The sequence below is a fragment of the Pecten maximus genome, chromosome 4, assembly GCF_902652985.1.
Source record: "Pecten maximus chromosome 4, xPecMax1.1, whole genome shotgun sequence".
Taxonomy (NCBI): domain Eukaryota; kingdom Metazoa; phylum Mollusca; class Bivalvia; order Pectinida; family Pectinidae; genus Pecten; species Pecten maximus.
Genome location: NC_047018.1, coordinates 43,873,664 through 43,945,752, shown reverse-complemented (window position 1 = coordinate 43,945,752; position 72,089 = coordinate 43,873,664). Strand labels below are relative to the sequence as shown.

At 37.2% G+C, this 72,089-nt stretch overlaps 4 protein-coding genes across 6 annotated transcripts in view; 3 read left to right on the top strand and 1 right to left on the bottom strand.

Moving 5' to 3' along the window:
- Positions 1-4,804, top strand: part of LOC117326180 — a 15,812-nt gene extending 11,008 nt beyond the window's left edge. For 2 of the 3 annotated variants that reach the window (XM_033882821.1, XM_033882820.1), the window contains 6 exons: positions 712-786; positions 1,220-1,294; positions 2,088-2,162; positions 2,352-2,516; positions 2,957-3,032; positions 3,160-4,804. In XM_033882821.1, coding sequence (XP_033738712.1) covers positions 712-786; positions 1,220-1,294; positions 2,088-2,162; positions 2,352-2,516; positions 2,957-2,971 — 405 coding nt within the window. In that variant the 3' untranslated portion in view covers positions 2,972-3,032; positions 3,160-4,804. The remainder of the gene's footprint in view (positions 1-711; positions 787-1,219; positions 1,295-2,087; positions 2,163-2,351; positions 2,517-2,956; positions 3,033-3,159) is intronic. The other variant, XM_033882822.1, reaches the window with a different exon arrangement.
- A 12,222-nt stretch (positions 4,805-17,026) lies between these two features.
- Positions 17,027-29,049, top strand: LOC117326568 (protein draper-like). The gene is made up of 9 exons (XM_033883326.1): positions 17,027-17,117; positions 17,306-17,509; positions 18,007-18,141; positions 18,464-18,598; positions 20,206-20,340; positions 20,853-20,993; positions 27,168-27,285; positions 27,478-27,554; positions 28,916-29,049. The coding sequence occupies exons 1-9, from the start codon at positions 17,027-17,029 to the stop codon at positions 29,047-29,049; spliced, it is 1,170 nt and encodes a 389-aa protein (XP_033739217.1).
- Positions 28,946-41,642, top strand: LOC117326179 (receptor-type tyrosine-protein phosphatase kappa-like). Its single transcript, XM_033882819.1, has 16 exons — positions 28,946-29,140; positions 29,590-29,677; positions 30,463-30,539; positions 30,794-30,830; positions 31,559-31,656; positions 32,785-32,913; positions 33,250-33,395; positions 34,290-34,425; positions 34,671-34,817; positions 34,904-35,006; positions 36,390-36,460; positions 37,073-37,204; positions 37,974-38,096; positions 38,322-38,479; positions 38,713-38,848; positions 39,119-41,642. Exons 1-16 carry the CDS (start codon positions 29,057-29,059, stop codon positions 39,215-39,217), a joined length of 1,764 nt encoding a protein of 587 aa, XP_033738710.1. The 5' UTR covers positions 28,946-29,056; the 3' UTR covers positions 39,218-41,642.
- A 16,170-nt stretch (positions 41,643-57,812) lies between these two features.
- LOC117326178 (type-2 ice-structuring protein-like) lies at positions 57,813-68,771 on the bottom strand. The gene is made up of 4 exons (XM_033882818.1): positions 68,248-68,771; positions 61,645-61,908; positions 60,275-60,442; positions 57,813-60,040 (listed from the first exon to the last, which is right to left on the bottom strand). Exons 1-4 carry the CDS (start codon positions 68,297-68,299, stop codon positions 59,793-59,795), a joined length of 732 nt encoding a protein of 243 aa, XP_033738709.1. The 5' UTR covers positions 68,300-68,771; the 3' UTR covers positions 57,813-59,792.
- Between the last annotated feature and the right edge of the window lie 3,318 nt (positions 68,772-72,089).

The window sequence follows — 72,089 nt, the reverse complement described above, 5'->3', positions numbered from 1 at the left end:
CGAGGTTGGGATGGGGGTGGGAATGAGGTGGGAGGGGAGGGGTGTTGATTTATTTTAATTGTTTACAACAAAACACGGCCGTGTATTTTGTTTTACTACTCTTAGATTTACGATGAGTCAAGTTCGCATTAAGAAAAGACAATGGCGACCAAAGCCGTCTGATGAGCCACCAAAACCACGTGGAAAGATTCGCTTGATCAGACTGGAACCGGTAAAAAAAACACATGCTTTCGTAAAAATAGTCTAATCATTCAAATGGACTGTTATTCAAGATTATTCTATTAATATTATTTTTATTTTTTGATATTTTTAAGACTAATAATTTCCAGAATAAATCCGTATTTCCTGGTATTTTGAATTTCTCGTTGTATTAAGAGTTTCATGTTATATATTTACAGGATCCCAAAGTAGAAAGATGCTCAGAGAAGTCACAAACAGACGTATCTCAGCTTGCTGGGGTCTTAAAGGTGAATAGACAAATTGCTTTTTTGTATACAGCCTTTTATTAATTAGATCCATGTAAGTCGACACAGGCGCTCGTCAAATAGTTCTATACATGTAAGTTTAAAAAAAAAAGCTTAACTAGCTTAATATATAAATCATTTTTTAATTATTATCATTTTATTTTTAACAGATATGATCTTAACGAATCAGTATTTCCTGTTGTGTGTCTCGTTGTACTAATTAAAGTTACATGTTATATATTCACAGGATCCCAAGGTACAGAAATGTTCAGAGAAGTCACAAACAAAAGCAGACGTATCTCAGCTTGCTGGGTTCTTAAGGGTAAATAGACAAGTTGCTTTTTATATACAGCCTTTTATTAATTAGATCCATGTAAGTCTTTGAAGACATACTTCCCACTAGCGCTAATAAATCGTCCATTTATATATTATATTAAATTTAATATATCTATGCTATATATAGCATTCATATCAACAAATGTATTTTTCTTGCACCACAGTTTCCTCAATTTTCATTCATACTCTTTTCAATTATCATTTTCCCTAGTGTTGTGATTTTTTTGTGTTGTTTTCTGTTGTTGGGAAAGGGCTTCACTTAAGTTGGAAAACTTGTGCCCGATCCCCGTTGTATATTTATGAAAAAACCCAACAAAATATGTTTGAATAAAAAAATATCCTAAACAAATCCGTATTTCCGAGTGTTTTGAATTTCTCGTAGTAGTAAGGGTTACATGTATCAGTGTATATGTTTACAGGATCCAAAAGTACAGAAATGTTCAGAGAAGTCACAAACAAAAGCAGACGTATCTCAGCTTGCTGGGTTCTTAAGGGTAAATACACAAGTTGCTTTTTATATACAGCCTTTTATTAATTAGATCTATGTAAGTCGACACAGGCGCTCGTCAAATAGCTCTATACATGTAAGTTAAAAAAAAAAGCTTAACTGGAAAACAAATCGATGACTTATATGCAATGCTTATTCATATTTTTATATCTTAATATATCAATCATTTTTGAATTATTATCATTTTATTTTTTAACAGATATGATCTTAACGAATCAGTATTTCCTGTTGTTTTGTTTACCTCGTTGTACTAATTAAAGTTACATGTTATATATTCACAGGATCCCAAGGTACAGAAGTGTTCAGAGAAGTCACAAACAAAATCAGACGTATCTCAGCTTGCTGGGTTCTTAAGGGTAAATACACAAGTTGTTTAGTATTTACAGTCTTTTATTAATTAGATCCATGTTCGTCTTTGAAGACATACTTCCCACTAGCGCTAATAAATCGTCCATTTACATATTATATAAAGTTAAAATTATATCTATGCTATATATAACATTCATATCAACAAATATATTTTTCTTGCACCACAGTTTCCTCGATTTTCATTCATAACCATTTAAATTATCATTTCCCCTAGAGTTGTGTAAATATCTATGGTTTGTTGGGAAAAGGCCTCATTTAAGTTGGAAAACTTGTACCCGATCCCCGTTGTATATTTATGATAAAAACAAAATATGTTTTAGTAAAATAAATCCTAAACAAATCCGTATTTCCGAGTGTTTTGAATTTCTCGTAGTAGTAAGGGTTACATGTATCAGTGTATATATTTACAGGATCCCAAAGTACAGAAATGTTCAGAGAAGTCACAAACAAAAGCAGACGTATCTCAGCTTGCTGGGTTCTTAAGGGTAAATACACAAGTTGCTTTTTATATACAGCCTTTTATTAATTAGATCTATGTAAGTCTTTGGAGACATACTTCCCACTAGCGCTAATGAATTGTCATAAATTATATTTATTAACTTAAATGTTGCTCCAAATCACCGACAATTTGAATTTGTTTTTAATCAGTTTGTTTTATTTTGTAATTTGTACAGAAACGGCACTCCCCTGAGACTACCATGGCAACAAACGGGGAAAAATCCACCTGTAATATGACCTTGGCCATTAAACCCGAATCACATGCCTCTGACGTCACCATTACAACAGGTGCTACATGTGACAAACGGATACTCAGTGATATGGTCCATATCTCGCCTCAGGTATCTATTTTTTATTTAGAGATACTCATAACATTAATTACTTTTACTTGCTACCTGTCCCATTTCATTGTTCCCACTTTCCCTTCTATTTCTATTCTTTCCATTCTTCCATTTTTTATATCTATTTCATGTGCATGTTCTTTCCTTTTTTTCTTTCTATTCTATCTTTCGTTCATTCTTTCCTTCCATTCTTCAAAGGCAAGTTCTAGTGTCCAAAACAACATCCGTTCTGAACACGGAACTGACCTTGGTCCAGACACCAAACCTGTTTGGTAAGGGTCAAGATTTACGAGTCATGTTACATTAAATATATCAATATTCGATGACAAATATCTTTTAGATTTTGATTGTGATGCCAAATACATTGTACTTATCAAAGTTCTTTCTGTCATTTTCCGTTGGTTGTTCAATACATGCATGTATATTCTTTCTTTTAATAGCAGTGTGACAGCTGACAAAAAAACACCTCCCCAGATTGAACTCGACGATGATTTTGACTACAGTCTGGATCTCATGGTAAGTGTTTTATATTGATTTTGCCTGTTTCTTTTTTAACAGAAAGAATAACAATATAATTCAGTTGTTTGAGAGACCCAAAGTTTTGTTTGAATCGTCATTTATATGTATATTGCTTTCGTTCCAGGGAGATTACACCCTCACGGAAAGCGACTTCTCCAAGAAACCAACACCGTTTTGGTTCGAGATAGAATACAATGCTACCAATGACAGTCTACAAGATATACCTATCAAACAGTCAACTCCGGACAATCTCAAGACTGACCATTGCGGCCCAACCTCGGATACTACCAACTACCACCTGGTCAAACAATTCTCTCCCGAGTCTGACCTTATCATGGACATAGTGCGTGACAGTACTAGACACAGAGGCGTCAAGAGAAAGCTTTCTTTTGACGAGGATAATGTGGTTCCGGTGCCGTGTAAAAGGCCAAGGAGATGTTAACCCTGATCCATATATATGAACTTTATTGTGATAATTCGGGAGATACAGTATTTGGACTTGGCCATCTGGCGGTTATTTATTCAAAATGACGGCGAGAGTGTGGGCGTGGTTTGTGTGATTGTTATTATGTTGATACATGATGCACGTTCTAATTTCGAATATACCACGTAACTTTGTGTTAACATAGAGTCTGATATGTCTGTCTGCATGTTTGTTTTGCATAATTGTGAGCGATATATTTCTGTCGGTTTGTATGTCTGTCCATTCGTCTGTCTGCATATTTGTTTTGCATGTTTAAGAAAGAAGCTTGTGAAAGTCTCTTGGTGGTTATTGACCCTCAGAGCGGTACCTGTATCGTTTTGACTGTCAGAACGTTTGCCATTTGATTAAAGCTCTTTCTCTTATGTTACGTCCGATATATTCTATCGGCTTGTATGTCTGTCCATTTGTCTGTCTGCATGTTTGTTTTGCATGTCAAAGGAGGAAGCTTGTGAAAGTCTCTTGGTGGTTATTGACACTCAGAGCGGTACATGTATCGTTTTGACTGTCAGAACGTTTGCCATTTGATTAAAGCTCTTTCTCTTATGTTACGTCCGATCGGCGATCTATTCTATCGGCTTGTATGTCTGTCCATTTGTCTGTCTGCATGTTTGTGTTGCATGTCTAAGAAAGAAGCTTGTGAAAGTCGCTTGGTGGTTGTTGACACTCAGAGCGGTACATGTATCGTTTTGACTGTCAGAACGTTTGCCATTTGATTAAAGCTCTTTCTCCTGTTATATCCGATCTGTTTCTATTTGCTTGTTTGTCTGTCCATTTGTCTGTCTGCATGTTTGTTTTGCATGTTTAAGAAAGAAGCTAGTGAAAGTCTCTTGGTGGTTGTTGACACTCAGAGCGGTATCTTTATCGCTTTGACTGTCAGAACGTTTGCCATTTGACTAAAGCTCTTTCTTATCTGTTACTTCCGGGTTATTTCTATCGGTTTGTTTGTCCATTCGTCTGTCTGCATGTTGCATGATATGATGCTATGTTATGACGCATGGCACGTGTTATGTGTTGTTCTGTTTTTGTTGGTGATGTCTGTCAATTTCCCGTCTTTGTCCGTCCCGAATCCTTGTCTCTATTCTCTATACAATGGCACAGCTTTCAGTGTTGGGTATCAACATGACACAATCAAGTCTGTCTCGAGCGCGTGTAAGTATCGATTTGGTGTGAAAGTGTCTATTTGGTGTGAGAGTCGTTTTGGAGTATACTTTTATTATTATTTGTTATTTCTGATTTTCCCATTGTCTGCTGTGCAGATATATTATGACATATGACTATACAATAAAACATCTTTATTGTTATTTGGCTTTATATCTTGTTTGTTAAATACATGAAATAAGCGAAATATACTGCAATCAACTTGTCCGTCCGTATTCACACATCCTTGTGGGGTTCGTTCACCGATTCATTTCGTCAAAATATCTTCGTCACCTAAAGGAGACGAATTTTAAAGTAATTTTCTATTTTTACCCATAATCAATATTTAAATCTCACAGCGCATTTTTTAGCGACGGAATGAATGGAAATAATATATATTCTGACATTCTTTCAGGACGCACCCCACAAGTCGACAGGCAAAATACTACACCCCACAGTCAAGGCTGTTCGTCCGTCCGTCATTCCGTCAATACAAAAATCTCGACGAACTGCAAAGGAATGCTATAGGGACCATGCTCCGGGTTCATGAAAAAAAGAAAGAATTAAGTCCAAGTTTGGACTTAAATTTAAGATTTTAAACTTAAGTCTTGAAACAGATATAAATTGGGGATCAAGAAATAAATTTTAAGTCTATTTTTCTGTCTTAAATCCTAAGATAGCTGCAGGGCAATCTTAAGTCAGATTTTTGTCTTAAAGATGGCAGACGCCGCACACTTACCTTATCGCCTGAAGATCTATAGAAATCAGACAAATCATTTATGCGTGAAAAAAAGTTTGTAAAGTTATAAAAGTAAGAATTGTATCATAAATAACTTTAGTTTTCGAATGTCCCTCGTTATATAGAAGCTCGATCTGTATAAATAATTGTTTTCATAAACTGTCTCGGTGGTCGCAAGCACAGGGCCACGTCTCTATCGCAAGACTCTGCTATTGAAGCCCTAGATTTGAGTTGGTATGGGTACTGATAACTTATAACGATAAGCACATTATAATTTGACAACTCAAGCGTATCAAAAGCATAACGGTAGTGACTTGGTCCTGTGCTCAATGTCCGTGTCATTGAAGGAATAGCGATGTCTTTTCTCTTGTTGAGGAATCAGTCGTATACGTTATTAGCAATATCCTGGTAAGTAAATTCCTTATATAGAATTATAGAATAGGTGTTAATTTCATCGAATGTTGATAAAACCCCTAAAATATGAAACGAATTAATGGCTTTCACACTACGGAATGTATCCAATTCAACTAGACAGTACAACTGAAACTCGGGTGCCCGAGACTTAATATAATTATATCCGTATATGTCACAGTGTAACAATCTGATCTAGACGACCGGGGTTCGGTTCCCCGATCGGACATGAAAAGGTTAGGTCTCACCTGGCCGACCACGTGGGGTTTCTCCTGTTTCCTGCAACACTCATCTGGAACTCCTCGTTTTTTTTTTCAAAATAGGTATAGCCAACCCGAGGATATTCCGAATGCTCCAACACTAAGACCTATCGCTTCCACCGGGTTAACAAATGTGATTATTATAAGTCAATTATATTGAAAATCGTTATTATTTCATTGCTCTATTGATGCGTTATTAAGTGTTTTGGTCCTTATTCAGCATGTCAGATGATATAATACATGCGAAAATATTAACTCTGTTAACGATTTACGATGATCTTTAAATCGAAAGACCAATTACCTGTTGACAAGTATATAAATTGTGCCGACAATTTACACAATTTGACAATGTCAACCCAAGATAACTTCCTTTGCTTTGTTGATGATCTATTTTTGTTGGACAAATAACAGATAAAACAGGAAGGACACAACTTCAAATAATGAATGGAAAAGACTTAACCTAATCTATATTGTATTGTGTACGGAAGCCGGCTAGTGCCACATGAAGTAAACTTTTTATGTCGTAATCACAAATTAGTATGTCGTAATTACGAGATTACTAAGTCATAATTACAATAAAACTCAGTCGTAATTACGACATACGTGTGCTAAGTCGTAATTACGAGATAACTGAGTCGTAATTACGAGGTAACTAAGTCGTAATTACGAGATAACTGAGTCGTAATTACGAGATAACTAAGTCGTAATTACGAGATAACTAAGTCGTAATTACGAGGTAACTAAGTCGTAATTACGAGATAACTAAGTCGTAATTACGATATGACTAAGTCGTAATTACGAGGTAACTGAGTCGTAATTACGAGATAACTAAGTCGTAATTACGAGATAACTGAGTCGTAATTACGAGATAACTGAGTCGTAATTACGAGATAACTAAGTCGTAATTACGAGATAACTAAGTCGTAATTACGAGATAACTGAGTCGTAATTACGAGATAACTGAGTCGTAATTACGAGATAACTAAGTCGTAATTACGAGGTAACTAAGTAACTGAGTCGTAATTACGAGGTAACTGAGTCGTAATTACGATATGACTAAGTCGTAATTACGGCATAGAAAGTTTACTTCGTGTGGCACTAACCAGGTCTCGTAATTATGAATGATATACATGTTCAAGCTAATCAGCCGAAGTGATAAAGTAATTGTAATATTAAACCTAATACTGTGATTGAGAGGTAAAATGTATGTCCATTCTTAACGATACATATACTAGATTAATTTATACATGTCTATGGTATGAATGTTCGGCATGTCGAATAGATCTCCTACTGTGTAAGGGCAGCTCATTGTATGTTTTTCTTCTTTTTTAGCAATATAGTTATTCAACCTGAAAAAAGGGACAGACATACAGATGGGCCAATTAGGGTTTAGGGAGTTTGGATTGCACGTCGGTATATATCGCACCTGTGTTGGAGACAACAAACATCCATAATCAAGAAAAACCATTTAGGTAATATACATACAAAAAAACACAATCGATCTTGCTAGATATTTTTAACATATATTTAAATATTACTATCAAAACTGATATTGTAATCATTTGAACGCGTTTAAGTTTTGAATATCTATCAATTCAAAATGTTTTGAATTGTAAAATAAACTTCTGTTTGGCATTGTATTTGATTTCTTTTCTCTGTGATGAAAATCATGCAGGCACATTTGAGACTATGATCACCTCTGTATCAGGTACACTTTTTATAACATTAACCTCGGCATGGTACTATTACGTACTATATATATATATATATATATATATATATATACCAATCCCTGTAATTAAAGCAGATTCAGATTCTTTATTTGCTTAAGTTTTTAAACTCATCACAATTACATGGTTTGTTTGTTTTTGTTTAACGTCCTATTAACAGCCAGGGTCATTTAAGGACGTGCCAGGTTTTGGAGGTGGAGGAAAGCCGGAGTACCCGGAGAAAAACCACCGGCCTACGGTCAGTACCTGGCAACTGCCCCACGTAGGTTTAGAACTCGCAACCCAGAGGTGGAGGGCTAGTGTTAAAGTGTCGGGACACCTTAACCACTCGGCCACCGTGGCCCCCTCACAATTACATAAGACATAATACAACATTTACATACACGAACACATTAACTTTTCATACAACAGTAAATCTAGTTGAAATCATATCTAATCCCTTGGATTATTGTTGATACATAGTACATAATTATGATTTCAATCAGATTTCACTTATTCACATGCACACCATATACATTCATACCAACTTAATGATTGACATAGTATTAAAGAGAAAGAGAGTATATGAAATTATGGACTTAAGCTGACAACAATCTTCTTCTGTACATAGCTAAACCAATATATTTTCCATTATATTATATATAGATTATATACTTCTGTCATATTTTGTGTGCTTAATAATTGAATCAGTTTGTACATACTGTACTTGGATTTTTTACATAATAAGGTTTAAGATAGTTTGGTCGTAAATCTGCATAAACACTACATTTTATGCCTGTAATTCAAGCAAGTGACAGCACAAACAGCGTTCTCGGTATAACAGGACATATTTAGTTTCCTACACTATTGTTTATTTATAGAAATAGGACTCTCAAACTTGTTTTTATTTAAATATACGTACGACATTGTGGTAGTCGTGGAGGTACTAGAGGCATTGTAGAAATATTTAGATTCATTACTTGTAAACTAGGACGGAAGTTAAAACTTTATTTTCCCAAAAACTAAAATTGTTAGAAACTCTAGATTCTAATATTATACAATTGATGTAAATCAAATCCAATCGATCGGTTTTGTCTGGTTTGCATTGGATCCTCTTAAAAAATTGCGGTTATCTTTACATGATTTTGGTATTATACGGGTACAGGCTGACTTCAAGCTCCTTAAGTTCTATATGAAAATATTTTCCAACTGTAACTTAAATCATTACATCATTTTGTTTGTACTTGGTCCAGCTGAAGTCCGCGATTTGTTAGGAAATAACGCTAGGGATTAAGGTTCCTAAGTAAATTCGTGTAGTATTCATATTATATTCGTGCTCACGAGACAAGAACTAATTCAAATAAAATGCTACATTGTACTTTGTAACTTTGTCCGATGTAACTTGTGCCCAATAATTGATCCACACGAGAAACTAACTTACACTCACGGCATAGTTAAGTCGTGCCTACAAGAAACTAATTTGTACTTCCAACCAATCTAATTAAAATCAGATGTTCACTATCCACTCCGTAAACTCCGTAATGAACGGAGTTTACGGAGTGGATAGTGAACATCTGATTTTAATTAGATTGACTTACAACCTAGTTACAATGTATCTTTGTACCCTCGATTTACCAACTCGTGCGCACGAGGTACTATTCTGCTCAAAGAATAGAACACAAGTGAGAACGAGATACTAACTTATGTTCACAACACACGGTTAACTCATCCCCATGAGATACCAGCTCCCACAACATAGTTAACAAGTCCCCACGAGATACCAGCTCCCACAGCATAGTTAACAAGTCCCCACGAGATACCAGCTCCCACAGCATACAATTTGTAGTTAACAAGTTCCCACGAGATACCAGCTCCCACAACATAGTTAACAAGTCCTAACGAGATACCAGCTCCCACAGCATAGTTAACAAGTCCCCATGAGATACCAGCTCACACAACATAGTTAACAAGTCCCCACGAGATACCAGCTCCCACAGCATAGTTAACAAGTCCCCACGAGATACCAGCTCCCACAGCATAGTTAACAAGTCCCCACGAGATACCAGCTCCCACAGCATAGTTAACAAGTCCCCATGAGATACCAGCTCCCACAACATAGTTAACAAGTCCCGACGAGATACCAGCTCCCACAGCATAGTTAACAAGTCCCCACGAGATACCAGCTCCCACAACATAGTTAACAAGTCCCCACGAGATACCAGCTCCCACAACATAGTTAACAAGTCCCGACGAGATACCAGCTCCCACAACATAGTTAACAAGTCCCGACGAGATACCAGCTCCCACAACATAGTTAACAAGTCCCCACGAGATACCAGCTCCCACAACATAGTTAACAAGTCCCCACGAGATACCAGCTCCCACAGCATAGTTAACAAGTCCCCATGAGATACCAGCTCCCACAGCATAGTTAACAAGTCCCCATGAGATACCAGCTCACACAACATAGTTAACAAGTCCCCACGAGATACCAGCTCCCACAGCATAGTTAACAAGTCCCCACGAGATACCAGCTCCCACAGCATAGTTAACAAGTCCCCATGAGATACCAGCTCCCATAGCATAGTTAACTCGTGCCCACGAGATACCAGCTCCCACAGCATAGTTAACAAGTCCCCATGAGATACCAGCTCCCATAGCATAGTTAACTCGTGCCCATGAGATACCAGCTCCCATAGCATAGTTAACAAGTCCCCATGAGATACCAGCTCCCATAGCATAGTTAACTCGTGCCCACGAGATACCAGCTCTCACAGCATAGTTAACTCGTGCCCACGAGATACCAGCTCTCATAGCATAGTTAACTCGTGCCCACGAGATACCAGCTCTCATAGCATAGTTAACTCGTGCCCACGAGATACCAGCTCCCATAGTATAGTTAACTCGTGTCCACGAGATACCAGCTCTCACAGCAATTACATTTAACCATACAATAATAAAAACATTCGTACAATTATTTAAATCTTATGCCAGTATAATTCACAGGCAGCTAGTAATACGAGGCTATATAGTATATATATATATACAATATATAATTTCTTACCCCAATTACCTGTGGTATAATTGCGGCATAGCAATGTGCAATTATATCAAACGTAATGTTTTGTAGAATCTAAACCCGACCTCTGTTCAGCAGTGTTGTGTTTCAATGTCTAACAATCCCGACGCTTGTACCGGTGTTAGATGTATATATATCTGCCAATAATATTTAACAACTGCCACCAGTTCAAAATTAATTGAACAGCAAGTTATGTGAGATTATATTTACACTTAATTTACAACAATATAACTCATGTAAATTCATCAATTAATATCCAAGCACTCAACACCGTCTCCAATCTTTCTCTGGTACTACATCTACTAGTTGTTCACTGTAACTATTAAAACTACACATTATACCCTATCTAACACAAACTATACTCTAAGACTACTATTCTGTCCAATCTCTGGAATATCTTCTCGACTCTCAAATATCCTCGAAGTCTCCTAGTTCTATTCTCTACTCTAAAACCCTTACCTCCGGAGAATGCGTTTTATAACCTTACTTTGTAGTGCCAATAATATTCAGTTTATTGCGCAACCGGAAGGAAGTTGTGTACCGCCATAAGATAATCGCCAAACCCAATTAAGATACATCACATCACGACTTAAATCGATGTCAACCAGTGAGTCCAGTGATCCAGAGCTCCTCTTTACTGTCTGACACCCAACTCTTTACTACTTAAACTCCCGACCACTGACTACCGGCTCTCCAAACTCCCTAAATTTGCCCCCTTTGGCAGAATCCTGGTGCACTAAAACGAGGCTGCGGATAAGGTTAACTTTAGATTGACCTTTATGCCTTCAACCTGCTAAGATAAACCGAGAGGTCAGCGTCATCCGGCTTTCCTGACAATTTACGTTACAGACTAGACTTCTCCACACAAGATTTCACACGGTCACTCTAATCTACAGCTTCCAAACAAAACAATTATCTATGGCTTCTTAGCTGCCTAAATGCAACTCCAACTCTGTCCACGAGCCAAGGCTAATAATTAAACTGTATAACAAATTATGTACACAGTAAACAGTTAAATGACCACTGAATACACGTGACAGTCAGTTACTAAAATTAACCCGGAAGTCTTGCGATTAATCTACCAACAACACCCAGAGAGATTGCATGCGCAACATACACTGTATATAATGCACAAAACATGATTTCTTAACTAGTTCTGTACAACCTCAGACTTACCTGACATTTCTACCTTAACACAGGAAACAGAGTGTTATTATTCCCGTCATATATAATACCTGAACATTCAGTGAATACGTATGAGCGTTTAACCCAAATGTGAATATACATGCCACCTCACAAGTTAAAGGTTTTTCAGCTTATCTTTGTTGACGTATATTCTACCGATCAGAAGTGGGGCTATGTTTCTATCAAGAAAACTTTTCTTCACATTTCGATTACAGAATCTCCTCAGACACGGCCATTTAAATATTTTTCTGACTCAAAGATTGAAGTCAGATTGAAGCACGGTTTGTTCACAGAGGTTCGTGAAAACTACACCGATTTATCACCGTTAACACATACAACCCATAGTGCCTTTATAAAGTGGTAGGGGAATGGAATGAACTGTCTGCTTTGTGTTAAAACAGTTGACTCGTGAACTGTTGACAGTAACTACAATAGTATTCCATTACTAGTCATGAATGCGACTATTTTTAGTGAGGAATATGTTCGGTGATCGACTTTAGCGTATTGACACAAACAGCAAAGGAAGATCTTCAGTCCGTCAATTATATTGACATTGTTCAACATAAAGGATTTGCATTATATACACATGCTAGATATTACGTATTACTCTGAGGAATCCAACTAACGGTACTTCCTTGTACAGTTTAATGATATTGAATTAATACCAGCATGGTATCTTGACTTTAATATTTGCTCAATTCCACAATGTAAATTTAAACAGAGAATGTGAAATATCACGCAAGTAGAATACATACAATTTTAAGATAAAAAAAAAAAAAAAAAAAAATTGGTAAGTACGCATATATATTTCTCGTTTCTGATTTGTTCTGATCTATTTTAAAGCATGTCAGGGGTCATTTGAAATATAACCCGGCGCTTTAACAACCATACGTATATATACTTCCTGGTCTTATGTGAGCCCCATTTATTTACCATACAGTGCGACCATTCTAACGCCATTAGTGGTAGATTTTCTTACTACATCTAAATAATCTTCGGTCGTCAGAAATGACGAGGCGTACAGGAGCTGTGTCGGTTGTGTTTGGCATAATTTGGTGTAGCGTTTTGCCAGGGATTGAAATGAGCGGTAAGTTTACATGTTTTACTCAATTTAACTTAAATGATATGGACAAAGTTTTTACGAACGGGCTTTAGCTTAGCCTAGTAAATTAGTCACTGATTTATCGTCTACATGACTCAACCTATTGCCAGATTTCGTTTCACTGACTATAGTCACTCTGCCGATTGCTAGGTTTCGTTTCACTGACTATAGTCACTCTGTCAAGGTCTCGTTTCACTGACTATAGTCACTCTGTCAAGGTCTCGTTTCACTGACTATAGTCACTCTGCCCTTTGCTAGATTTCGTTTCACTGACTATAGTCACTCTGCCGATTGCTAGGTTTCGTTTCACTGACTATAGTCAGAATTCTCTCGGCTATAATTAGTAACTGTTTTAATTAGTTCCCTATTACTAGGTTTCGTTTTACTGACTAAAGTCACTCTGCCGATTGCTAGGTTTCGTTTTACTGACTATAGTCAGAATTCTCTCGGCTATAATTAGTAACTGTTTTAATTAGTTCCCGATTGCTAAATTTCGTCTCACCGAATATAGCCAGTGTTCTGTCTGCGTGGGTGAGTAGCTCGTGTATTGAGCTGTTTGTCCTACAATTAAGAAAATTAAGAAGACGGTATCCGGTCCTGAACATGCCTGATCCTATATTTAACTTTTTATGTGTGATATCGTGACTCGATGCGGCCAGGAGAAGAAGGAGGGTGTTATTTAACTTTGTATAAGCTATATTTTTGATATCCATCTAAAATTTCCTAACAAGTTGTTCCTCGTACATGTAGTTCGCTGTACCTAACTTCCGGGACAGCGTAATCGCTCCTGTTCTTCACCAAATAACTACAGAGGGATTTTGTTTATGCAAGATGGACAGTTCTTACTCAGGACACTTCTTAAGTCCTATCTGACGGACTGAATTTTATTGGTTAGAGCTGTGTCAGTTCATTAACTCCTGTTTTCGTGTCCGTTCATGAAGCCATGGAATAGCTTCCACAAAGATAACGTTTATCCCCACTACATATAGTATCTTCATTCTGTTTACACCATTCTGTGACGTTCATTTTAATTACTGTCCATTTTCAGACGTTTTATTATTATTAAGTGTTTCGTGAAAATTGATTAGATAGTTTAGCTATAAATAGGTTCAAAGAGAGGAATAGAGTATAGATAAAAGTTTCGTACACATGTAGGTGCGGATAGGGCTGGGGTGGGGAAGGGTGAATGATTAGGTTGTGTGGGGTTTCGCATTCTGTATAATTATAACAAATGTGATGTGGAGTATGTCCATTTCGTCGGATTGAGTTTCTCGAGGGTGGGGATTGGGTTTAAACTGGTTTAACAAGACTTTGAGAATTTTGAGAATTTCGCTCAAGCGATGCGTTTATAAAACAGTTTGATCATTTGAAGCTATCATTTGAACCTGACTGAACAATGAAACAAGCTTGTTGAAATACTGATAGATATTCGACATGAATACTAGATTTGCCATTCAAACATCTTAATAAAAATATTGTCAAAAAAAAAATAAAAATAATAATAATAATAATAAGATAAATAAAAAAAACAAAAAGAAAAAAAAAAACCCAACAAAAAACAACTTGAGTCCAAAATTTCTGAAATCGCACATGGCAATTATTCTGTGATGTGTGCAACATAGTGTTTGTTCGTTCCTAAATAGAGATATACTGTAAACACTCATACTTCAGCGGTAACGACCTAAATTATGATTGCGTCAACTAGACACACTTTATTCTGTTTTCGTAGCAAATGATGTTGGTACACTCACTCATCATTGAACTAGATTCACATGATGATATACTTTGAGATGCATATGGCTCCAGAAAGTTTTTATAGTAAAGTTAAAGGTCAGTGTTACTAAAAAAAAAAAAAAAAAGGAATGTACCATCAAAATAACCATATAATACCATTAATGTCTGAAATTTCTCATGGTATAGATTTATTTGATTTGGTTAGTTATTGTTTTATGGCACGAGATCGAACAGGAATCAATTGTGACGTCACTGTTACTAGATATGTTTTGCTGGTCACAGACGATACAAATAGGTGACGCTGAAAGGTCATCTAGTGGTGTAACAATCAGTTTGATATTGGAACTAGCGAATTAGCATTTATATCAATATATTTACATTCCTAATGTGGTTTGTTGATATGAACATACCAAGTAAAAACAACAAACATATGACCATGAATACACTATGAAAACCGTATGAAAACATTGTCTCTCGTTCTGATTTTCCACACATAACATCAGAAAAATATCAATACGCTTGAAAAATAGTCCTCGTTTCATTTCCGTAAATTATGTTTTCTTTGTAATCTATTTACATAAATTAAATCTAATTTAACACAAATTATTGTATTCGATGTTATTTCATGTCTCTTTGTTTTAAATAACAAGCAAAAAATAAATAAATAACTGCAAACTGCGGAGCGGAAGGACACGGTAAACGATGGTGCATAGGCGGGATCTCCCGGCTGTTCTAATAATTTGGCGTTTCGTCGTATACATGACAAATTTGTCTCTTTAATAAAATTTCTCGTTTTCTCGATATAAATTTTTTAAATCAAGGTTATGTAAATATATGAATTGAATAGATTTTTTACCGCGCGCCTCGGAGGATATGTAGCTAGCTACTGGTATTCATAGCCGCAATGAAAATTTAAAAAATCTATTCAATCCATATATCTAAAATTATAACAGATTTCTAAAAAAGACATTGATATATAAAAGGTACCATTACAAAAACTCACTTCCTCCTATAGAACCGAGGAATAAGGAAATGGTATACACCTAAGTCTCTGATACCTCGCATAAGAGGTCACCGATGAGCAAACTATGGCAGCATGACTATTCATGAGATGCTTAAGGGGCATTCCTTCGTTTGAATAAAGTTCAGATATTAAACTTACTGTTAAATATGTAATTTTTCCAAGTAGTAAAAGTTATAATCTTTACATTGGTAAGGCAGTTTTACTCCGAAGATAAAACGAAGTTCTTTTAGTATTAAGTCCTGAATATCCTCAATTTACCCCGAAGTATCACTACTTACCGCAAAGACATATAGTATTTGTATACGATACGTCTTTTTCTTGTACATTTCTGCGTTAGTTTCATTACTGTCGGCACAACACACTCATATACTCTTCATTCGGACAGTGATTTCATCAATAGAATTGTGCATGTTTCTGATGTCCGAACAAGGGAACGCCCCTTTAACATAATGTGTTGAGAAAGGACAACAAAACACACAATGCGAATGACGCATCACGCATCTTTTGATTCCCTCTGGGACTCGTCAGTGACACTAGTAGGAGCCAAACGCGTTGAAATGCAGGAAGGAAGTTAGAAAGTCAAAATGGGCCAGCTCGTACATGTAGAATGGACACATACACATTTAATTAGTACCTTGGTTCTTTTATATTAAGTTACCATTATGTTTATATCATGAATGTTGGTTTGTTGAGCGTAATATCCAAATTTTCGTTTATATACAGTCAACCTGAAGGATAAGTTGTCTTTGAGTAGTTCCCCTGCGACAAATCCAAATTACCCAGTATCGAAGACCACAGACGGAAATTACGGTCCTCCTGCTAAGCACATATGCATGGCCTCTAACCCTGCCAATCCTGCATTTTGGAGAGGGACATTTACTAGTTCAGCAAGAATACAGAGAATCGACATTGAATTCAAAAGTGCTGGTGAGTCGTCCAAGTGTACATCAATAAACTGGTCATTGTCGATTGTTTTGTGCATATGGTTGGAGTGCTGAAGTTGACGAGTCTCGTTAATTTCACTCTTTGTAATCAAATTTAAAGCTTAAAGACAACGGCTTATGATGAAATATAGAAAACGCATGCATTTCCCCATTCTGATGACGATGCTTCCTGTTATAGTTGATATGTATTCCGTGGTAACCGTTCAGTTCCCTATCATCAAGTTCTACTTCCACACATTCATGTGGCATTTTTGTAGCTTTCATGCCTTTCAAAGTTAGTTATAAGTATACCGTACTTAGCTTTCGTAAATATGTTTTCATATTAAAAGTAACGAGTGTTAACTGATGTAATTTGTCCCTAAACAATGTGTGAACTTCTCATTATCAAATAGTGAACATTTTAATACGTTTTCATTTTGAAACTTGTCTCTTCTGTCTCTAATTCATTTGTCTCATTTTCAGGTCGTGCCAATGGATACCAATTTTTCATATCAAATGGAACAGATGTACCATCTGGTATCAAATGTTATGAAGATGTGGACGCGGGCAACCCAAATGTCATTCAAAACATTACTTCTTGTAACTTAACTGGAAAAACACTGATGATATACATCAAAAATACATCTGGTTACGCGCACATGGACGTGTGCGAGGTGGATGTATATGGTAATTTATAATTTAATACGAGTGTTTCCTTCTTTTGCTCAAATACCTCTTTAATCAAATCTCTTACAACTGCTGTCAAATACTGTATCCAGTAATTCATCCCTACTGTACGACAATTCTTTTAAAACTATATTCATTCGAGTCTCCAAGAACACCTGGGTCTGGCGCCCCTAAAATGTTCCCCTCAAGGGATTGCGGGGTAGGAAAGAAGGGTTATCAGGGAGGATGTGGGTGTGTTTGTATGTGATGGTGAGAGTGAGTGTGTGTGTGTGTGTGTGTGTGTGTGTGTGTGTGTGTGTGTGTGCGGGGGAAGAGTCATGCAGGGTGTGGGAGCCATTTATTAATACATGAACAATGAAATAAAACTTTCTTACAAAAGGTAGTTGTGGAATGCAAATATACAGCAAAAGCAATAAAAATGACGTTTCAAAGATGCGACGTATTTAAAAAAAATTGTCTAAACTTCTGTAAATAAATGTAAAAATTCTATTCGCCAGGTTGCTTTTCAAATAAGTATGGTGATCAATGTCAAAACGATTCTAACTGTAAACACGGCTGTGATCCTGACAACGGAGTGTGTGATTCGCCATATTGTAACGCGGGCTGGAGTGGATCAAGATTTTGTGATCAACGTAAGTTACATAAAATATATAAGTCTATGTCAACTTTGTGATTCATACTGAAACTGCACACGATTTACATTTAAGCTATAATGAAAACAAAACAAACAAAATGAAAACTGGGATTTAAGGATTTATATTTAAGTGGAAATGACCCGGTGAGTTTAAGTTTAGGTACATGTATACAACGCTGTCTGTGTTTCTGATATTATATTGCTCTGTTTTCAATCTAATATTTAATCACATTTTTCTTATGAAAAATCACCAGCACGGTAACAATAAACAGTTTTAATATGTACAAACTTTACCTCTGAAATATTTACTTTTGTTTAAGCTTGTTCACAAGTTACATTTGGAGAGAACTGTCTACAAAGATGTCATTGTAAGACGCCGGGGTGTAACAGTCAGACCGGGGTCTGTCTCATACCGGGCTGTCAGGCTGGTTACTCTGGTGCGAGCTGTAGCCAGGGTGAGTAAACATTTTGGTTCCGTATTTACACTCAATACGACCGTTTATTTTCACTAATAATTTACAAATTTAAAATGCTGTGACTAACTGAAGTGAACAATATTAAACTTTGAAACATGTACACTACGGTTCAATAGTATAATCAAGCAAATAAATCTAATGTATCTGTATGTATGTATTATTTATCAATTATGGATAATGCACCTATTGTTTTGGTCGATATGGTCTTATTCTCGGTATAAAATGGCAATCAAAATATAATTTATTTTGAATTAATTTTCACACATTGAGACAAATAAATAACAAATATGTTACATTTACTAGCGCGGTTCAGACCATCTGGAAATTATTTTGACCCCTCCTGCTAGTGTTTTAATTAATATACAGTGATAAATATGACCGCAAACAAGAAAATATTCTTCGTATAGTATTTATAATGTTTCAATTGGGTACAATATCCTTCAAATAATCCATCTTGATATATTGAAATAGTAGAACAGTTTCGTAGTCAAGGGATAAATATGAATCTATCTGCTACCGATTTAAAAATCGATGTGTACTACAGTTAGCGATTGGTCAAGGAAGAAACGGAATTATGTGTTATATATCGACCTGCACGTGACCATCACAGCAAAGGGAAATGTTTACATGAATAATCTCATGAACTCATAAACTTATTTTATGTTATGTTCGCTTCATAATTACCTAAATCAATTATATTCGTGTTTGATAAATCACTCTCAGTGTTATTATTACCTATAATAGGCAGTTATAAACATATAGGTCTCTGTTATTTTGTATTATCTAAGTCATTAATACAACGTCATTGCGCATGCGCATGATACGTACCTTCTGTGTGAACTAAATCTTCAACGGTAAATCTTCTACGGCAAAAATCTTCAACGGTAAATCTTACACGGCAAAAATCTTTAGCGGCAAAATCTTCAACGGTAAAAGAAAAAACCTTTAACGGCAAATCTTACTTTATCTTTAACTGTCGAGTATGGCCAGGTGATATATATCTACGTCTACGGTAAATCTTCAACGGTAAATCTTCTGCGGCAATTCTACAGCTACAGCATATCTTCTGCGGCAAATCTTACACGGCTAAAATCTTCAGCGTTAATAACTTCAACAGTAAATCTTACACGGCAAAAATCTTTAACGGCTAAATCTTCAACGGTAAAAACTTTAACGCAAAATCTTCAACGGTAATACAGACTTTAACGGTAAATCATACACGGCAAAAATCTTTAACTGCCGAGTATGACCGAGTGATATATATCTAACTCAACTGTAAATCTTTAACGGTAAATCTTCAACGGTAAATCTTCTGCGGCAATTCTACAGCTACAGCATATATTCCGCGGCAAATCTTACGCGGCACAAATCTTTAACGGTAAAATCTTCAACGGCTTATCTACAATGGTACGCCAATCTTGCACGGCTTTTCATTTCCCGCGCAAGTGTTATTATTTCTTAGTTAAAAATCTTGAACGGAGTCGGGGGTCCCATACGGCTTCCCATAGGGTACAGTCTTTACTCGTGTATTTATTTTGACATCCCTATGATTTAGGTTGATAAAGCATGATGTATTTTTTATTCAGCTTGTATAAACACAAGATTCGGTGAGAACTGTTCCAGCGAATGTCACTGCAATACCCCAGGGTGTGATTCCGTATCAGGTCGCTGCACTATACCCGGATGTGCTGCAGGCTGGAAGGGGGAGACTTGTAGTACATGTAATTACATATCTGGTTTTTATTCAATTTTTCAGAAAAAAACAACAACAAACAAACAAACAAAAAACCAATGCTGTTAGCCTCCCACTGTATTAGATAGTTGGTATGAGGAACATTAATTCCGTTTATTAACATAATACACTATCACAGGGACTAGAAAATTAGGAATTTTTATAATTTATATAATCTTTGCAGTGAGATATATTCTTATAGTTCCACATAAATACAGCTTGCTGCAAAAACTCAGAGCCAATATACCGACAAAGCTATAGCTGGCTGAATATGTTGTTTTTAATCATATCTATATAGTAGTGAAATCCATTTCACAACAAATGTATTGCGGTGTGCGGGGACTGGCGATACAACAGGGGCAGTATACCGGGGACGAATGTACATGTTTATATACTGAGCAAATATTCGAGGGAGTTAAACAGGAGAATCATATTTCTGTAACAAAGAGTTTACGTAGTGACCAAAGACCTAAGGATAGATAACTTTTCTTTCTTTATTAGCTTGTTCCGAAGGAGAGTTTGGCAAGGGATGTAAGGTGCTTTGTCATTGCGCTGAACCCGGATGTAACAAGGAAAATGGAATTTGTACAAAACCAAATACAGGGTGTTTGGCTGGCTGGAATGGTACCACCTGTAGCCAAGGTAAATAAAACACATTTTGACGAAATTGTGTTCTTATTACATTATCCACATACTAAACTCCTACATAACTACATATTAATTTCTGAATTTATTCCAGAGTGCGTTGCTCCGTATTTCGGAAACAAGTGTGCCTCACAGTGTAGATGTAGAACGCATGGTTGTAATCATATTGATGGGACATGTTCAGTACCCGGATGTCAGACTGGGTGGATGGGGACGTCTTGCTCAACGCGTAAGTGCATAATTATAATGGACATCATCATGGCTACAAAATGCTGGTTATCTGTGCAGTTAAAGTGTTCTTTGTAGCTTCACCATGCATATTCCTATTACATACTGTATTCTTACTTACTTCGCCACGCCATCACAAAATGTACTGCTAATAATGTATCATATATGTAATTAACTTGACATTGTTTACCAACGCAATGTACAATATGTAATAAACTTGACCACGTTCACCCCTATTTCTGTACAATATGTAATAAACTTGACCACGTTTACCCCTATCTCTGTACAATATGTAATTAACTTGACCACGTTCATCTCTATTTCTGTACAATATGTAATAAACTTGACCACGTTTACCCCTATTTCTGTACAATATGGAATTAACTTAACCACGTTTACCCCTATTTCTGTACAATATGGAATTAACTTAACCACGTTTACCCCTATTTCTGTACAATATGTAATTAACTTGACCATGTTTACCTACATGATGTACACTATGTAATTAACTTGACCATGTTTACCACTATTTCTGTAAAATATGGAATTAACTTGACCACGTTTACCCTATTTCTGTACAATATGTAATTAACTTGACCACGTTCACCCCTATTTCTGTACAATATGTAATAAACTTGACCACGTTTACCCTATTTCTGTACAATATGGAATTAACTTGACCACGTTCATCCCTATTTCTGTACAATATGTAATAAACTTGACCACGTTTACCCCTATTTCTGTACAATATGTAATAAACTTGACCACGTTTACCCTATTTCTGTACAATATGTAATAAACTTGACCACGTTTACCCTATTTCTGTACAATATCGAATTAACTTGACCACGTTACCCCTATTTCTGTACAATATGTAATAAACTTGACCACGTTTACCCTATTTCTGTACAATATGGAATTAACTTGACCACGTTTACCCCTATTTCTGTACAATATTTAATAAATTTGACCACGTTTACCTACATAATGTACAATATGTAATAAACTTGACCACGTTTACCCCTATTTCTGTACAATATGGAATTAACTTGACCACGTTTACCCCTATTTCTGTACAATATGTAATAAATTTGACCACGTTTACCCCTATAATGTATAAATGTTATTAACTTGATCATGTTTACCTACATAGTGTACTTGTATTGTAGAGCCACAAGCTTATTTGATTAACTATATAATTGATTAGATGTGGTTTCACTATCCTTACCCACAGAATGTTCTCAAAACACATTCGGAGAGGATTGTCTCAACACGTGCCATTGCAAGACACCCGGATGTAGCCGTTTCGATGGGACCTGTACCTCGTCCGGTGGTTGTAGCGATGGATACGTTGGTATCACGTGCAGCACACGTAAGGATCACTATAAAATAGGAATGGAAATAATTGCGTGCGAAGTGTTTTCCTGCTTCTAATCATGACATAAATTAAGTTCACGTATGAACACATTAATATATCATCAAATCGGTTTAATGTATTGAATTACGGAACACCGTGTTCTTTTCAAAAGTCACGGAAGTTTTGTTGTGAAATTTTCTACTCTGATTTAATTATTTGATAACCATCACTACTTGAATGAAAATCGGTTAAAATCATAATAAAAAGAAATGTAATACTTTTTAAATTCTCTGACGTTCTTGTAATACGAGAAGAAAACATGTAGAGGAACAACAATAAGCAGCTATAAGGAGATTTTCGAACAGTCACGATATATTTTACGGACCATTTAACAGTTTTAAAGAGGTCTAAGAGGGCCACGATGTCTTTCAATACACGTTTATATTAACAACGATATTTCAGAACCAGTCACGATAACTTAAAAAAAAAAAAAGAAAAAAAAATGATTTAAAAGTTTTGCAGCTCTATCAAACTGTATACATTTAAAATCGCCCTTTTTATGTGAGTGTTCTCTTAAAGCGACAATATCTGTAAAAATCACTGTTGGAAAATTGGAAAGTTAAATATGTCCGTATCCCTTCTTTGAAAATATCTAAAACCGTGCAAAACAACAACATAACAATTCGGTAGGCCCTACAAAAATGCATATATTACCGACCTGTCTATCACAATCACGTGACTCTATTCGGCTTTCTACGTGCATCATTGTTTACAAACATCAACCTAGGTAAAAACGTTTTAAATCCAGTTAATATATATCTATAGGGCATTTTTAGAATATAAGCACGTGTACCGCTTTATCTTAAACCCGTTTCACTATTTATCAAAAGAAATCCCGGTTTAATGAATATGAAATCAACAGTTATAGTCGCTTTAAAATATGCAGTGTCACCGACAGAGAGAAACTGTTATCAATTTCAATTAAGAATAGGCCTGTTTACTTTAGGCTATTGCCACCCTGTAAACGTTTGAGCTTCTCTTTTTAAATTAAAAAAAAAATCAATCGTATTTAAAAGAAATATATCACGGTCCGCCACTTATTTGTTTATGAGGTCAGTTTTAGCACGTTATTATTGTTGTTTTCCTTTGTTGATATCAATTCCATATATTTCTATATCCATTTTATACATTTTCATGACAAGCACTGTATACAATGTCGCGAATGTATCATCTTTTATTATATGAAAAGTTATATTTTATCAGAATGCACACAAGGATATTTTGGTGCTAATTGTACGAAACAATGCCATTGTAAAGACGTTGGATGTAGTCATGTGACAGGAAACTGCTCTGCATCAGGATGTCTTCCCGGATGGAAAGGACATACGTGTAGTGAACGTGAGTATCAGGCTTGAGAGGAAGATACGTGTAGTGAATGTTGGTTTCGTTTGGCTTATCTTTTTAACGTTCTACCAACAGCCAAGGTCATTTATGGACGGCCTCCTGTGCGTGCGACATGCGTGCGTGTGGTGAGTGCTTATGTGTGTTTTGGGAGGCTGCGGTATGTTTGTGTGTGAACCGGAACTTTTGCCGATTTATAGTGCTACCTCACTGAAGCATGCTGCCGACGACACCTAGCAGGACACAGAACCAAAAGCCTTCCTCACAGGGGTGAACGCTCAACTAAAAAGACCTAAAGTGAGGCATTGTCAAGGGATATATAAGGAAGAAGAAAGTTGTTAAGAAGAGAAAAGATAAGATCCCAAATTAAGTCCTCTCTTACGATCGGGTACAATTCTCACGCCCTACCTACAGGGTCTGTGAACGTGATTATTTGAATGGAGAGCAAGGTATGTGTGGTGAATGTGAGTATGAGAGTGGAAATGTAGAAACATAAGTGAACATGAGTATGAGACTGGAGATGAGCATACATGCTGTGAACGTAAGTATCGGGTTGGATAGGTAGATACATGTTGTGAACGTAAGTATCGGGTTGGATAGGTAGATACATGTTGTGAACGTAAGTATCGGGTTGGTTAGGTAGATACATGTTGTGAACGTAAGTATCGGGTTGGATAGGTAGATACATGTTGTGAACGTAAGTATCGGGTTGGATAGGTAGATACATGTTGTGAACGTAAGTATCGGGTTGGATAGGTAGATACATGTTGTGAACGTAAGTATCGGGTTGGATAGGTAGATACATGTTGTGAACGTAAGTATCGGGTTGGATAGGTAGATACATGTTGTGAACGTAAGTATCGGGTTGGATAGGTAGATACATGTTGTGAACGTAAGTATCGGGTTGGATAGGTAGATACATGTTGTGAACGTAAGTATCGGGTTGGATAGGTAGATACACCTTGCGAACGTAAGTAACGGGTCGGATAGGTAGATACGTGTAATGAACGTGAGTATTAGTCTAAAGAGGTAGATATGTGTATTGAACGTAAGTGACAGGTTGGAGTGGAAGATACGTGTAGTGACCGTGAGTTCAGGCTGGTGAGAAGATACGTACATGTATAGTGAACGTGAGTATGAGACTGGAGAGATAGGTGCATGTAGTAACCGTGGGTATCAGGTCGGAGAGGAGATTCGTGTAGTGAATGTGAAACTCATACTGGTGAGGAGATACGTAAAGTAAACGTGAGTGTCAGACTTCAGAGGTAAATACGTGTAGTGAACGTGTTTAGGAAGATACGTGTAGTGAACGTGTTTAGGTAGATACGTGTAGTATACGTGTTTAGGTAGATACGTGTAGTGAACGTGTTTAAGTAGATACGTGTAGTGACCGTGTTTAGGTAGATACGTGTAGTGAACGTGTTTAGGTAGATACGTGAAGTGAAACGTGTTTAGGTAGATACGTGTAGTGAACGTGTTTAGGTAGATACGTGTAGTGAACGTGTTAAGGTAGATACGTGTAGTGAACGTGTTTAGGTAGATACGTGTAGTGAACGTGTTTAGGTAGATACGTGTAGTGAACGTGTTTAGGTAGATACGTGTAGTGAACGTGTTTAGGTAGATACGTGTAGTGAACGTGTTTAGGTAGATACGTGTAGTGAACGTGTTTAGGTAGATACGTGTAGTATACGTGTTTAGGTAGATACGTGTAGTGAACGTGTTAGGTAGATACGTGTAGTGAACGTGTTTAGGTAGATACGTGTAGTGAACGTGTTTAGGTAGATACGTGTAGTGAACGTGTTTATGTAGATACGTGCAGTGAACGTGTTTAGGTAGACACGTGTAGTGAACGTGTTTAGGTAGATATGTGTAGTGAACGTGTTTAGGTAGATATGTGTAGTGACCGTGTTTAGGTAGATATGTGTAGTGAACGTGTTTAGGTAGATACGTGTAGTGAACGTGTTTAGGTAGATACGTGTAGTGAACGGGTTTAGGTAGATATGTGTAGTGAACGTGTTTAGGTAGATACGTGTAGTGAACGTGTTTAGGTAGATACGTGTAGTGACCGTGTTTAGGTAGATACGTGCAGTGAACATGAGTATTATTAGACTGGAGAGGAGAGAAGATACGTCGAGTTAACGTCAATATCAGGTTGTAGAAGGGATAAAAGAATGTTAAGTGAATTATCAAGATTTAGACTGACGGGATAGTGTTGTGAATAACACCTTTAGGTTTGGGAAAAAGATTGAGATTGATAGCGTAGGGGATGTGAATATCAGGCTGTGGATGAAGATTGAGACAGGATATTGTGGTGAATTTTAGTATCAGACTTGGGTGGAAGATTGAGACAGGATATTGTAGTGAATTTTAGTATCAGGCATGGATGGAAGATCGGGACAGGATATTGTGGTGAATTTAATACCAGGCTTGGGTGGAAGATTGAGGCAGGAATTTGAATTCCATGTCAGGTTTTAGGGCGTTAGGGACAGCAGTATGATACTGAAGAATATATACTTTTTATTGTCGGAGCAATTATGGAAATCGGGCAATTACTTCACACAAAAGACAATGCAGTGTTCACTTTGGCTATGACACTAACAACAGAAGCACAGCAAAATACTTTTACATTTTGCAAACAATGCTGATTTGTCTAATATATTCTCATACAGAATGTCCAAGCCTATTGTATGGGCAGGATTGTAATTCCACATGCGGACAATGTTTGAACAAGACGATATGTCACCACGTAACAGGAGAATGCGCACTCGGGTGTACAGATGGTTACTTTGGCAAATCCTGCCATTCAGGTGAGTCATACAATAGGCGTTTATAATGTAATAGGATAAGCGGGTACCGATGTTTGTAACTTGTCTACCTGATAATGGACTGGTTTTTATCATGCTTGAGGATAGTGTTAAGTTGTGAAATATCCGTTCATTGATACTAATATTAATGCAGTCAAGAAGTGGTCCTTTCATGATTTCGGCAAAAAAAAAAAAAAAACAAAAAAAAAAAATAAGAAAAAAAACAAAAAACAAAAAACCTATCATGTGTGCTTCAGACTTCATCGTTAAAGAAATTTCGACATTTAAGACTATAAATACTATTTTGTACACAATAAATCTGTCAGTTAGTGATATCAACTTCGTGCCAGAGATAAGAGAATTCATTTGAATATATTACAGATAGCCCGGAGTTGGACGAGATTGAAGCTGCGGAAGGTAGTGGGGGTGTGATCGGGGGAGTAGTGGGTAGCTGCGTGGTTGCCATCGTAGCCGTCGTGGCAATAATTCTATTAAAGAGGTAATTATCATTTAAATCATGTAAACTACAAATCCAAAAACACATTCTATGGCAAGTGAATTGCTATGTCGATATATTAGAAGGACTTCATTGATAATCAGCTGAGGATAATGCATAAGAGATATTCATTGTGTTACAAATAAACATTTGATGCAGTGATCTGATCAGATTTGATGCATTTTGATGTTACAGACGACACGAAACTTCAACCAGAAACAAGTACAAAGAAAGCGTGAGGGATCCTACTGATGACAATGTCACTGTAAAGAGTAAGTATTAAGAGTGTAAAATAATTTCTAAAAAACTCTTTTCTGATGGTGAGTTCTTTAAGGGTGCTATTCAATTAATTTCCATAAATATATCTAATTTTACATACGAAATTTATCTGATCACTTATTCCTTTGATCTGAAAAAGAAAACTGTCTGAAATATGTCTGTAACATATCTATATAATGTTTAATTGGCGTATGTTCTATTTTGATCGAGCAAAGATTGATATAGCAACTTTCATTTCCTTAGTATGACGACCAGAATGTCTGAAAACGAGGGTAATGAGGTTGGAGTTTAGTTAAAACAGTTTTTAAGCGGAACACTTCAAAAATGGCGATTTATATACAGTATATTGCACCTTATACAATACTGACCGACTGATTCTTGTGTTTTTGGCAGCACATGTTCCACAAGGATATTGTACCTCACAATGGAACAAGCCCATGTATTATCAATGACTACCTGTTATAGAAATGGTTATTTAAGTACATGTACTTGTACATTTTTGTTTAAATAGCACGATATTATTTCAGACCATCAACGTGTGTTTTTTTTCTCTAAATCTGTTGGAAATGTATTACGATTAATCTTACAGACAATGTGGATCTAACAGTACTATGTAACTTCATGTTTTTGTTTAAGTGCTACAATGTTAGGCAGTCATGTTACATACTGTATTATTGTTAAATATCACAGAGCTAATATTTTGTGGTTGTCCCAGTCGCAACTAATTTGATGATATTTAATTTCGCGCAACCGCGCAATGGAAATATTCTAAGAGTATACACTTGTACATTTGATTTGATTTTCGGGGTATATTGAATGACCGCATATATAGTGAAATTAACATCCCCCAATATTACCAACTATACATAATTTTACCCACAAAAAATACACGTTACAATTTATCAGGAATATAGGAAACAAATGTATGTATGATATAAAAATAAAACGAACTTTTTCGTTTAGGAAGGCTCTGCCAAGGCCAAATTTAAAGAATAAGTGATCAATATTCGGCAGGTATTCATGAAATAATTTTCATTCTCTAGCATTAAATCTGCTCAATCATGTAATTTCGCTTAAACCATGCAATTTTAGTTAAAAAAAAGAAAGTTAAGAAGTAAAAAGAAAACCCAAAACATCGAAAATAATATCAGATATCAGATTTATCACAAAAAGTACCTGAAGTACCTGACCATTAGTAAGAGCTCAGGAATACGGGTTAGGCACATCCATAATAGCTTTCATCGGCTGCATCTTCAATCTCGGGGATTATTTGTTTGTCACATTAATGAGAACGAATACAAATATCAGCAACATGAGTTACACATGAGCTTACTATAACGAGATTCATTTTTAGCAGAGGAAAATAATCCGCGGGAAAAGATCTTAAGCGAAGATAATGGAACACGTTCGAATTCACGACCGACCGAAGACAATATCGTGGATGAAGAAGAGACTATCTACATGAACAATGCTCTAGATCACCAATGATATTGACATGGCAACTCCTATATCTGTACAAAATTTCAGAGCTATCGTGGAGACAAAAGAAGTTGATGGGCGGCTGAATACGGAATACCAGGTAAGAGATAGTATCTTAATTTGAAAAAAAACCCTTTTCAGATAGAGAAAGCCTATAGGGACAGAAAGGCCTCTTTTCGTTAATGTGTTGTGAATTTTTTATATATATTTTCCTTCACAGGGAATTGTTTTCCCCTTTATCTATATAAAATTATCCATAATGTATTTATGTGTTAGGATATGAAGGAACATATCCAAATATTCAGTTATCAATATTAACAGTTTGTACATTGTACTTGTTTTATTCAGCTTTGTACCTTTCATGTATTACTAAATAAGTAAGTGTTTAATCAATGTAAATGTCTTTATGATCCATGTGAATCTCTTTGAATACCCATTCACAAATTTAATTAAATAATGCAGTTTATGTAGTAAGTTAAATTTGGTATGATTACGTCATGTGCTATATTCATATCTAAAATTGCTATGAATTCCCTTCGTTCATTTTAGACTTTACCACATGGTGCTGTACATCCTCATGAAGAAGGAAAGAAAGAATTCAACGTTCCCAAAAATAGATTCATATCGACATTTCCATGTAAATATAAAACAAATTTGTTTTACACAGTTGAAGTAAAAAAACAAAAACAAAAAAACAAAAACAAAAAACAACAACAAACAAAAAAACAAACAAAAAAACCCATAAATGATAACGATCAAAATGTTGAAAAAAACCCAGCATTATTCTAATACAAATACATCAGTGTAATACTGATATATATATATATTAGTAAATGCACGCTTAATATCAATACCGTTCATAATCATATGCAGTGAATCACTGCTAAAGTTCAGTGATGCATTGCTACTATATTGTTAACGAATAACCAGTTTGGTGTTGATGTTTTTTATAAGTGCATAAGCATGTTCGGATTGATTATTTAAAAAAAATCTCATTCCTGTGTACTTGTAGCTGGGTAACAAAGTCCAAAACCATTTCCATTCCAAAAGTTTGACAAAGAAATGTTAAAAACGTCCTTTTATAGAGTTTATCTTTTTGTGAAAAAGAAATTAATGGTTTTCTACGCAAAATTGAAAATTTAATTAACAATATCGTTAAAAATAACTAAAACAATTTCTGCTATTTAATCAGATAGACAGCATATCTGCATTCAGATATTTGCAAACAGAACGAATATGACACTTTAAAAATACTTTTAGGGCATTTGTTCATGTGCGCGGCAAAATATACTGAAAATGATATATCATTTTTGTCACCCTGCTGTATGGGAGTGTTGCAGTATATAAATCATACGATATATAAGGAAGGATTTATTATTTATTCTGATTTGTATCCCAATTCCATTTTTTTTTCATTTTAAGATGACCACTCCAGAGTAATATTGACAGACCGGCAGTCAGATCCTGGATCGGATTACATCAACGCAAACTATATTGACGTAAGATGTGATGGCACATACATATAAACACGTATATTAAGGATATCAAATATTTAACGCATCTGTTGTATCAATATCTTATCGAAATAAGTTAACATGGGCTATAAATATATAACTCATTAAGTCATTCTGGGATATCAAATTAACGGTAATTTTCTTGACAGAATTAATATTTTCATTCCATTTACGTTGATGTTGATTTTTTTCTGAAGTTTTTGTCAACAAACTATTAGCATACTATAATTATATTTAAGGGTGTATCCAGACCAAAGGCCTACATTGCATTACAAGGTATGACTTTTCCCTTCCGTCTAATACGATGATGTATACATAAACACACAACTACAGGATAATGCGTGAACTTTATTATTGAGACATGAATTTTTAAGTGAAATATATTTAACATTATAAAAGCGAACATTAATGTAAGATTCTGATCATATTTCTATTATATAACAATCCTTGCAAATATGTTGTCAAAGCTTCTCCGATAAAAATACTGAAATTTTACAAAAAGGCAGCTTTCCTTTTTAATTTTTTTTTTATGACGACATAGCACTGTAAATGTTTTATAAGAAATTGATTTATGTAGATCCTATGGTTCTTACCATTTATGCATGTTCAGTTGGTATATCATATTTTTTACTTTTTTCACTTTGTATGAACATACGATTTTAAAATTCATATATATATATATTTCAAAAACAAATAACTTTAATGACTCGATGAATGACTAACTTACCTACACGAAGTCTTGTTTAAGATTATGACTAATTGCACTGGACGTAATGGACTTAAAATTCGAAATAAAATGTCAATGAATACCTGCAGGGCTGATAATACTTTAGAGACAGTTTATTCAATGCGAATTCTGACGAAAAAGAAAACACGGCTGTGCATTTTCAATGCTATAAATACCTCGATAAATATCTCCTTTCTGTATGATATCTTGATCAAGAAAACACGAATAATTAAATCCGACAATGGCTATATATCAGGTTATGGCATTTGTTTTATAGGTCCTAAGAAGAAGACTGTCGAAGCATTCTGGACGATGATTTGGCAGCAAAAATGTCACACTATAGTTATGCTTACTAACCTGTATGAAAATGGACGGGTAAGACCTACTATGATGATAATTATAGAATATGGCTCGAAACGTATAAATGAATATCAAAGTATATCGATAGATGCATTGGATTATTATGTATTGCACTCATATGCATGACGTATGTAACCATTCGATTTAGTCATGAAAAGAGGCAAGGATTCATTCTCGTTGAGATATACATTTGATACTAATGAAAGATGATATATGCAGGTTTATTTAACATGTAAACTGTTCATAATCTATGTTCTCGATCAAACGCTGGGCCGCGGTGGCCGAGTGGTTAAGGTGTACCGACACTTTAACACTAGCCCTCCACCACTGGGTTGCGAGTTCGAAACCTACGTGGGGCAGTTGCCAGTTTCCAGGACGTTAAACAAAAACAAACAAACCAAAATCGATCAATCGCTTACATGCTAAGTAGTTCCGTTATTATTTTCTAAGCAGCGGTTAGCAAATATTTTCATCAAATGGCATGTAAATTGATGTGATTATATGTGAAAAAATATTATGGAATGTTAATATGTACCAAGGTACTCAGTATAACATTATTTTTGAGTAAAGAATCATGGTTGACTTGTACTAAATATTTATCACTGTGCCTATGATTTATTCGAACTAGTAATAAACATTCTACCCTCGTTACCTCAAAGTCGATGGGGCAATGAAGAAAAGCTTATTCCGAGCATATTTTATATTCAATTGTACCGTCGTAGTCTAATGTTTACTTCGAGAATCTTCGAGTTATGAGAGTTCGAGAAAACGAGCTCGAGGTTTTACTGTATCCTTATTAATCACATAATTATGTCCTATACATTCTCACTTACTATTTACATCTATACATGTTATGCAAAACTATTCATGAATATTAGTCGCTTCTTGATTACAAAATAATCGAAACAAAAGGCGGAAAAAGCTTGAGAAATGATAAAAACAAATTAGAAATGATGTTTAAATAGACAATAATTAGTTTAAGCGGTAGGATAGATATATCAATTCCATTTTTGTTTTTAAGGGAAAAATACCTTCATTCTATATCCCACAGCTTTAAGAGTACATAATTATATCGTTTACATATAAAATCTTTTGAACTATTTTCGAAAAAAAAATGCATATCTTTTTCTTATTCTTTATCAGAACAAGTGCCACCAATACTGGCCCGATGTGGATGACCCCCTGAAACTGGGGGCATTTTCCGTCCACCTGAATACCGAGAAAGAGTACGCCTTTTACGTCAAAAGAGTTATGGTGCTGAAACATCGAAAAGTAAGGGATGGTATTGATCTATTACTATCAGGCGAAAAGGTGAACTTGCAGATATAGTTTTAATTCATACCTGTTTGAAACAAGTAGTTTTATTGGTTTACACTTATCAAATAACATATTTTGTGTAACATCACAGTTGATTGGCTATAACATCTGTTTGTAATTTCGTTCTTCAGTGATAGCAATGTAGACCGACTTCAGAAAGTGGACATCAAATGGTTTTGTGTAAGTGTGCATTAGAAATAAAACAAAAGCGTAAAGAGTGTAAAATGTGTAAATTAGTATATGTTATGTAGCACAAACGTTTGTCAAACTTATTTTGTTTGAATCATACAGAAAAACCAAGAACGACTTGTTTGTCAGTTTCACTACACAAAGTGGCCTGACCACGGCATCCCAGATGTGTTTGAGCTCGTCATGTTCCATCGACATATACAACGCTCACGAATACCGGAAGATGGACCACTGGCTGTCCATTGCAGGTACAAATACGAATGAGTGGAACTATATTGTATAAATACCAGTTTTTCCAGGTTTTCTTTTGAAAATGTCTTGTTCGTGCAATGCATACCGTTTGAATACTTGAAGTTATCTAGACACCTCATGTCAATGCACACTGCACTGCCGATAGGTTGTTGTGACCTTGACCTCAATGTCAAAGGGAAAACATAGCGATATTTCATTAATTAATTTTCCAGGCGATTATTTAAACACCATTAAAGAAATTTCAGTGAATGTTTTTATATACCTTGTCACCTACTGACGAAGTATCATTTTTAGTCATTGGATCAATGCAATCTTGACCTGAGGATAAAAAAATGCAAAGATATATATATCAACTTATAAGTTAAACAATCTAGTTAACATTAGATGACATATAGGTTTTCTTAAAAAACTTCAACACAGGGTAGTTTTGTTTTTGCACGTGTTTACCAAGCATGCTACGTGGTCATGTTTACATCTTTACGAAGAGTGACAAATGTTCATAAATTCATGTCTTAAATATATTTGAAAGTTACTTTTTTTAAAGTGTTTTTTTGAAAAAGAAGATAATTATATGTCCATTTTTATATCTCTTATTTCCCTTCTGGGTTTCCAAATTTTTCGGCTTTGGCCCAAGCATCATTGACGAGACCTGGAAGGACAAAACAACTGTATAATACATTCATATATTCACTATGCGACATTGTTTAATTGTACTGTACATCTGCTGAACATAGATGTTCCTTTGTAATCATTAGGTTGTGTATAAATAGGCCAAAACAAGTAAATTGTACATTATATTCCAAATAATGTCATATAAAGAGCTCTTTCGTCTTGATAGGTCTCCAATGCATGCTGGGTATATCCTTTTATATCATAATACTTTTCTTCAGTGCCGGAATAGGCCGAACAGGGACTCTGATTGCACTGGACTCCCTATTAGAGGCAGGAAAGAAAAATGAATCCATAGACGTCCATGGATATGTGTTGACAATGAGGAAAGATAGAATGAACATGGTCCAGACTGTGGTATGCTTTTGTAATAAATTTTGACGATAAGGTTATAAGGTCATGACGTTGAAAAGTGGATATGATAATAGAGACAAAAAATATAGATAATTGATTATAAATATTGCATTATACATCAATATTACTTATTACATATACCTATGACATTATACAGGGCTATGTTTTTAAAAATTGAAATCAAAACTGTATCTCAAATATTCTTTTCCCTATAATAACTAGGAAGAATTCCACGTACATATTTGCAGGATCAGTACAGAGTGATCCATTTAGCGCTCATAGAAGGATTTACCTTCCCTGACAATATTCAAACAAAGGAAGATTTGATCAGCTACGAAGAACCCGGCATATATGTTGTTCCTGCAAACCAGACACAGCGAAACAAAGAATACCAGGTAGATTATTGATTATTTGACAATCTCCCTTTTAAAACATTTATACCTGAAGCACAGACTGACGATTTATGCAATTTATGTTTCAGACTCTTCAAGACATAAATACAACCAGTGCGAAACGTTTAAAATATGAAACAGCAAAATCTGCTGATAACAGAGCAAAGAACCGTGACATGGAAATTTTACCAGGTACATATTTAGGCGCTCAGTGTACGAAAGTCGGTTGGGACCATTTTCGTAGAAACTCGAAACTAACGCGTTATATCACGAATATATATATATATATATATAGATAAAAGAAGTTTCCGATACTTTTGAAGAGTATTGACATAAGGCACGACAGTTTAATGAGATTGTATAGTGTTTCTTTTTGGCTGCTGTTTATTCGTATTTGTTTCCTAGTGATAGTATTAGCTTGGCCTATCCCAAGTTAAAATTTGTTTTAGCAATAGTAGATAGATTTGTTCTAAGCTATTCAACACGTTAACGATATTAACGTAAGTTTCGCGATATAACGCGTTAGTTTCGCGTAATAATGCGTTAGTTTCGCGTAATAACGCAAAACTTTCGCGATATAACGCGAGAGTTATTATTTTCTTCATCAAAAATGGTCCAAACCGGCTTTCGTATTCAGTGTATCGTTCGTTATATTAAACCTTGTATTTTCATTATTTTACATGTATCTCATGCTGTTAGATTAAAACACCATTTGATAACGTCATCACTTTTTGACGTCATCGATCTCCTTGCAACAGCTTCGAAAGCCGGTTCTGATCCCCTGTGAATAAGGCGCATGCGTGTGGAAGTATATGTTTCTTTTTGGCTGCTGTTTATTCGTATTTGTTTCCTAGTGATAGTGCTACCTCACTGAAGCATTCTGCCGAAAACACCTTGTAGGAACCTTATCCGGTCACAATAAACTGACAACGGATAAACCAGTCATGCTGATCCCAAAATGCTGGCCGATATTAGCAAATTTATAATTCACTAGGTTATAGCGTGACCAGGGCACAGAATACAAAGCCTTTGTCACAGGGATGAATGCTCAACTAAAGACTTAACATGAGGCAGTGTCAAGAATAACACTAGGAAAACATTTTTTTTGTAAAGAAGAGAAATGTCCAAATTTGATCATGTAACGGGGTAAGAGAACAATCCGTACAACCTACCAACAGTGCAGACCTAATAGAGAGGAAAAATAAGACAGAGCTGTAGCTATCTTCCTTATCGAATTATTGATGTATCATTTAACAAATGGTACAATAACATAGCAATGCGTGCCTGCTTAAATTACTTTGTATTCTTCCTAAAATCAAGATGACGCAACATGTGTTGTGAGACTATGATTCAATTTGATCAAGTGGTCACTATTGTGACTTTGCTGATATAACTAGTATAACAGTGCCATTGATGGTCTTTAATTACTTAAGTTAAACTGATTCCCTTTTTTATAAAAAAAAAGATCAGTTTTCTTGTTAGATTCTTCTGTTAGCCATTGAATAGAAATGCTGAAATAGATTCATGCTTTTCATCATTAGAAGTGTAAACGCAGATATTCTTTTGTTTTTACAGCCGACAATTACAAGGCTCCTTTATTCTCGGAGATGCCTACGGGAAACTATATCAACGCTGTCAAAGTTCCGGTAAACGTCATAGTTATGGAGATGTTTCTATAACAATCGAGAACACCCGTTATCTTTATTAAAATGGAAGAGATTTAGTTTCCCTGTATTTCAAGAGCGTGCAAGATGTTTTGGGAATCATTCGAGTGATAACACGGAGACAATAATCTTAAGAAGACTACTAAGTACTATAACAACGATGACGTTTTTGGACTTTTGATCCAACATGACAAACATTGTATCATTTAAATATTATAAAAAAACATGACATTCTGGCTTTAGAGAAGAGACATATTTATTTTTCTAATACCTCATCATATTGTCCTGCTGCTTGTAACAACTAATATGCATATCTACAATAAACCTTCCGTTATCCGTACTCTTTCCGCCTGTCTCCAAATCTATGAAACCCTGAATATGATAGTCTTGCTGTTTCACAGTATTTTTTTTTGTCACAGTTGTCACAAATTTGCCTTCAACAGTTACATGTATTAATCAATCTTGACCAATGTAAGTAAATACATGTTCACATTTAAGAGACATGATTTATCCCAATTATATTTGTAATTGCGGTTATTTATGTTTGTGAAATTGTAGTTTTTGAAATTTATGCAATTCTATTTCACACAACAGGGTTTCCGAAACCACCTCAAGTACCTCGTGACACAATTTCCTCTTAGAGATACAATCATGGATTTCTGGACTCTGGTGACTGATTTTTCCGCTAAAACCATCGTGTGTTTAGAAGAATTTGGAAGCGAAAAGGTAGGTTAAAATAAATTCTCTTGTGTTATCTTTTATATAGTTTTCCTTACGGAAATATATGTACGTGCGTAGATATGTCATAACACTAAAGTATGTCTTTATTTTCAGCTCTCTAGAAGTTTCAATCCTTGAGGGGTTTGGATAAAAAACAAACTTCAAACATTTGTAATGGACGACTATGATAGCTAGCAGATGTTGATTTTCAACCAGCAGCTTTCTGCTATTATTGAAGCGTTGGTAATAGAAGTTCGTATAACTTGTTGGAAAAAAAACATATATGTATATAAAGTTACAATACTATAGATCTCATCAGACAATCAGTAAAACCCGAATCTTCATTACCGGGGCAATAGTTAAATAACGTGTTTGTGATACTTTTCACTAACACATAAGCGGACAGGAGAAAGTGCTAACTTCATTAAGAAAAAAGTCAGCGTAAAAAACAACACCAAACACCAAACACTAAATACACGATCCTACTTATTATTTGAATAATAAAAGTATGATTTTTATAAACAACACTGTTTATTTAGATGTCTAAATATATAAGAAACATATCAGGGAATGGACTGCACGATTCTGTTATTCCATTCCTGTCTATTCAAATGCGAGAGTTTTTAAGAGAAAAAAAAATATATGCAGTAAGAGGAGAAACATCTCTGATCTGAATGAAAAAATAAATCAATTCGCTGAATTTAGAGATATTTTTAATGTGATCATGTATTTATAAATAGTGTCATCTAAAAAGCGTTATATATATACTCGGCAGGAAATTCAGTGGTGGCCTGAGAAATCAATGGTAAAGTACGCCGGAACATTTGAGGTACGGACTGTATCGGCGGATACGTGTACAGACGATATCAACGCATCCTTGCTGAATATAAAAGACAAGGTTTGGCGTTATCTGTTGTTTTTGTTGTTTAATTTTACGCTTGTTACATTCACTTTCTTAAAAATGCCGTATCATATGTAGACTAATCAATGTATGCAAACGCACCCCTTTCTTTGGTGTAAATTTGCCTTCAATAGAAAAAAAATGTACTTTTTATAATGATATTAACATGAACTTGATATACCCTTTTTTGCACGATACATTTTAAATGTGGACCTATTTCAGAAAAATGACAACACACATTATGTAAAGCTGTTCCAAGTGAGAAATTGGGCAAAGGATGCATCCATTCCTACTTCTGAGAGTGTTTTGTGTAAACTTCATTATCTGGTTGAAGCATGGTTGATGTCGAAAGAAGAGGGTCCAGTGGTTGTCACGTGTCTGTACGTTTTTCATTTACTTCTAGTAACTACAGAACTCAATATTTAATATTAACTTACATAATTAACATTTTTACACCGTCATATAGAATACAAAATCAACGATTCCATGATGACAAATATGGTAAACTACATAAAATTTTAGAAGACATTATAGAGTGACTTTTCAAGATTATTTATAGGATGTGTTTGCTGTTTTTAGATGATAAAATGGTTAGGCTATTTTTTTTATTAAGGGACGGTGCAAATCATTCTGGTCTATACTGCCTGATCAGTACAATGCTAGAGAGACTGGATTCGGAAGCAGATGTCGACATGTATGCTACGACGAGGCAGCTACAGATAAGGCGCCCACAGTTCATAGCGACACTGGTAAATATCCTATCAGTCGAGTGTATTATTAATAAGGACAAAAAGTAAATGGGAGCACCCATGTTTTATAGTAAGACAGGTAAATTTTCCGTCGGTCGAGTGTATTATCAATAAAGCAACCCACGTCTTATTTTAGGAGAGGAATTCGAAGTTCCTGTTCATTAAGGAAACACATACGTGTATGACTATATGCCGACTGATCTATTAAATATATTTATACTGATACAACTGTAGAGCTGTCCGTGAATTGCTTATGTTATTATATTCCAGGACCAGTACAGATACGCCTGGACCGCATTAAAAGCATATATCCAAACCACAGGCAACGATGAGTGTGCAGAGGAAGCAGTTTATCAGAATACCAGCTGATATGCCAGACCTGTTCTTCCGAAAATTCTCAACAGGAGAAAATAGTGATTGTATTGTGGCCAATCGAAAACTGGAACGACGTTGTTTGGTATATATAACGTGATACAACGTTTAGCGAATAAACTTATAGATCAGTATTACTTTGGCAGAGTTCGGAGTTCCAGGGGAAATCCCATATTGTAGGAGAGGTGACCCACACATTGTTCATATTCGATCAGCTTTTTGAAATCGCTGCAACACCAAACAATTGAACAGATTATACCAACGCACAATTGGTGGACAATACGAAATCACAGGCCCAAACACTTATTTGTTTCTTTCCCTGTCCATTGTTTTAACCAATGGTATTTCTGTATATGATCATTGCTCAAACAAAGACATCTTCATCCAATATGTCTGATCAAGTTTTATTTCGGACTACGGAACTCCCGCTCTATGGTATTCAGTATACAACATGTTTTCCTGTTGTATACCATGTGTATTTACAATGAAGTTAGAAAAGAGTTTTGGACCCACTTGAAGTAGTAACAGTTTCTTTGCTCGTTGTGTAGAAAAGGAAAGATGAAATACCGCAATGCATGTGTAGGCAACCTTAAGCCTATCTGAAATGCCACAACGCCTGATTCAGTTGAACTTATGAAAATTGGAGCAAATTATCTTTGTGTTTACAAAACATTCCTGATGATTGAGTTGCGATGTGTTTTTCATATTATGCAAAAATTGTTAAAATTTGAACATCTTATTTTAAAAAAATGTTCACGTATTTCATTACGGAGCAAACACAGGATCAATTAGGAAGCGATATCGTTTCAAATATTTCATTGCGATGATTTAGCGTGTTAATTTACTTTTGTATTTTTTGACTTTGATATCTATAACTTATTTGTTACTTTTGTGACTTTCGTTACTTTTACGCAGATCATATCATCTATTGAAGTAACGGAACATTTATCTAGATGTTAAGCATTTTGATTCCATTTTCTGATTCCACTTTTTAAAGGATGTTGTAGCCGTTTGAAAACACTTTCAATGTGTACTTTTTTCATTCATAACATAATCATCAAACTGTCATTATTAATCATAATCTCACTTGATAACCATTGGATGAATTATTAACGTACTAATTACAATCTAATCCGATCTCAAGTATGAAATGTTTTAGCAATATCAAATCTTATCGAAATATAATTTTGTATGTTTTTTTTATTTATATGTTATTGAATTATGCAATTTTAATTGTGCTATACATCTGTATCTCAGTCAGCTCTGCATCAGGAATTCCACTATGACGGGAATTTTTCTGTGTTGATATATTTTATCACAACTACATCATATCATATGAGACTAACAGAATGTTACATTGTCCGGTACAGTGGGCAGGGTATCTCAATCCGAGTGAGTGAAAGAGTTTGGCTAGCCAGCACATGGCAAGCCTCGTTCTGACCAGCCATACTCTTTACAGTCTTGAGATGTTTGATTTTCTCCAGAATACCGAACAAACATAACAAATTGAAACCTTTTCATCGCGCCACGATACCAAGTCCCGTGCCACCGAAAATGTAAATTTGCGATGTGGATAAGCTACATAAAATGATGACGTTACGCCATTGTGAATGGGTTATAGCGCGTGCCAATCGTCTTTCTCTAACCCGTGTGAGATAATCTGATCCTATTCGCAGCAGAAACGGGATCGCCCTGTGAGATATGCGAAAAACAACCCACTCTGATCTGAACTGACAACAAGATATACATTGTTTCCGGATCTTCTGACAGATTGTTGACATATCCAGGAGACAAACTGTCCCGTTTTTTTGGCTATTTTTGTTTTTTGTTTTTGTTTTAATTCATACCAAGTTGATTATATTAATGAGCTTATCAGAACAGGTCACATAGACCGTTCAAATATATTCAGTTTCACCTATAGATAGTGTGTTATTCTTAAATAACAAAATCCAAAAAAATCTGATAAACTGATAAGGTCGATCCATAGTTCCTGTAGAACTTAAAAACAGGCGCTACGGACTCGTCGACATCAGTTGCTTTCCTTGATCTTCAAGTATAACGTAACGTAATGTAACTGACAGGGAGATCTCACAACAACACAATGGAGAGACGCAGGTTGATTAAGACCATGGTAAAGTGTTATGGTCGACACATCATGATATCATTTTTACTATTTACTTTTGCTACATGTATATAAAACTTTATAAAGTCAGACGTGTTTGATGCATGTTGATACGCCCTAGTTTTCTTTTTGAGAATATGACTCTATTCGGATTTCACATAAATTTGCACGGTGAGTGTTGTCGATGAAGCAGAAGACACTTTACCCTTCTGCTAATCTCGGTCTTATTTATTCGATTTGATATCATGTTTAACTTATATACTATATATCTGAAATAATAATAAAAAAAATACTGAAACAGCTACGTGTTCCCCTTGTCATTTACCTGTAATATCTGAAGTATCACTGTCGGTGGCTAACTGCCTTTCACCTAGGCGGCAGAGGTTCGATTCTCGGTCGGACGTGAACAGGACCCACAGTAGCATCCATTACGCGCTCCAATTTGGGCCAAAACAGTGATTAATATCAGTTAGTGTAACTTGCTTCAAAATTGTTGTAAAATAGATCAAGTTAATCTTTGATATCACAATCTGCACCGACAGACCAATCACAACATATGATGTTCAGTAGGAGTGGTAAAGTGATCACAAATCATCCGTATATTTCAATGGGTTACGTGTATGTTTTGGCATATACAGTAGTAATACAACCAAAAGTCGCTCCGCGATCAGTTTGTTTGTTTGGTTGTTTACTGGGCTTATTGCCTGGTGAACAGCCAGGGCAATTTTGAGCCGGGGTCTCTTTGTAGTAGTTGGTGACTACGTCACTGATCACAAACGGGATGCCCGTGGCAAGCCATCAAGTGTCTTACCCAAGGACATATCCACGAAACCAAAGACCGACTATTTTTCATCTTCCCGAGAAACACAAACCGATAAGGAAAGGTAGCGTCGAACCGCGCACCTTGGACCTTCACCTGAGTTTACGTGGCCGGCGCTCTAACCGTCTGAGCTTTCGTTTCGGGAAAGCATGTCCCCACGTGAGAGCACACGGTTGTCAAGGCCATTTCTCTTCGTGCTTGAACTTCAACATATGTTACAGACAACATGGAACATTTAAAGAATGGTACCTGTGAGTTTTGAAACCGATTTGAGCTATTGGTTTTGAAAACGTATAAACACCAGGCTGAAAAGTTACCAGATATCGTATTGAAATGATTCAAGCGAGAACCCTGAAGCATGTAAATTGAACCGATCATATTTTTTTAAAAACATCGCTGTAACGTGACTGCCTGTACTAGTTAATTGAGAATGCATCAAAGTTTTGATATAAAACTTTATTTAATCTTCGACAACGCTGAAAGCGCAAACAAATTTAAATAGCGAAAATTGCACACGAAACAGTAGGGATTTCGCAAAAATAAAGAGATATACAACGATAGATTAGTTACTATAAAATAACATTATTGATATAAAAGTGTGGATGAAATGTATTTTGACTACATGTAGGCGGTCGGTGTTTCTTTTCTCCAGGTAGCCCGGTTTCCTCCCACGGTTAGACCAGTTGAGCGTCATTCGAGGTCATTGATAGGAACACGATTACGTTAATATCACTTATCATATCATCACATAATTAATGTAAAATAAAGAGAAAGTTCTATATCACTCTCACATATTATCTGGATATTGTAATGATCACCCCGAGTCTATGAGCTCCGTTTAATATGCTGAAAGCTTTTCTTATCTGGTCTATGAATGTTGCCATGTTGCTTTAATCAACACATCAAACTGCCATTAGAAACGATCATGTCCGCAGAATGCTCCTTTTAAATCTTGTACCTCTTCATTTCTCAATGATCAATGGTCAAATTCACGAGCAAAACGAATTCTGGGATTGCCTGTTTCAAATTTTTGTAGCACACTAAACAAGATCGGCTCTCTCACAGACGTAAGGATGGGACAATAAACAGTGGTCATCCCTAAGATTCCGTTCATTTATACAGCCACAGTCTGCGGATTTCTTATTCGGCCTATAGTTCTTGCTGAAGTCATTGAGTTGACATAATTCCCAATAGGTAGTGTTCAGTCTTCCTCCATTGACCCATACCCACGAGCCTTCCTTGGCTTTGTCGGTGATACCCACCCAAATCTGTTTGTAGGGATTGTTTTCTGAAAATAGATCGATTAGTTGGTGTTGTAGGATTGTGTATATGGAAGTATGAATATAATGTTATCCTATGGAACGTCTTTTAAAAGAAACTTAATTTATTTTTAGAAATCATGGAAAATATATCCCTCCATGGACCGTTTCTAAAAGTTCATCAAGGTGGGCTATTTTCATAAATGCCATTGTCACAAGTTGAATTACTACTCTTGAAGAAATAGCAAAATTAAAGTTTGTGGTGCACTTATAATAATTCATGAAGTAAAAAGAGTGTGTGTAGTCTTTTGTAGTGCATTACAGCAACCATATATATTCTGTGAGTAACTTTAATTATCGGGACTTATTTACAAAAACGATTAAATTGATTATTTTCTAAATTACAGTACATTTGAAGCAATCCCTGATGAAAAAATACCTGAATATCTGACAAACGTCTCAAGTTTTTTCTTGTTGTCAACGACGACTAGTCGGCATTGGTCATTCTGGCATTGCGTCTGTGCGTCGTCCCACGCCAGAGGATCGTGATATTTCTTCACACACAGAAGGCCATCCTCTAAAATATCATAACCCGCCCGACCACATCCTGAAAAGGACCAAACTATTTCAATAGTTTTCAACAAATTGGGGAAAAAAATGCAAAACTTTTTTTTCTGATCTGTGCAATTTTATACTTTTGTCAATATTGAAATAACTTTTCAACATGGACATTCGAAATTGGTGTGAATACCCCTGGCCACTATAAAATCAGACCGCCTACATTTCGCGCATCGGGAAATCCGGAACGAACTGAAGGCTCATCAGGTCATAGATTTTATGCAAGCAACCATATATACAACATATCCAATCATGGAGGGTGGATTAACCATATAAGACAAGTGTCTACGATTGTGTCCTTCAATTGATGTTTTGATTGTAATTTCTTTGCTTCGTTTGGCTTATTGACTGCCAATTGTTCATATGGCAAAATGAGGCGATCGACAGGAGAGTCTACGATTACAGCTCAAATAGTCAATGGGAGCCCAACACGTATCTAAAATGACAGTAGTCTACAATAACGACAAAGATAGTTTAGGAGAGTCCAACACGTTTCTAAAATGACAGTAGTCTACAATAACGACACAGATAGTTTACGAGAGTCTACAATAACGACACAGATAGTTTACGAGAGTCTACAATAACGACACAGATAGTTTACGAGAGTCTACAATAACGACACAGATAGTTTACGAGAGTCTACAATAACGACACAGATAGTTTACGAGAGTCTACAATAACGACACAGATAGTTTACGAGAGTCTACAATAACGACACAGATAGTTTACGAGAGTCCAACACGTATCTAAAATGACAGTAGTCTACAATAACGACACAGATAGTTTACGAGAGTCTACAATAACGACACAGATAGTTTACGAGAGTCTACAATAACGACACATATAGTTTACGAGAGTCTACAATAACGACACAGATAGTTTACGAGAGTCTACAATAACGACACAGATAGTTTACGAGAGTCTACAATAACGACACAGATAGTTTACGAGAGTCTACAATAACGACACAGATAGTTTACGGAAGTCCAACACGTATAAAAAAATAACAAGAGTCTGCGTTAACGGCACAAATAGTCTACGGGAGTAAATAACGTGTGAACAGCGGACAGAAGCCTACATTAACGACACAAATAGTCTACGGAAGTCAAACACGTATGGACAGTGGACACCAGTCTATATAATTATATTCTGCGCCTGTTTACCACAAATATGTTTTGTGTTTTATATTATATAGTCAGCAGAATAAATATAGACTGTAATTGGCTTTTTACCTGTCTATTCAAGTCTTACTTTGTCTATGCTTTGTAGATGACTTCGGATCTCTCTAGAATTGCCACCGGGCTGTATGTTAGAGACCGGAAACCTCGACAGGTAGCAGTAATACGGCTGTAACCATACATCAGGCACTCCGGGTTATCCAGACAGATGAAAGCACAGAAAATCGCGGACGCTCTGCTGTCTGTTGTCGTGTAAATAACACCATCAGTTGTGTTATACCAAAGATGAGCCGAATCCTTTTCCCAATACCCTGACCGTATCGCACAATCGCCTCCACCTGTGATGTATGAACATAATTACAATTGTATTCGTTTGTTATCAAAGGCCGGTTCACGTCTCGGTTAACACAATGTAAGTTTGACCATAGGTGACTTCTCTGACTCTCCTTTTTTGATATCCGCAATTTCGTCCCATGATATCACTACCGAGTTCTAAAAGGACGAAACAACTTGATAATGCAGCCCATTTATCATTATCGTCAAATTCATGTCGTACATTTGTAAAAATGGTAATATCAATCCGAGATACTTTTCTGCAATCCTTTCTACAGTATATATATCAACATGGTTTCCACTATTTAACTAATGTCACACATTCTCTTTTCTTTATAACAATTTTGTTACACCGTAGTCAAGTGGATCTAATGAAAATTATTCATCTTAAGACTGATTACATGGAATTATTGATAGCATACTCGCCTCTCGCATAGTTCAGTGATTTAAAGGCGTGAGATTTTCCAAAATACTCGATACATTGCAGCCAACCGTACATATAATGACTGTTAACATGCGACAAAATGACGTAAATAACTTGCAAAATATTGCACTGCAAGAACACCAATTCTTTTCCAAAACCTATAATTTGATCAACTCACAATATCAGCCATTTTATACAGAGACTGAGGTAAAGCCTACCATTTTACGTTGGTCAGCGACAGACTTTCTAATATGCTTTTTCAAAATTGATTTTTTTAAATATTAGTGCAAACAATTATTTTTTGAGTAATTACAATATATAAAAACATTAATGTACTTGTTAACAAGGGCCCAAGGGCCTTAATGGTCATCTGACTCTAAAGACCCTTGGACAATTGTAGTATACATACTCAGTAGCAAGTAAAGTAGCACTGTAATGGCCATGCATATGGCGGCCACTGTGTATTTCCGACCGAGCAGAAAATAAACAACACTTGTTAAGGACCATCTCAGGATCATTTAAGGTATGTTAGAGCTGAATCCCACTGGTGGAACTTGAGAAGTTTGAAATAGGTGATGTTCAGGAAAACCATGGTTTCGCAATCATGTTACAAAATGGCCGCTGTGGCTGACATGTCAAAGTTTTTTACATGGCCGAAAAAATAACAACACTTTGTTGGCTCGTCTTCCTTAACATCCTCACCAATTTCCAGTTCAATGGCACCAGTGGAGCCGGAGAAGAAGTTCGAGATATGTTGTTCAAGATGGTGGTCATGGCGACCATCTTGGATTTCGGACCGACCCGGAAAATAACAACACTTGGTCAGGACCATCTCAGGATCATTTCTGGCAAAATTCAGCCCAATCCTACTGTGAACTTGAGAAGAAGTTTGAAATGTGAAAAGTTTACGGACGGCGCACGACGCACTGCGAAAGGCGGACGACGACGACGAAGCACGATGGCAATAGGTCATCCTGACCCTTTAGAAAAATGTGTATGATATATATAAACTTTATACTTTTCAGAACTGTTTTGTTACACATGTATAAATATTTGTAGGTCCTGTCATTTTAGAATTATTTGTACTTTTTAGAAATGTAGATCCTGTCATTATATGAATATTTCTACCTGTCAGAAATACTGGTCTCGTTGGTTATAAACATATATCATCTGTAGGCTTTGAAATCACTATTGCTAAATAATGTTTACTTGGGAATATGTTATCATTTATAGATATAAATATTCATATATTTCGATGGCTAATTGCTAGAATGATATCCGAAAACTTTGGGGAAAATGTTTTAAATCATTTTGGTACGAACTCTCAAAGCGAACTTGATACAATTCATTTTAAACAACAATTTCCAGGTAATCATGTGTGGTCGGATGGCGCAGGGTAGGTCAGTTGTAACACACTTGATGGTCGGGTGGTGCAGTAGTAACAGACTTGAGTGGTCGGGTGGTGCAGTAGTAACACACTTGAGTGGTCGGGTGGTGCGGTGATAACAGACTTGAGTGGTCGGGTGGTGCAGAAGTAACAGACTTGAGTGGTCGGGTGGTGTAGTGGTAACAGACTGGAGTGGTCGGGTGGTGCGGTGGTAACAGTCTTGAGTGGTCGGGTGGTGCAATAGTAACAGACCTGAGTGGTCGGGTGGTGCGGTGGTAACACACTTGAGTGGTCGGGTGGTGCGGTGGTAACACACTTGAGTGGTAGGGTGGTGTAGTCTTAACACACTTGAGCGGTCGGGTGGTGCAGTGGTAACAGACTTGAGTGGTCGGGTGGTGCAGTAGTAACAGACTTGAGTGGTCGGGTGGTGAAGTGGTAGCAGACGTGAGTGGTCAGATGGTGTAGTAGTAGCAGACTTGAGTGGTCGGGTGGTGGGGGATAAGAGACTTGAGTGGACGGGTGGTGCGGTGAAAACAGACCCGAGTGGTCGGGTGGTGCACTGTTAACAGACTTGAGTGGTCGGGTGGTGAAGTGGTGACACACTTGATTGGTCGGGTGGTGCAGTTATAACAGACTTGAGTGGTCGGGTGGTGGGGTGATAACAGACTTGAGTTGTCGGGTGGTGCAGTTATAACAGACTTGAGTGGTCGGGTGGTGCAGTTATAACAGACTTGAGTGGTCGGGTGGTGCAGTTATAACAGACTTGAGTGGTCGGGTGGTGAAGTGGTAACATACTTGAGTGGTCGGGTGGTGCAGTTATAACAGACTTGAGTGGTCGGGTGGTGCAGTTTTAACAGACTTGGGTGGTCGGATGATGAAATGTTAACAGACTTGGAGTGGTCGGGTGGTGCAATAGTATCATACCTGAGTGGTCGGGTGGTGCGGTGGTAACACACTTGAGTGGTCGGGTGGTGCGGTAGTAACAGACTTGAGTGGTCGGGTGGTGCAATAGTATCATACCTGAGTGGTCGGGTGGTGCGGTGGTAACACACTTGAGTGGTCGGGTGGTGCGGTGGTAACAGACCTGAGTGGTCGGGTGGTGTAGTCTTAACACACTTGAGCGGTCGGGTGGTGCAGTGGTAACAGACTTGAGCGGTCGGGTGGTGTAGTCTTAACACACTTGAGTGGTCGGGTGGTGCAGTGGTAACAGACTTGAATGGTCGGGTGGTGCAGTAGTAACAGACTTGAGTGGTCGGGTGGTGAAGTGGTAACAGACTTGAGTGGTCGGGTGGTGCAGTGGTAACAGACTTGAGTGGTCGGGTGGTGCAGTAGTAACAGACTTGAGTGGTCGGGTGGTGAAGTGGTAGCAGACGTGAGTGGTCGGATGGTGTAGTAGTAGCAGACTTGAGTGGTCGGGTGGTGGGAGATAAGAGACTTGAGTGGTCGGGTGGTGCGGTGATAACAGACCTGAGTGGTCGGGTGGTGCAGTGTAAACAGACTTGAGTGGTCGGGTGGTGGGTGATAACAGACTTGAGTGGTCGGGTGGTGAAGTGGTGACACACTTGATTGGTCGGGTGGTGAGGTGATAACAGGCTTTAGTGGTCGGGTGGTGCGGTGATAACAGACTTGAGTTGTCGGGTGGTGCAGTTATAACAGACTTGAGTGGTCGGGTGGTGCAGTTATAACAGACTTAGGTGGTCGGGTGGTGAAGTGGTAACAGACTTGAGTGGTCGGGTGGTGCAGTTATAACAGACTTGAGTGGTCGGGTGGTGCAGTTATAACAGACTTGAGTGGTCGGGTGGTGCAGTTATAACAGACTTGGGTGGTCGAGTGATGAAATGTTAACAGACTTGGAGTGGTCGGGTGGTGCGGTGATAACATACTTGAGTGGTCGGGTGGTGAAGTGATAAACAGACTTGAGTGGTCGGATGGTGGGTGATAACAGGCTTGAGTGGTCGGGTGGTGCAGTGGTAACAGACTTGAGTGGTCGGGTGGTGCGGTAGTAACAGACTTGAGTGGTCGGGTGGTGCAGTGTAAACTGACTTGAGTGGTCGGGTGGTGAAGGGTAAACAGACTTGAGTGGTCGGGTGGTGCGGTGATAACATACTTTAGTGGTCAGGTGGTGTTGTGATAACAGACCTGAGTGGTCGGGTGGTGCAGTGTAAACTGACTTGAGTGGTCGGGTGGTGCAGTGTAAACAGACTTGAGTGGTCGGGTGGTGCAGTGGTTACACACTTGATTGGTTGGGTGGTGTAATGGTGACACACTGGAGTGGTCGGGTGGTGAAGTGGTAACACACTGGAGTGGTAGGGCGGAGCATCGCTACGAATTAAATCCTTTGGCTTATAATTAAACAATTATTTAGATGGTCCACAGTTTACTGTAAACGTTCATATTTTAGCTGTAATCTTAGCGTTTTTGCGCGTTCGAAGCATTCGGCTAAATCATGATTTCGCTTACTGTAAATCTACATTGGTTCCTATGGCAATTATTGTTGGTGCTCTTATTCCATATCCCACTAATTTGTTTTAATTTGTGTTTGCGCTAAATCTTGATTACGTGAAATAATGTACGTTTACAGATTATCGCAAAATCAAGTAAACACCTTTGGGCAATCAATCCTCGATTTACTTACCAATCAATGCGAATATGCACATGAACAGCATGTAACACAACTGATAATCCATATCTCTTCTACAACAAACGATTTTTGGCGTCTTTTGCTTAATCTTTCTCGTGAAGAGTGATCCGTGTTAGGCATGTATCATTAGGTAAACTTGTTAACATAATCTCTTAACTATCCACGCCTTATGACAAGGGACATTCTTTATTATTATATATACATACAGCAGAAGATGAAGAAAGCAGCTCCGTCGCCGAAATATTTCAATATTTTATGAAGCAGGAACACATCATACTAGGGAAATCACGCATATCAATTGCGTATTCTATATCAACATAAATGGATGCATTGCATAGATTGGTTTGGTTTGGTTTATTTTGTTTTAACGTCCTATTAACAGCTAAGATCATTTAAGGACGGCCTCCCGTGCGTGCGACATGCATGCCGTGTGATGAGTGCGTATGTGTGTTTTGCGGTGATAACAGATCTGAGTGGTCGGGTGGTGCAGTGTAAACTGACCTGAGTGGTCGGGTGGTGCAGAGTAAACAGACTTGAGTGGTCGGGTGGTGCGGTGATAACAGACCTGAGTGGTCGGGTGGTGCGGTGATAACAGACCTGAGTGGTCGGGTGGTGCAGTAGTAACCGACTTGAGTGGTCGGGTGGTGAAGTTGTAACACACTTGAGTGGTCGGGTGGTGCGGTGATAACAGATTTGGGTGGTCGGGGTGGTGCAGTTATAACAGACTTGAGTGGTCGGGTGGTGCAGTAGTAACAGACTTGAGTGGTCGGGTGGTGAAGTGCAAACACACTTGAGTGGTCGGGTGGTGCAGTGGTAACACACTTGAGTGGTCGGGTGGTGCAGTAGTAACAGACTTGAGTGGTCGGGTGGTGAAGTGGTAACACACTGAGTGGTCGGGTGGTGCACTAGTAACAGATTTGAGTGGTCGGTTGGTGAAGTGGTAACACACTTGAGTGGTCGGGTGGTGCAGTAGTAACACACTTGAGTGGTCGGGTGGTGCAGTTATAACAGACTTGAGTGGTCGGGTAGTGCGGTGATAACAGACCTGAGTGGTCGGGTGTAGAAGTGTAAACAGACTTGAGTGGTCGGGTGGGGCAGGGTAAACAGACTTGAGTGGTCGGGTGGTGAAGTGTAAACAGACTTGAGTGGTCGGGTGGTGAAGTGTAAACAGACTTGAGTGGTCGGGTGGTGCAGTTATAACAGACCTGAGTGGTCGGATGATGAAATGTTAACAGACTTGGAGTGGTCGGGTGGTGCAGTAGTAACAGACTTGAGTGGCCGGGTGGTGAAGTGTAAACAGACTTGGGTGGTCGGGTGGTGTGGTGATAACTGACTTCAGTGGTCGGGTGGTGCAGTCTAAACTGACTTGAGTGGTCGGGTGGTGCAGTAGTAACAGACTTGAGTGGTCGGGTGGTGCAGTCTAAACTGACTTGAGTGGTCGGGTGGTGCGGTGATAACAGACCTGAGTGGTCGGGTGGTGCAGTGTAAAGTGACTTGAGTGGTCGGGTGGTGCAGTGTAAACTGACTTGAGTGGTCGTGTGATAGAGTGTAAACTGACTTGAGTGGTCGGGTGGTGCAGTGTAAACTGACTTGAGCGGTCGGGTGGTGCAGTGGTAACAGACTTGAGTGGTCGGGTGGTGCGGTGGTAACACACTTGAGTGGTCGGGTGGTGCGGTGATAACAGACCTGAGTGGTTTGTTGGCGCGGTGATAACAGACCTGAGTGGTAGGGTGGTGAAGTGTAAACTGACTTGAGTGGTCGGGTGGTGCAGTGTAAACTGACTTGAGTGGTCGGGTGGTGCGGTGATAACAGACCTGAGTGGTTGGGTGGTGCGGTGATAACAGACCTGAGTGGTCGGGTGGTGCAGTGATAACATACCTGAGTGGTCGGGTGGTGCGGTAATAACATGCCTGAGTGGTCGGGTGGTGCAGTGTAAACTGACTTGAGTGATCTGGTGGTGCAGTGTAAACTGACTTGAGTGATCGGGTGGTGCAGTGTAAACTGACTTGAGTGGTCGGGTGGTGCAGTGGTTACACACTTGAGTGATCGGGTGGTGAAGTGTAAAGATACTTTAGTGGTCGGATGGTGCGGTGATAACAGACCTGAGTGGGTTGGTGGCGCGGTGATAACAGACCTGAGTGGTCGGATAGTGCAGTGTAAACTGACTTGAGTGGTCGGGTGGTGAAGTGTAAACTGACTTGAGTGATCGGGTGGTGCAGTGGTTACACACTTGAGTGATCGGGTGGTGAAGTGTAAAGATACTTTAGTGGTCGGATGGTGGGTGATAACAGACCTGAGTGGTCGGGTGGCGCTGTTATAACAGACGTGAGTGGTCGGATGGTGAAGTGTAAACATACTTTAGTGGTCGGTTGGTGCGGTGATAACAGACCTGAGTGGTCGGGTGGTGCAGTGTAAACTGACCTGAGTGGTCGGGTGGTGCAGAATAAACAGACTTGAGTGGTCCGGTGGTGGGTGATAACAGACCTGAGTGGTCGGATAATGCAGTGTAAACTGACTTGAGTGATCGGGTGGTGCAGTGTAAACTGACTTGAGTGGTCGGGTGGTGAAGTGTAAACATACTTTAGTGGTCGGATGGTGGGTGATAACAGACCTGAGTGGTCGGGTGGCGCAGTTATAACAGACGTGAGTGGTCGGATGGTGAAGTGTAAACATACTTTAGTGGTCGGTTGGTGCGGTGATAACAGACCTGAGTGGTCGGGTGGTGCAGTGTAAACTGACTTGAGTGGTCGGGTGGTGAAGTGTAAACTGACTTGAGTGGTCGTGTGGTGCGGTGATAACATACTTGAGTGGTCGGGTGGTGCGTTGATAACAGACCTGAGTGGTCGGGTGGTGCGGTGATAACAGACCTGAGTGTTCGGATGGTGCAGTGTAAACTGACCTGAGTGGTCGGTGGTGCGGTGATAACAGACCTGAGTGGTTGGGTGGTGCGGTGATAACAGACCTGAGTTGTCGGGTGGTGCAGTGTAAACTGACCTGAGTGGTCGGGTGGTGCAGTGTAAACAGCCTTGAGTGGTCGGTTGGTGCGGTGATAACAGACTTGAGTGGTCGGGTGGTGCGGTGATAACAGACCTGAGTGGTCGGTTGGTGCGGTGATAACAGACCTGAGTGGTCGGGTGGTGCGGTGATAACAGACTTGAGTGGGCGGGTGGTGCGGTGATAACAAGACTTGAGTGATCGGGTGGTGAAGTGGTGACACACTTGATTGTTCGGGTGGTGCAGTGTAAATTGACCTGAGTGGTCGGGTGGTGTAGTGTAAACAGACTTGAGTGGTCCGGTGGTGCAGTGGTTACACACTTGAGTGATCGGGTGGTGAAGTGTAAACATACTTTAGTGGTCGGATGGTGGGTGATAACAGACCTGAGTGGTCGGGTGGTGAAGTGTAAACATACTTTAGTGGTCGGTTGGTGCGGTGATAACAGACCTGAGTGGTCGGGTGGTGCAGTGTAAACTGACTTGAGTGGTCGGGTGGTGAAGTGTAAACTGACTTGAGTGGTCGGGTGGTGCGGTGAAAACAGACTTGAGTGGTCGGGTGGTGCGTTGATAACAGACCTGAGTGGTCGGGTGGTGCGGTGATAACAGACCTGAGTGGTCGGATGGTGCAGTGTAAACTGACCTGAGTGGTCGGGTGGTGCGGTGATAACAGACCTGAGTGGTTGGGTGGTGCGGTGATAACAGACCTGAGTTGTCGGGTGGTGCAGTGTAAACTGACCTGAGTGGTCGGGTGGTGCAGTGTAAACAGCCTTGAGTGGTCGGTTGGTGCGGTGATAACAGACTTGAGTGGTCGTGTGGTGCGGTGATAACAGACCTGAGTGGTCGGTTGATGCGGTGATAACAGACCTGAGTGGTCGGGTGGTGCGGTGATAACAGACTTGAGTGGTCGGGTGGTGCGGTGATAACAGACTTGAGTGATCGGGTGGTTAAGTGGTGACACACTTGATTGGTCGGGTGGTGCAGTGTAAACTGACCTGAGTGGTCGGGTGGTGCAGTGTAAACAGACTTGAGTGGTCCGGTGGTGGGTGATAACAGACCTGAGTGGTCGGGTGGCGTAGTTATAACAGACTTGAGTGGTCGGGTGGTGCAGTGTAAACAGACTTTAGTGGTCGGGTGGTGCGGTGATAACAGACCGGAGTGGTCGGGTGGTGCAGTGTAAGCAGACTTGAGTGGTCGGGTGGTGCAGTGTAAACTGACTTGAGTGGTCGGGTGGTGCAGTGTAAACTGACTTGAGTGGTCGGGTGGTGTAGTGGTGACACATTGGAGTGGTCGGGTGGTGAAGTGGTAACACACTGGAGTGGTAGGGCGGAGCATCGCTACGAATTAAATCCTTTGGCTTACAATTAAACAATTATTTAGATGGTCCACAGTTTACTGTAAACGTTCATATTTTAGCTGTAATCTTAGCGTTCCTATGGCAATTATTGTTGGGGCTCTTATTCCATATCCGACTAATTTGTTTTAAATAGGGTTTGCGCTAAATCTTGATTACGTGAAATTATGTACGTTTACAGAATATCGCAAAATCAAGTAAACACCTTTGGGCAATCAATCCTCGATTTACTTACCAATTAATGCGAATAAGCACAGGAACAGCATGTAACACAACTGATAATCCATATCTCTTCTACAGCAAACGATTGATGGCGTCTTTTTCTTTGTCTTTCTCGTGAAGAGTGATCCGTGTTAGGCATGTATCATTAGGTAAACTTGTTCACGTAATCTCTTAACTATCCACGCCTTATGGTAAGGGACATTCTTTACTAGTATATATATATACAGCAGAAGATGAAGAAGGCAACTCCGTCGTCGAAATATTTCAATATTTTATGAAGCAGGAACACATCATACTAGGGAAATCACGCATATCAATTGCGTATTCTATATCAACATAAATGGATGCATTGCATAGATTGGTTTGGTTTGGTTTATTTTGTTTAACGTCCTATTAACAGCTAAGATCATTTAAGGACGGACTCCCGTGCGTGCGACATGCCTGCCGTGTGATGAGTGCGTATGTGTGTTTTGGGAGGCTGCGGTATGTTCGTGTTAAGTCTTTCTGCCATAGTTACATGTACATCGTATATGGATTGCCATCTAGCATATTATATAACGAACGATTGTTAAAACGTTTATGATAAAGGCTGCAATATCAAGACGGGTTGGGTTGCCTTTACCTGATTAAACTTACAATGTTTTTTTTCTCTCAAAACCTAAATTTTGTACGGCAAAACAACATACATTAAAGGATTCCAAACTTGTAGCTTTAGCCCGTTAGTAATTCGTCAACTGATGACAAAGCAAGCCGAGGAACTCAAAGATGAAAATCAAATAGCATTTGCAAGGGAACTATTGAAATAACTTGAAGTGAATAAGACAATATGCCTCGGAAGGGTAAGCGTCTTTTGTATAATCGGAGATACCTGCCAAGCAAATTTAGGTAAAATCCGGGTTAAGACACTTCTCCAAAACAAAAACGGAACTGCCATGCATATAAACGAGCATTGAACATGTGTAAATTGATATTGCAGATGGAAAAATGATGTTATTAAACATTCAATATATATACTTTTGACATTATTATGTTATGACTATTTCTCAAATATATCAGAATATGCATACCCTTCCTACACAGCTCTCCGACAGGGTAAGAAACTGGTCCCATTACAGATAGTGTAGCAAGCCCCGATGAGTTTCACTTTAGGCGGAATTATGTCCATGAGGATAGTTTTCCAGATGAAAAAAACATGTTCGAACTCAACGGTAAAAGTATGGTTACTTAAGTGTGCATGGAACTCGAAATGGAGTTGACAGGAAAATCATTGCTTAATTATGCGAGATGCGTGCTGTAGATTTTAGTTTTACGTTTTTTGTTGTTTTTTTTTCTTTCTTTCTTTTTTCAATTTCATAACTTTACTTGTAAAGGTTTTATCCTGTGTGAATTTTTCATTATTAACTTATTCAATCATGAAATATGACTTTATTTTGTGAAACTCATTAAATGATATACGTAAGGTATGTGTTAACGATTATAAATATAAACGTGATGTGAAGGTAAACTTGTGTATTTACTGAGTAGGAGTTATTTCTCTTGGTAGGTATGTGAGTTTCTGTGTGTAACCGTGTATATTTGTATTTGTACTTTTATGTCTTTTTCTCGGATTTAACCCTAAATAAAGACCACAAATAAAAACTATGTTGTCTGCGTCGTGTTTTTACCCGGCATATACATACCGTCAGCATGCCTGACTTTACAAACAAAGGTTACATATGATATAATTCATCAAGATCGAATGGTCCCATTCGCCCCCATTGCCAGTTTGTCTGTAGCCGATTATTTTTTCAAAATCTTAACCAAGGCTTATTGTAGTTTATAAATATTGTAAATATTACACACGGACATCTTGTTTGTCATCATTAGCCCTCACCCCCAATTCTATAACACTCAATCAATTAGCAAAAATTCCCGAAGAGTTATGCTTCTTATCAAATCAGAGCCTGTTCGATGAAAATTCACTGATGCCACCGTCAACGTAAGTCCCAAAGGCCAATTAAGGATTCATTTCACTTTAAGATTAGTATCACATCACTGAGCAGAATGACATCATGACACAAGCGCTGATAAATATGTTTTTCAGCTGAATTTACCCAAGTCAAACTTAAAAGTCCTCTCTCAAGACCTTGTTGGCAATACAATTCTGTAGCTTGGTCAGTTTCTCATAGGGTCATAGGATCTCTGAAGAAAAGGCTTACAAGATCTCAATACTTCTCAAAAAATACCAAATCATTAACCTCACAAAGATTTTCATTTCATTTAAAGTTATCTTTTTTATCCAACAACTCCTATAGGGCCTCTAGAATCCATCTTCTCTATTGCATTCGAATAACAATATCATTGGTATTACACCAGTGACACTTTGAAACAGTACATGGACCACTGCTTCTCTTATTGTATTCAAAAATATTTTATTAAGCAAAGATATTGTTGGGATTAGACACAAGTACCCTCCAATAACGTAATACTCCTGTGAAAGGTCCCCACAGAATGAAGGGAGGCAAATATTCCAAAATAATAACAGAGCAGCCTTTAGCAAATAAATATCTACATGCACAAAGTACTGGCATTGATAGCTTATGTTATGACAATATGGTTCCAGCTGATTAACAATTATATAAATAATTGAGTACGCAGTTAATGTTATGTTTACCAGAACACACCTTTGTCTCAGTTAATGTTATTTTTCACCAGAACACACCTTTGTCACAAAAATAATTAACACTTCGCTTGCAAAAGTGGGAATAGATCAATTAGTTGTCATTCTCGGCTCCCTACCTCAGCCTATTTGAGACTGTCCTGTGGGTCCTTGTAACCTCTCTGGCCTTTCTTGACTGGGGTTACTATGGTAACAGACAAAGACTTGAGTATGTCCTTATCTTTCATTTTACACAATGATGTCATAAATGTTTTCTCTCATCGAACCATGCCTGGATCGTACAGTGGTATTTAGTGACAATAAGTTCCCTCCTTTGGTGTCTGTCTACCGTCTATTGTCCAGAGTGGTACCCTGGCTCTTCTTCCACTAACGCTTGTTCCAGGCGGCCCGTATTGATAGATAATGCCTACATGACTGCCATATATATGTATTGATGGTCTTTAACCTGGTAAGCAAGACTCATCAGCAGATTCTGTCACATAAACATTTGTCAGCACAATTTGTATATCTATGTCGTATTTTATGATGGAAAAACTACCATGACTACAACATGAATACAGACGAAGCATTTGATATATGTATTGATATATTATAAATAATATATTGTCCAACTACACGACGCTGTACAGACTAAATACGGCTCTATAACATATAGATTATTATCCTATATATTTTAGGCATAAAATGTATAAAACTACAATATATCATAAAACATGCATATACAGTAGAATACATTCAGTTTTATACATAATTATAAGGTACTTTAATCAGTATCAGGTATCGATAACCGTCATAGGGTTACACCTGGTTATCTCAATGATCATGTATATGTCGGGGCGAACTCTATATCTCCGGGGGATCGACCAGGTGTCTTTGTATGATAAAACCAAACATCAGAAGCAGAAAAACGAATGACATGTAGGTCAAGGTCATTCATGTTCTAATTAGGTTCCAACATTTGTGTGTAACAGAGAACAAGAAAAATGTAAGGGGTGACTTGAATATTAAGCAGTTTCTTATTTACTTGATTCAAGCAAGACTCGAGTTTGGAAATTGAAAACTAATCACAACTTTAATGTGAGACATGTTTTTTTAATCTTCTGAAACATTAAAATCGCAAAACTAACACGCATAAATAATATTGCGAAATCGAAAATGAAAGTTTGTACTTTAAATACAAAATATATTAGTATTGCAGTATGAGTGCGACTGAAAATGATGTCTTCTGTTAAACTAGTGAAATATATGTTTTACCTATCGAGAAAACATTCATTTTGTCTTTTTCTTTCATTTAAAGTATACGCGACTAAAAAACTATCAAGTTTTTTAATTCAACTTTTCAAACTGCTCAAGTAACAGTGCAGCTAGATCTGTGTCAGTTTTTTCATCAGTCGACTTAGTAAGGGACTGTACAAAAGCAGGTGATTCTAAATCAATACATTTTAGTTTGTGTGACCCAGAACCCTTATGTCTCAGACTGAATGACTCAAACTCAATTGCAGCACTAACAGCTTGATCTAGTGACTTAGGGTGGTAGAATTGAACATGTCTCTCTAGCGCGGCATTATCTGTGATACACTATCCGTATGACGGTACGCTCGACAACTTCGCGATACTATTCTAAAGGGCTACTCATTCTAGTGTTTTCTGCTCTTTCCTTTTCTTCCAAAATTGCTTGTCAAATGTGTATTTCATCAATACCTGTAACGTATACTGCAGAAGTGGAGCAACACTACCACTTACACGTTTGAATCATTTGTATATTAACTGAACAAAATTCGGGATTTGAATGCGGTCAATAGTCCACAGCGAAAAACAAATACAAACAAATAAAGACTAGAGTTATTATTATCATCGACGTGATATTTCACTGGTAGATATGTAATCGAAGTGCATACGGTATGTTGAAACGATTTTAGCAAAATTGCATCTCAATAAAAATTATAAAGTGATATACAACGCCATATCAATAATAATGAAATAACTATATCTATATACAATATCAATAGATGATTCCAACACGTGAAAAAGAATATCACAACGAACAGAGTTGGAACTTTTAGAAGACACCATCAACAGCAAGAGCAAAAGATTTCAATATCGTCCCTCATCTCGAAAATCATGTTTTATCTTCGTGTTGGCGGCCGGTGCTCTATACGTAAAAAGATATGCGAATCATATGCCAACTGAGTGCTTTTTCTCTGGGTAGCCTGGTTTCTTCCCACATCAAGACACTTCGCGCTTTCTTCGAGGTCATTTGTCAGTACATGTATAGGTTAATACCACTAATAATATTATCATATAATTAATATAAATCAAGTGAGAAGTTATATAACAATCTCTCATATTATTTGGATATTGTAATGATCACCCCGAGTCTATGAGCACCGTTTTATATACTGAAAGCTGGTCTATGTATGTTGCCATGTTGCTTCAATCATCACATCACACTGCAACTAGAAACGATCATGTCCGGAGAATGCTCCCTTTAAATTTTGTATCTCTCTATGATTAATTTCATGAGCAAAACGAATTATGGGATGGCCTGTTTCAAAGTTTATGTGCTAAATAAGATCAGCTCTCTCACAAACGTAAGAACGGGGCAATAAACAGTGGTCATCTCTAAGATTCCGTCCATCTATACAGCCACAGTCGGCGGATCTCTGATTCGGCTTATAATCGCGGCTAATGTCGTTGAGTTGACATAGTTTCCAATAGTTAGTGTCCAGTCTTGCTCCGTTGACCCATACCCATGCGCCTTCCTTGGCTTTGTCGGTGATACCTACCCATACCTTTATGAAGGCAATGTTTTCTGCAAACAGAAATATTAACTGGTGTTATACGATTGTGTTTACGGAAGGGATATTAATACAGTGTAATCCTATGGAACATTGATTCACGATATGTAGATGGTGGAATTTCCTTAGATCAACCATATACTTTTGATGAGTTGTGTCTTAACTTGAATTATTTGCAACTCATTTCCAAAAAAGATTAAATCAAACTGAATTGAATTATATATGAAGCAATCCCCGAGGAAAAATACCTGAATATATGACAAATGTGTCAAGTTTTTTCTTGTTGTCAATGACGGCTAGTCGGCCATGGTCATTCTTGCATTGCGCCTGCGCATCGTCCCACGCAAGAGAATCGAGGTACTTCTTCACACAAAGAGGTCCATCCTCCAACAGATCATAACCCGCCCGACGACATCCTGAAAAGGAAAAGGGGGAACATTGCACAAACACGATATTAATAGTTTAAAGACTATTCTGCACAAGTTACAAAATGTCTTGCTAATCGGTACCATTTAAGAACTATTTCTAGTGCCATATTAAACTATTGTCAGCATCAAAATAGCTTTTTCCGTTGTTAATTTGGACAAGAGAAATTGGTCGAAATACCCCTGGCCAATATGGAATCGGACCGCCTAATGAAAGTGCATCGGGAATTGAAGGCTCATTAGGTCATGGTTTTTATGCAAGGAATTGCATAAGTACGACGTTCATTTAAATCTTATGTTCGGATTGTAAGTTTCCATTGCTTTTATAGGTCAATTTCCTGCCAATTTCATAATTACACCGTTGGCTATATTTCGGCTAATTAATACAATGCAAACAGCCATGACGTAATCAGAAGCATGTGAACGTTTTAAAATAGATCAAGGTAAATCTATAAAGTGATTCCATCTATGGTAAGCTAAAGCTAACGACAGGAGAGTAATAAAGGCACAAATAAGTCAACCGGAGTCGAACAAGTATCGGAAATGACAGGAGTCTACATTAACGGCACAAATAGTGTACGAGAGTAAATCACGTGTAAACAGCGGACATGAGTCTACATTAACGGCACAAATAGTCTACGGGAGTAAATCACGTGTTACCAGTGGACAGGAGTCTACATTAACGACATAAATAGTCTACAGGAGGAAATCACGTGTGAACAGCGGACATGAGTCTACATTAACGGCACAAATAGTCTACGGGAGTAAATCACGTGTGAACAGCGGACAGGAGTCTACATTAACGACACAAGTAGTCTACGGGAGTAAATCACGTGTGAACAGCGGACATGAGTCTACATTAACGGCACAAATAGTCTACGGGAGTAAATCACGTGTGAACAGCGGACAGGAGTCTACATTAACGACACAAGTAGTCTACGGGAGTAAATCACGTGTGAACAGCGGACAGGAGTCTACATTAACGGCACAAATAGTCTACGGGAGGCAATTACGTGTGAACAGCGGATGGGAGTCTAAAGTCATGTAATCTGTGTCAATAACTTACCAATATATTTTGTTTTTCATATTATATAGTGAACACATAATATAGACTTAAATTGACGTTTAACCTGTCTATTCAATCACCTTCGCGCTTTGTGCTTTCATTTTTCTCTTATGAACATACGTCTTACTTTGTCTATGTTTGAAGATGACTTCGGATCCCTCTATAATCGCTACCGGGCTGTAATGTAGGGACCGGAAACCTCGACAGGTAGCCATAATGCTGCTGTAACCATACATGAGACACTCTGGATTATCCAGACAGATTAAAGCACAGAAAACCGCGGACGCTCTGCTGTCTGTTGTCGTGTAAATAACATCATCAGTTGTGGTATACCAAAGATGAGTCGAATCCTTTTCCCAGTACTCTGACAGCATCGTGCATTCGCCTCCATCTGTAATGTTTGAACATGATAAAAATTGTATTCGTTTGCAACTGTCAAGACATTAGCACAGAAGAACAGAAATTAAGAACGAGTATCAACTTACAGTTGCAATGTTGGTAACCGCGCCCATGCACGTGGCGATACTGAAGTTCTGTGTTTATAAAGTAGCTGTATTATCCTACATAGACATTCACATTCATGTAACGACTGATCAAGGATTCAAGGTTCGGGGTTTGGTTTAACGTCTTATCAACGAGTCATTTAAGGACGACATCCTCTCTGTGAGATGCATATGCATGTGGTCAATATGTGCATTTTTCGAAGCTGAGGTATGTTCGTGTTTACCTCCTTGTGATAGTGTGCAACTGGTGGCGACTTTATAGTGCTACCTTACTGAAGCATACTGCCAAAGACATCCAGCAGGGTACCTCATCCGGTCACAGAATACTAACAACGGGCGAACCAGTCATACAACTTCCAAAATGCTGAGCGCTAAGCAAGAGGAGTAGCTACCACGTTTATAACCTCTTGTATGTCTCGGCCTAGGGGACAGGATTCAAAACCTTCCTCTCACAGGGGCGATTGCTTAACTAAAGGTCAAAGGTGAGGAGTATTAAGGAAGACACTAGAAAGAGGAAATCTGTTAAGAAGGGAAAAAAAGATATAAAACTTGCATGATGGACGGGAGTCGAGGGATGTTTTGCAGCTGTTTAGTTCAACTACTGACATGTACATGATCCACGTTTATATTTTACATAGTAATACAAAATGACGAAAGAAAACAATTTGAAGACTCGTGTCCTGACCGGGCATCGATCTACGGCACCTTATCACCTTGCATGGAATACCCGACACTTACACCACTGAGCCACATCGACGTTATTGAAAAGAACATTTCAATCGCAGTGATGGTCGGCCCGACCCCATAACATAATCATATAATTAATTTTTCTTTGTTTTCATGGTAAATACTCAAATGTGATTGGTCGAAAACTTCTTTTTATTCTTCTATGAAAGAAATTCCGAGAATGGCGCGAAAAATGTGACGTCACAATACGACAATTGACGTTGCGTATTGATTTGAGAAAAAGAATCCCATTTAAAACCAGTAAAATTGTACATAAAACATGTTTTAAATTAGAAAATCATTTTCAAAAATTAATTATAAGCGTTGATGTCAATTATTTTTTAGTTTCATCGGGGTATGAAACAAATTTTGTTTGCAAACTTCTGTAAGTTTGCAAACAAAATTTGTTTCATACCCCGATGAAACTAAAAAATAATTAAAAAAATTAATTTTCGGGGTATGAAACAAATTTTGTTTGCAAACTTCTGTAAGAATCCGCTACGCGGATTCATACAGTTTGCAAACAAAATTTGTTTCATACCCCGATGAAACTAAAAGAAAATGACATCAATGCTTAAAGTGACAAATCGTTTAGTGATTTGAATGTCTCGATCGTATTTAATATACATATATGGATGCAATATACATATAGTTAACACAGTACAAATACAACGGAAAATATGAATATTGAACCTTCGGATGAACAGCACAATTCGTATTGTTATATCATGAAAATAGATATTTATGAATCTACACACTTACAGGAAACAACACAAAAATTGTATTGAATGAATAAGGTAACCCTTACAGAGGTTGATAACATTTATTAATTACTAAAAAGTGATAATAAAAGATTGTACGGTAAAGTTACTCATTTATACCAAATACATATAAAATATACTTTAATCAACCTTAAAATAGTAAGCCAATGTGGGGTTAACCAAATAAAAACCTCAAAAATATTATGACATAACACCTCGTATACAAATTCACCTTAAATATCACTTTGATTTATATAAAATAAAATTAAGGGGAGGCAGTGGGTGGGAGTTCAAAATTTAAGTATTTGTTTCTTAGCTAAAAGTTGGTCACTCAAAAGCTGATACTGAAAATTTTAAAGATGGCTGCCAAAAATGAGGATAGACGTGGGGTATTTGGACCCCCTTAGGACAATTGACTAATCAGGGGGCCAATTGATCTAACGCCAAGGGACATACCTTCCATGAAATAAATGAACAGCGACTTATCTCTTAAATAACGTACAGGAATAAAAATGTAGAATATGAAAAAAAACAACTCTTGAGTAGTGTTTCCTATGCATCAATTAACTAAAAACTCAAACTCACAATTTACGGCTTCTAATCGCCTCGCTCAATATAACTCCAGACAATAAATAAACATCTTTTGAGCTTAATGACCTTATCTGACCGTATGCCCTGCTATGTCAAATCATTAAGTCCTTGATGTTTGCCGTTATCCTCTTATCCTGAATTCTAATGAATAGTGACACCGGTTTTGAATATACACACATATATGTATAAACGCATAAACTTGAATATATGTTCTACATTATGGAGATATAGCACAAGCAACGTAATATATACTATTTCGGTTATAGCTCAATAACATTGAATATATATAATCAAGTTCATCAATATAAGTCCATTTATTAAATTGGTATATTCATGCTTGACAGAAATATACGTCCTTTTCTTAAATATATTTATACCTGTCAGAGAGATATAAAATTTACATAAATATTTATACCTGTCAGAAATATAAGGGTACAATGACCGTCAGGTAGTGGAGTGGAAACACACTTGATTGGTAGGAGGGTACAGTGGTAACACACTTGATTGGTAGGAGGGAACAGTGGTAACACACTTGATTGGTAGGAGGGTACAGTGGTAACACACTTGAGTGGTAGGAGGGTACAGTGGTAACACATTTGATTGGTAGGAGGGTACAGTGGTAACACTTGAGTGGTAGGAGGGTACAGTGGTAACACACTAGAGTGGTAGTAGGGTACAGTGGTAACACACTTGATTGGTAGGAGGGTACAGTGGTAACACACTTGAGTGGTACTGTAGGAGGGTACAGTGGTAACACACTTGAGTGGTAGGGGGGTACAGTGGTAACACATTTGAGTGGTAGTAGGGAACATAGGTAACACATTTGAGTGGTAACAAAATTGAGTGGTCGGTTGGTGTAATTGTAACACACTTCAGTGGTCGGATTGCACAGTGGTTACACACTTGATTGGTTGCGTGGTGCAGTTGTAACACACTTGAGCCGTCGGGCGGTGCAGTGGTAACACACTTAAGTGTTCGGTTGATGTAGTCGTAACACACTTGAGTGTTCGGGTTGTAAGTGGTGACACACTTGAGTGGTCGGGTTGTTAAATGGTGACACACTTGGGTGGTCAGGTGGTGCAGTGGTAACACATTTGCATTTCACCTTTAATTATATGGGATACAACCGTATGAATCACTTTTGAAGATATCAAACTTAAAGCAATATCAATATTTACTCCAGAGATGATTATATCTGAGCTGCTGACACCATAGAAGAGCGATATTCTTTTATTTGAATTCAGATTCTTCTGATGACAATTTTTGCCGCAAGCGAAGTAGAACAGTTGTTGCTTTCGTAAAGAGCTAATAAAGTCTCGTATGTTTTGTCCAAATTTTAGCGTGGAGCATTCTTCTGAATTATGATTGCGCTCGTTGTAGTTTTTTTTTTTTTTTTTTTTACTCAAGAGTTGGCTCATATAATCACATCTTTTGTAACACCATCAATACAACATTAAAATTAAAATTAATAATACTATTTTTTTTATAAATAAACCTTGCAAGGTGCGTGTTAGTGTTTATTAGTTGGTGACATTAATTGCTTAAAATGTTCTGTAACTGCATACATGCTATATTTTTCATCTGACATCGAAGTATCTGGTGCTATTTAGAGCACCGAGCCATTTCATCATCGTACAATTATTATTATTATTATTATTATTTTCATTCATCATTTTTTTTCTTTAAATATTTCTTGATTTAATTTGCACTCTCAACTAGTATACTCTGTCGCTCTCTTTCATACACACGAATTCATTATTTGTTTTATATATATAAACAACAAGAAAGTGGCACTTTCATTTCTCTCTTTCAGGACATCTTCATGCGTTCCCTTCCACACTCACTCGGTTAAATTTACGTGTTGTTAACTTTGATAATTTTGTTAGTAATATTTTTTACAATAATGTAATCTAGAAACGCAAACAAAAAAGAAGAAAGGCGAACAAAGATTTTTTCCAGCGGTTGGGGAGCCCCCTACCAGCATGGATAACCTTTGATTACATCAACAGTTTCTCAAGAGGCGGACTTAAAAAATATATATATATGTATTTATATTTGTAAGGTTGTGTCTCTTTTAAAACAAACAAAGATTATATATATATATATATATATACCTAATAGACTGGTCAATCATATCAAAAGCTCAGTCTCCGTGTTGGTCGTATCAACTCTTACCACATCCCCCGAGCAATCGATATCATTGACCAGTCTTGTTCAATGTTTGACTTCGTCAAATATGTTCATTAATTAAATTGACTTTTATATTGTCAATAAAATATTTTACTATTCCCCTCTTTTTTATAATTGTTGTCGGTCCAACTAATAATAATTCTTCTTTGGAAATTCTTAAAATATTGATTGATTTCTTTTTTTGATCACTTCGATGATAAGCTTTGAATATTGTAAAACCTGTTAGTGTAAAAATTATATTCAATTCTTTGCAGTTAGTATGCTGATTTGTGTACCCTATGATAAGGTAATGTAATTTTCTAGGATTTGTTGTATATCCATAACCTTGGAATAAATGTTCAAATTGCTGCCAAAATTCATTCAGGTATTTGCATTCTATGAAATAGTGTAAATAATTTTCTTGTATTTTACATACATTACACATACATGTATCGTCTTCTTCTATTTTCCATTTATAAAGATGCCATTTTGCCGGGATATTTTTATGGAATATTTTCCATCTGAACATTTTTTGTTTGTTGTCTGCTAAACATTTAAATATAAAAAGCATAAGATCAATGTAAGTTTGTGTATGCATTATATCAAAAGCATTTCTCCACAATTGCCTACAATGTGCTTGCTCAAATTTGTGAGAAACAAGTATGTCATATACACTCTTATTTGTAAGTTGTTCAACTGCCATTTTTTGCGTTTCACTGAGCTCCCCATATTGATATTCCTCATTTAATGATTCCACAACTATGTTTCCTATCTCTGGCCATAATTTATCATAAAATTCTACTGAAAGTCCATCTGTACCCGGACTTTTGTTTTTCTTCATCTTTTTTAAAGCCTCTGTACATTCTTTTAGTGTAAATAAGCCTTCGCAACTATTACTATCATTTTGGTTTAAAGTTGTATAACCTTCTAAGAATATGTTTTTTATCCGGATTTGTAGTAGTATATACATTTTTATAAAAGTCCCTTATCACAGACAGGATTTGTTCATTTTCTCTAACGATTTTTCCTTTCTCATTTTCTACTTCATTGATGATCTTTTTTGATTGCCTATTTTTTTCCAACGCAAAAAAATATTTGTTGCTTTTTTCTCCATTTTCTTTCCAGTTTGTTCGCCACCTGATTTGAGCTCCCTTTGATTTTTCATCGTACCAATCTTCTACCTGTCTTTCTAATCTTTCAGCTTCAGTTTTTTTCATTTCACTTAGCGTATTCTTTTCGTTTAATGCACGTAACTTTTTTTCAGATAATTGTAATTCCAATTTCTTTAATTTTACTTTTTCTTTACAGTATTTTATTGTTACGTGTTTGATTGTCAATTTACAACAATCCCATATTTCCCTTTTGTTTAGGTGATGTTCATTACCATATCTCACTGTATCATTTATGCATGTTTTAATTATATCTATGTATTGATTGTCGTCCATCATCGCATTATTTATTTTCCATATACCTGGACCTTTATTGTCATTTTTTATAAATTTGTATTGATATTGCTTGATGATCGGTACTTCTAATTTTTGCCGGTCTGATATCAGCCGACCTCATTAAATTAGTTAAATCTTTATTTATTAAAAAAATAGTCAATTCTACTGGCTTCATCATTTCTATTACTACGCCATGTGTACTGTATTTTTTTCTTTATTTTTAAGTCTCCATATATCTATTAGGCCCAGCGAATGTATCAATTGCTTTAACCCGAAAGATATATTTGAGTTTTTTGATTTTCGAATTGGTTTTCTATCCTGGCTTTTAAGTGTTTCGTTGAAATCTCCCCCTAGTATCGCTGTAGTTTATCTATATAGGTTTGTATGGCAATTAGTGTTGGTGCGCTCGTCATTCCGCTGATCATTTTTGTTTGGGTTAGCGCTAAAAATTGAGTGCGTCGAATTATGTACGTTTACAAAAAATCGCAAAACCGAGTAAACACACCTTAAGACATTTAATCCTCGATTTACTTACCAATTGATGAAAATATGAACAGCAACAACAAATACCACGGCTGGTTATCCATAGCTTCAGTACTTAGGACGAATCATGAGGTCTTCTTCTTTGTCTTTCCCGTAAAGCGTGTTTCGTGTCAGGGATGTGACACTTTGTAAACTTGTTCACATAGTCTTGTAACACTCCCAGCCTCATACCAATGGAGTTGTGTTAAACACACAAATGTACATGCACCAGTAGATGGAGAAAGCTGCTCCGTTGTCGAAATGTTTAAATCTTTAATGAAGCAATCACACGTCACACTAAGGAAATCACGCATATCAATTGCGTATTCTATATCAATATAACCGGATACCATAGGAGACCATTGAAAAAAAAAACCTTCAAGGAGAATAAGGCTTTATGTTCCGGAAGAGTAAGCGTCTACTGCGTCATCGGCGATACCCATCAAGGAAATCTAGGTCAAATCCAGGTTATATCACATCCCTAAAACGGAACCGCCATACCTATCAACGAGCATATGTGAATTGATATTGCAGATGGAAAAATAATACAATCAAAAATACAGCATGTATGATTTTGACAATGTCATATTATGACTATTTCTCAGACAGTTGTCCAAAGAACCAATAGTCATATCCTGTCTACACTGCTCTTCGGTAGCGTAAGAAACCGGTCCTACAATGTATTACCAATAGTGTAGCAAGTCCCGATATAATTCACGTCTGGCGAACTTTTGTATGTGATTATAGTTTTTTTCGGATAAAAACACATGTAAATTGATGATTCTACCTATAATTAATATCCCATTAACAAACCTGCACATTAAGTCATTTTTTTCCGTAAATAAATGGTAAAATCCAAAACGAACAAGACACACAGAGAAAACTATTCAATATACCGCCATCTTCGATAAAAGATGTCAGAATCAATTTTCGATACATTGATGCAAATGAGATTTCCCGCTAGATTTCAACAAATAAACAGACGTGGTGTCATATTACCGGTAAGCAAGGTCATACATTCTGAAACTGAATCATTACACAAAATAAAATGCACTTTCTTCACTTAACTTATATAATAGATTACAGATCTCTGATCATATCATTTTTATCTGAGAATTTTTGTCCATATATGGTCACGAATACAATATTTGGATCAGCATCCTCTCGAGAGTTCCCTGAAAGGTGTCATGCATGACTGAAACAACTAGTCTATTATTGGAATGTGCGTATTAAAGATTTTCAGGCGTAAACGTAGACTAATAACCGCTAAAATGCATTAGAAATGTTAAGTTATATCAAATATTATTGGAAAGTTACACAACATCCGCTAATTGTAATATTTTCGGGGTTCATTGTTTTGGAACACTATCGTTAATGGAAGAAAAGAGAATCGTAGCCCTGACGACGACCATCTGTCAGAAATCATCCATGCGTCCGTCCGTCCTCCAGAGCGACGTTATCGCAGCTAAGCTAATCAGGAATCTTTCCTAGATACATAGGTGTTGGCATCTTCCACACTGCAATAACGGAGTTTTTAAAGTATTCCCGTTATATACATTCACCATGGAATCTAATAAGAGTCCAACGTGAAGCAAAGGACAGTCAGATTATACGGATACTACAGCCGGACCTAAATGTTCTACAATAAGTAAGTATGCCTCTTCTATCTATAACGTAACAAGTACACGATATACATGTACATTTTCTCCAAATGGCATCTTTGTAACCAGTCGTTTTTGACACTTTCACTTGAATAGATGTCCTTCTACGGGGATTCTTTGTATCCTCAAAATATGTGTGAAGTGCTCATTCTCACTCTAATCCAAAACAGCAAGATTTGTTCTGAGTAAATAATTTTGTTCTCCAAACACAATGCGTTAATCATGAAATTGTAAAAATTGCATTGTTTTAGATTCTACAAAATACGTATCGAGTATTTTTCTTCGAATGGTGATTTGATTAGATATTTTGTTGGCTCATAGCCGGGATCTGTTTTACATCTGGATGAGTCGACACATTTTGAGTGGTCCCCTTGATGATGTTGAAGAAAATTTAGAATATTTGCGCGAAGTGTTTTTACATTCACCTTACAATTTTTCATAGACCCAATACATGTGGGTTTGTATGGATGCCGCTTTGTCACTTAGCTCTTCATACCATGTTTTCCCTCGCAGACGTAACGGTCCGGATGTAACTTTCTTGACCTGCCTTGCTATCAATTTGGTGCGATGCTATGTGTCATTTGCATTTTCTGTAGGGGAACGTTCCTTATTTACAAAGTTTATATCTTGACTGTTTCTATCATGTGCGTGGGTCTTTATAGGACCATTTTCTTCGTCAAAATAGTCAGATTTGTTTTCACGCCTACTAATTCATGTTTTTGTGAACATATTTCATCCTTTTTACTGATCGTCACTGCCTTCAAGACCTTGTGAGTTTTATCTCCCATGCAAACTACATCACTGAAACCTGCATTTTTACGTAAACAGTGTCGCGCATCTGTAAATTTATTTATGCCGTCATGTATCTCCTCTGGGATTTCTAAAGTTGCAGCTGTTGCAGTAATTTTCTCCAAGAGTGAATCTTTGGAGTTGGTCTTCGTTTCATTCTCTACAATTCGACAATATGGCTCTTTTAGCTCTTTCATATACTTCTCTCCGATACAACCAATTTCTGATGACTTGAATATCTTTTCATATCACATCACTAAACTTTAGACGTATATGTTTTAATTTTCACAAATAAATTATCAAAATGATGAAATATTTCCCTATTGTATCCTAATTATATCAAGACTTGATATCCATCAATTAGGTAATTATATAAGACAGCTTCATGGATGAGCGCTCCATGCCAGGTCTAGCCACTGAGCTTGGTGGTCAGGGATTACTGCTGTCCAGGTAAGGTAGTATACAGCTTGCAGTGCTGGTGTTGCTGTGCGATAAAATAGCCCGAGGCAAAGTTTTGAGGACTCCAGAAACAAGTTTTCATTATAACAAACAGACGTCAAAAGGAATAATTCATTGCTTTCAGAGTTCGTTTTGGTTTTATATGTATATATCAATTAAATATTAAAGGTTTTCATTTCAGCATCCTGACACATTGGAAGAAAAGACTAACGATGAAAATACAGACCACGTGTAATTATTACTTTGTTCACAAATTTATTTTATTTAGCGTTCTGAATGAAATATTACTCAGTTGTGGAAAGCCTGTCTTGAAATCGGCATTAGTCAGTTACGTGCCACAAATATTTGTAATTGTAGCTTGCATCCTGTTTTTGATGTGTGTGATAATATTGTTGACACAGTGATGTTTAAATACATCATTAATTGTATCCTGTTTAGTAAAGATGTAAATCACCTGAAATTTCACTCCGTTATTCACTAATTATTTATGACCAGTTGACAATACTCCCACATGCTGGCGAAATTTAAATATCGAAATCAATATCTAGCAGGGGCATTACCATCTATGTATATCTATGTGATATTAATGATCACCTAGATCGAACCATTTGATGGAATGGTCGATGGTCTGTAATAGATACTGTGATTCGGTACGTAGTATCTATTGCATACAGTGTTCAGATGTGAACGTTTAATGATATAACATTGCTTATTTATTGTTCAGTCGAATTGTCATACAGACATATTTCGATTAATCAACAGCGTTTCTCTGTCTGTGATTTCATATATATATATATCAAGTGTGTATTACATGTTCATCACTCTTTTTGAAGACACGGTGTCCACAAGTACGGGTGTTACCTTGAAATTGACTGAGTGTATATACAACTATAATGAATTAACTTTAATTCGCAAGCACAAAACTTGTGTTCATTACAATGAACAA

What these genes read in the sequence shown, in the direction of transcription:
- LOC117326178 (XM_033882818.1), bottom strand. Translation starts at nt 68,299, where the DNA reads ATGGATAACCAGCCGTGGTATTTGTTGTTGCTGTTCATATTTTCATCA. An exon ending in GTTCATATTTTCATCAATTG is followed by an intron (nt 61,909 to 68,247) that starts GTAAGTAAATCG and finishes CAAACATTACAG; the next exon opens with ATGGAGGCGAATGCACGATG. An exon ending in CATCTTCAAACATAGACAAA is followed by an intron (nt 60,443 to 61,644) that starts GTAAGACGTATG and finishes TTTCCTTTTCAG; the next exon opens with GATGTCGTCGGGCGGGTTAT.
- LOC117326179 (XM_033882819.1), top strand. Translation starts at nt 29,057, where the DNA reads ATGGCAACTCCTATATCTGTACAAAATTTCAGAGCTATCGTGGAGACA. An exon ending in CCACTGGCTGTCCATTGCAG is followed by an intron (nt 33,396 to 34,289) that starts GTACAAATACGA and finishes ACTTTTCTTCAG; the next exon opens with TGCCGGAATAGGCCGAACAG. An exon ending in TGACATGGAAATTTTACCAG is followed by an intron (nt 35,007 to 36,389) that starts GTACATATTTAG and finishes TTGTTTTTACAG; the next exon opens with CCGACAATTACAAGGCTCCT.
- LOC117326568 (XM_033883326.1), top strand. Translation starts at nt 17,027, where the DNA reads ATGTATTCCGTGGTAACCGTTCAGTTCCCTATCATCAAGTTCTACTTC. An exon ending in TGGTGCGAGCTGTAGCCAGG is followed by an intron (nt 18,599 to 20,205) that starts GTGAGTAAACAT and finishes TTTTTTATTCAG; the next exon opens with CTTGTATAAACACAAGATTC. An exon ending in GCAATAATTCTATTAAAGAG is followed by an intron (nt 27,286 to 27,477) that starts GTAATTATCATT and finishes TTGATGTTACAG; the next exon opens with ACGACACGAAACTTCAACCA.